Below are 72,089 nucleotides of genomic sequence, written 5' to 3' on the forward strand. Positions count from 1 at the left end.
ATATATATATATATACAGTGTTTAGAGATTTGATTGTTAATTGGGTTGGTTTTGAATAATTTTTGTTGATGAAAATTTGATTGATTGAAATTGAGATTGAAATTGCAGTGTGAGCATGAGACAATTGGATGTGAGGAATGTGAAAAAATATATTTTGAATAGATTGAGATTGATCTGTTTGAGTTTGATTTAAACATATTAAAAAAAAATATGAAAATGAAGATTTGGGGAGAGATCTATTGTATGATTCTAAATTATGATGCTGAGTGATTTGAACAGATAGATTCACACAATAGAATTCAAAAAATTGCACATATATAGAATTCAACATATAGAAATTTTACACAAATAGAATTTCAACAGATAAGAAAAAAATTAAACAAATAGAGGAAAAAAATTTGAACAAATGGTCAAAAAATTTAAACAGATAGATATAAATTTGAACAAATAGTCAATGAAAAGTCGGCCAATAAATTAAAGAGTAAAATTAGAAATAAAATATCTTTCAAAATAAACAAAATGACTTTTTCCTATATTATTTCATAAAAATAAATTTCTCACCAATAAAAAATATTTAGTAAATCTAACACCTTATATCCCTCTTCAAGTTAAACTTTGTAACAATTATTTCTTTTTAAAATTATCTTAACATATACCTTAAAATACACATTAATAGCATCTAGCATTACTTAGATCACAAATGCTATAAAGCTAGATCAAAAGTGGGAAATCCATAAAGAAAAGTCAAACCTAAATATTCCCTAGGGTTTGTCCTTGTAACCAAGCAGACATGAAGCTCATCGAGCACCCAAATTATTATCTACTGATTAAAAAGAACACATATCATCTCCCAAAATATAGAATAGTAAAAAGTTATCAACTTCACACCTTACAACCAAACAAACATCAAAGACTCATTTGATTCCCACATCAACAACGAAACTTCAAAATAAAAATTCCCACAAAGTGACCTAACTTTGCATTTTCTCTTTCACACACCCTTTTTAACACTAAACTCTTTTTTCTAATCCCAATCACCGTACAACCCCATCCCATGGTGTTATATAATTGCAACTTCCACCCTCCTTTGAGGTACGTGTATATCACGCGCCAATTGTAGTTAGCTAAAACTACCTATCACACTCTTTTGCTACTCAATTTTTCCTTAGCCAGCATGCTTGGTTATTATTTTTTAAAAATACTTTCTAAAAAATTTTATTTTTTTATTTTTTGTGTTTTTTTGTTGTTATTGAATTTTTTTAATATTTTGAATAATTTTTTTAATTTTTAGACATACCTAACAGAAATATACCTAAAAAGTAAAAAAAAATTTGAAAAAAAACCTTTCAAAAATTCACTAAATTCCAAAAATACAAAAAAAATACAAGAATTCAGTATATTTTTTATATTTTTATGTATTTATTAATTTTTAAAAATATTTTTTCACAATTTTTTTACTTTTTAGACACATCTAAGTAAGGTGCATCTAAAAAAGTAAAAAAATATTTAAAATTTCAAAAATATTCACTAAAAACAAAAAAAAACACGAAAATAAAAAAACTCAATTTTCAAAAAACTTAATTTAAAAAACTCAAACCGAACACACTGATTCGCCATGTTTACTTGCCAGATTAAGTTGGATCAAATTACGAATAGGGCTTGGTTTTTTTCAGGTCATCATCTCAATTTAAGAGGGTGTTTGGGTTTAGGAGATTTATTTTGAGATCAATTTTAACGATTCAAACCGTTTATTTTTTAGAATTCATTGTAAAATATACATGCAAAAAATCAAAATAAATGAATGTCAGTAATTATATATTTGAATCATATTTGTTTTTAAAAAATAAATGACAAATATAATTTCAAAAATAACTATCATTTTTTTATAATACAAATTTGATTTAAATATATAGCCACCAATGTCCAAGCATCTTAATTTTTTGCATGAATAGTCTACTCAATGAGTCTTAAAAAATAAACGATTTAGATCATCCAAATTGGTCCTGAGAGGGTAATTTGTGTAGCCAAATTGGGCCGAGCTAGGTTGGAGTGGCGGTCAAAGATGTTTAAAGGACCTAGCTACGAGACCGAGCTACAAGACCTAGCTACGGGACCAAGTTATTGGACCTAGCTACAGGACCTAGCTACAAGACTGAGCTACAAGACCTAGCTACGGGACCAAGTTATTGGACCTAATTACCTGGCCTAGCTATGAGAACTAGCCATGGGACCTAGCTACGGGACTTAGCTACTTCCTAGTGGCGGTCAACACTATGGCCGAGCTACCAAGCAAGGTAGTCAAACGGAGAGAAGAGCCGAAGTAACTTGGTTGACCGCAATGTTAGCCGAGATAAAGATATCAGCCGAGGTAAAGGTGTCAGTCGCGGTAAAAAGAGCTTAGCAAGTGGATCGCAAGTGTTAGCTCAGTCCAAGTGTAATGACGGTCACCACGATCGTAGCGCCATAGTTAGCTTGGTCATAGTATTTGGAGCCAAGGTATGATGGCTTCTCATGGTGGACCTCGCTTTGGTTAGTGCGGTCTTAACGCGCCGTAGTTAGTTCGGTCCAAGTATGAAAAGGGATTGGCAAGTGTTACCACGGTCCAAGTGTAATTAAAGTCACCAGACAGAGTAAAGGTAGTTATCTCGGTCATGGTATTCAGAACCAAGGTATTTGGGCTTCTTGCAGTGGACCTAGCTATCGTTAGCTTGGTCGGGGGTTTACTACGGTTAGCACGGTAGTAAGCAAACACCACAGTTGGAGTATGTCAAACCGAGGTACATGCAGTGAAAGGAAGGACCGAGCTAGCTGGAGCTCAGTCTAGTCTGCGGCTTTAGCATGGTCATGTTAGCTCGGTCGTATTGGAATCCGACCATGGTAAAACCATCTCACTTGGTTTAAGCAGTGAGGGGGGTGTTGAAGGATAAGCATTATCTTTCAGGAATGTGATTCCTAGGAGGACTCTACATGGAGAAGTAAGAGTCCTACTAAGATTGTGCCATGCAGAACCTATAAAAGCTCACACCATCACCTATGGAGAGGTAACACAGCTTTGATTCTCGAATACACAGGGCTTTTGTCTATTTGTCTATTTCGCTAACTTAGGCATCGGAGAGGTATCCGGCACACACCCACGGGCTAGCTCACGTTTGTGTTTTCAGGGAGTAAAGCGACGACGATGGAGCGCAGACTTGATCAACAGGATTATACGAGAAGGTTTATTTCTTTCCCGTACAATTGGCGCCGTCTATGGGAACATCAGACTAGAACAAAACCTCTTGATCAAGTTTTCCTTGCTAGTAAGAATCAATGGCGCACAACGAAGATTTGCCATAGTCCGCCATCAACGGACAAACTCCAGAAAGGGATGGGAGGCGTGAAGGTTTGCCTCCTATCTCTCCCGTGGCGGATTTGGAGCCCCAACGACAGAACCCTAGGAGGGATACTAGGAGGAGGTGGAATAATAGCCCCCGTCGCTCTCACTCACAATGTCCTGACAGACAAAGGCGAAGGATTGATCCTCAAGTTCTGGAGGACCGCGTGAAGGAGCAGGACGAATTGATACGACGGATGGCGGCAGACATGGAGTTTATGAAACACCAGATCAAAGGAAAAAGGGGTGGCGACAGGAGAGGGGCGCAAAAGCAAAACGCCTCATCGCCACTCAGAAGATCGTGGTAGGCATACCACACCATCATGAGCAGAGAGTAGAAGCCTCAGAACAGGCGATACTCAATCCAGAACCTCTAGGACTCGTTGCTCCAGGTCTGAGAGAACGAGATCTGAGAGGTCTTGCACTGAGGGAAGCACCTATCGGCCCTCACGCACGCACCAGACATCATCCAGGCAGACGGAGTTGCCTAGATCATCCGACTTACGAACCGTGCTAGAAAAAAGGGCACGATGGAAGGAGGACACTAGGGCGCACGACCCTCGCAGAGTTTCTGCCCTTCAGCGGTTGGCTCCTCGGACGCATGGAAGCGTCGAGGTTGGAATGCCAATACCGCGCCCTACTTACGAACCAACAGACAAAGCATTAGCGAGGCTGCAGACCTCGCCGTTCGTTCAGGCAATTGAGAACGCGCCCCTACCTATAAAAGTATAAGCATTATCTTTCAGGAATGTGATTCCTAGGAGGACTCTACATGGAGAAGTAAGAGTCCTACTAAGATTGTGCCATGCAGAACCTATAAAAGCTCACACCATCACCTATGGAGAGGTAACACAGCTTTGATTCTCGAATACACAGGGCTTTTGTCTATTTGTCTATTTCGCTAACTTAGGCATCGGAGAGGTATCCGGCACACACCCACGGGCTAGCTCACGTTTGTGTTTTCAGGGAGTAAAGCGACGACGATGGAGCGCAGACTTGATCAACAGGATTATACGAGAAGGTTTATTTCTTTCCCGTACAATTGGCGCCGTCTATGGGAACATCAGACTAGAACAAAACCTCTTGATCAAGTTTTCCTTGCTAGTAAGAATCAATGGCGCACAACGAAGATTTGCCATAGTCCGCCATCAACGGACAAACTCCAGAAAGGGATGGGAGGCGTGAAGGTTTGCCTCCTATCTCTCCCGTGGCGGATTTGGAGCCCCAACGACAGAACCCTAGGAGGGATACTAGGAGGAGGTGGAATAATAGCCCCCGTCGCTCTCACTCACAATGTCCTGACAGACAAAGGCGAAGGATTGATCCTCAAGTTCTGGAGGACCGCGTGAAGAAGCAGGACGAATTGATACGACGGATGGCGGCAGACATGGAGTTTATGAAACACCAGATCAAAGGAAAAAGGGGTGGCGACAGGAGAGGGGCGCAAAAGCAAAACGCCTCATCGCCACTCAGAAGATCGTGGTAGGCATACCACACCATCATGAGCAGAGAGTAGAAGCCTCAGAACAGGCGATACTCAATCCAGAACCTCTAGGACTCGTTGCTCCAGGTCTGAGAGAACGAGATCTGAGAGGTCTTGCACTGAGGGAAGCACCTATCGGCCCTCACGCACGCACCAGACATCATCCAGGCAGACGGAGTTGCCTAGATCATCCGACTTACGAACCGTGCTAGAAAAAAGGGCACGATGGAAGGAGGACACTAGGGCGCACGACCCTCGCAGAGTTTCTGCCCTTCAGCGGTTGGCTCCTCGGACGCATGGAAGCGTCGAGGTTGGAATGCCAATACCGCGCCCTACTTACGAACCAACAGACAAAGCATTAGCGAGGCTGCAGACCTCGCCGTTCGTTCAGGCAATTGAGAACGCGCCCCTACCTTCAGGCTTCCTCCAGCCCAAATTCACCACGTACGAGGGGAAGACAGACCCCTACATGCACCTAAGCCACTTCCGCCAAGTTATGGCGATATATCGGCAAAACGAGACTTTGATGTGCATCCTCTTCCCATCCAGCCTTGGCGACCTAGGCTTGACTTGGTTCGAAAAGTTTCCAGAAGGCAGCATAGCCTCCTGGGCGCAATTGGCGGAGGTGTTCGTAACAAGGTTCAGAACGAACACCAAAACCCCGGTGGAGATCGATCAGCTACTCTCCATCAACATAGGCGACAAGGAGATGTTAAGATCCTACAATAGCCGTTACTGGGAGACCTTCAACCAGATTGGGGATTGCCCCATCAATCTCGCCATCGCATAATACAAAAGAGGTCTTCCAGTCGGAAACAAGTTGAGGGACTCAATCACCATGACGCCACCCCATACGATGGAAGCCTTGATAGAGAGAGTACACCAACATATTCGCGTGGAGGAAGATGGAAACCGCGCTAAAGCAAAATCTGGCACAACCGCAATACCAGATAAAAAGACTACGGCAAAAGTCAACGCGGTAGAACGTCCAAGTAGAAACGGGCAAGGCAGGCGGGACAACGGAGAGGACCAAGGCAAATGGAGGTTGAGAGTCCGCACTGCCATCACCACGGTGTTCAAAAAACCGATCTATTGGATTCTCAGCGAGATTCGCAATGAACCTTTCGTCCGATGGCCTGCTAAACTAAGAGAAGTGCAAAGAGACTATAACGAGAGGTCGTGGTGCACCTTCCATGATGAAAAGGGGCACCACACTGAAAATTACACACCATTAAGGCAGCATTTCGAGGAGTTAGTGGCAGCTGGGCACCTGGACCAATACATAGAAGGAGGGACACAGCCAGCCCCCCAGAACCACAGCAACCCAAATGGGATGCCGGTCGACGCTCGACCTCAAGGCGTAATAAACGTAATACATGGAGTATTCAAACCTGAGCGAGTATGTGAGCTCAGGGAGATGATCAAAAAGGCTGAGCACTTAAGGGAGGTACTAAGTGCACAACTTACCATCAAAAAGGGGAGAACAGAACCCACAAATGTCATATCTTTTTCGGGCAAAGACTTAGCAAGGATAAACTGCCCTTACAATGATGCACTGGTCGTCACTCTACGCGTCAAGAATTTCGACATCAAACGGATTTTGATCGACCAAGGAAGCTCATGTGAGATAATGTATTACGAAACCTTCAAACAATTGAAACTGGAGGACAAACACTTGGCACCTGCAACATCTTCCCTGATCGGATTCAACTCAATGCCAGAGTGGCCAGTGGGCAAGATAATCCTCCCAATCAAGGCAGGAACTATGACAAAATAAGTGAAATTCTGGGTATTGAAAGTCCCTTCCTCTTACAACATAATATTGGGAAGGACATGGTTGCACGCCATGCGATCGGTAGCTTCAACCTACCATCAAGTATTGCGGTTCCCCAACGAAGCCGGGGTAATTGAAGAGGTCTTTGGAGACCAAATTATGTCCAAACAATGCTTCGTCACGGCAAATGGCAGCCGCGCTGCCAAAGGATATGTACAGCTGGTGGAAGAACTCGAGAGCAAGGAGCTGTTCACAGATGTTGGCAAGGCAGCTGAATAAAAGGCAATTTAAGATTGGAGATTGGGTGCTGCGCAAAGTAATGGGAAACACTTTGGCACCCAGAGATGGCAAGACGAGGGCCCAAATGGGAAGGACCATACGAAGTGGTTGATTAGCAGAAAAAAGGGCATACCACTTGAAAGATGAAGCTAGCAAGGTTATCCCCAGGCCGTGGAACACTGCCAATCTCAAGTTATTTTATTTTTAGTTTTCCTATAGAGTACTTGTAATTTTTCTTTTCCTCAATAAAACAAGTAGTTTTCTTTTCAGCATAGATTGTTTTCTTTTGTAAAAGTTATTTTAGTGAGCTAGGGGCATTAAAAGCAGCGTTGGTTGGAAAAACCAACACTTAGCTCTCCTAAGCCGAGATAAAGATATCTAGGCTGCAGGAAGTTGGCAGGTTTGACCAACAAGTCTCTGCCCGACTTAGGGGGCAACCAAGAAGTTTGGCAGGAATAACCAAACGCTTAGCTCTATGTTGGCCGGAATAACCAACATTTAGCTCTCCTAACCCGAGATAAAGATATCTAGGCTGCAGGAAGTTGGCAGGTTTGACCAACAAGTCTTTGCCCGACTTGGGGGGCAATCAACAAGTTTGGCAGGAATAACCAAACACTTAGCTCTATATTGGCCGGAATAACCAACATTTAGCTCTCCTAAGCCAAGATAAGGATCTAGGCTGAAGAGGTTGGCTGGAAAAACTAACTTTTAGTCTGCTTCAGCCGAGATAAGGATCTAGGCTGAAGAGTGGTTAGCTAGAATAACCAACTTTTGGTACTCTTCAGCCGAGATAAGGATATAGGCTAATGAGTGATTGGTAGGGATAAGTAGATTGCAAGGTTGAGATCGAGATTGGTATCTCGAAAAGAAATTGTTATACTTCATACAAGTTATAGTTGAATAATGGATGCAGGTATAAACCGAACAGAAAGATGAGAAAATTGAAGATTTCATTCCAAACTGAAGATTTCATTCCAAAAGTGCATTACAAAAGGAGGGGCCATAGCCCGGTTACAAAAGCTTCCAAAGTTAGCATCCAAAGAAAAGAAAGTACATGGTCATGCAAAGAGGTCATCTAAATCGGCGTCCAATTCAACCCTGGCTTCACCTAAAGGTAACTCGGTTATGGCAAGCACACTTTGGTTAAGCTCGGTCGAAGGCACCGCATCAGACACAACAAGCAAAGGTGGGATGGAGACCACTGGAGTTGGAGAGATGGACTGGCAACCAAGCTGGGCGTTGTTATCAGGCTCTTGGGATGCATCATCTTCCTTCTCAGCTTGAAGGAATTTTTGCTGAATGACATTTGCATAATCCACCATGGAGCTCGGTATAAAATATAGAGGAGGGTTTAGGAAGACCTCGGTCTCTTGGCTATGACCGAGTTGCGCCACAGCTGCTTTCCACCCACACTTGAAGAAGAGGTCTTTGGCAGCCTCACATTGCAAGATATAGTATCACGGTTGAGCGTGCAAAGGTGTGCCTGGCCAACCTAGTCAGTCTGCAAAGTGAAAAGGAAAAATATTAAGCACGAATTGTTGGACCGTGCTAAAAGAAACAAAGGCGAAATAAATGGAGTCCTCGCTCGGCTAAGTGGAATGAGGGATTCGTAGCCCGGTTGATGCTTATGGTGCGACATTCTTAGTTCGGTTTTGACTAAGTTAGGGAGTTGGTTTCGCCCCAAGTTATTGCTCGGTTGAAGGGCAGAAGTTTTTAGCTCGGCTATTAACAGGTAATCCCAAATCATGCTACGCAGATAGAATTAAGGGGCAATTGAGAGGGTAATTTGTGTAGCCAAATTGGGCCTAGCTAGGTTGGAGTGGCGGTCAAAGATGTTTATAGGACCTAGCTACGAGACCGAGCTACAAGACCTAGCTACGGGACCAAGTTATTGGACCGAGCTACAGGACCTAGCTACAAGACTGAGCTACAAGACCTAGCTACGGGACCAAGTTATTGGACCTAACTACCTGGCCTAGCTATGAGAACTAGCCACGGGACCTAGCTACGGGACTTAACTACTTCCTAGTGGCAGTCAACACTATGGCCGAGCTACCAAGCAAGGTAATCAAACGGAGAGAAGAGCCGAAGTAACTTGGTTGACCGCAATGTTAGCCAAGATAAAGATATCAGCCGAGGTAAAGGTGTCAGCCGAGGTAAAGGTGTCAGCTGCGGTAAAAAGAGCTTAGCAAGTGGATCGCAAGTGTTAGCTCGGTCCAAGTGTAATGACGGTCACCGTGGTCGTAGCGCCATAGTTAGCTTGGTCGTAGTATTTGGAGCCAAGGTATGATGGCTTCTCATGGTGGACCTCGCTTTGGTTAGTGCGGTCTTAACGCGCCATAGTTAGTTCGGTCCAAGTATGAAAAGGGATTGGCAAGTGTTACCACGGTCCAAGTGTGATTAAAGTCACCAGAAAGAGTAAAGGTAGTTATCTCGGTCATGGTATTCAGAACCAAGGTATTTGGGCTCCTTGCGGTGGACCTAGCTATCGTTAGCTTGGTCGGGGGTTTACTACGGTTAGCACGGTAGTAAGTAAACACCACAGTTGGAGTATGTCAAACCAAGGTACACGCAGTGAAAGGAAGAACCGAGCTAGCTGGAGCTCGGTCTAGTCTGCGGCTTTAGCATGGTCATGTTAGCTCGGTCGTATTGGAATCCGACCATGGTAAAACCATCTCACTTGGTTTAAGCAGTGAGGGGGGTGTTGAAGGATAAGCATTATCTTTCAGGAATGTGATTCCTAGGAGGACTTTACACGGAGGAGTAAGAGTCCTACTAAGATTATGTCACGCAGAACCTATAAAAGCTCACAACATCACCTATGGAGAGGTAACACAGCTTTGATTCTCGAATACACAGGGCTTTTGTCTATTTGTCTATTTCGCTGACTTAGGCATCAGAGAGGTATCTGGCATACACCCGTCGGCTAGCTCACGTTTGTGTTTTCAAGGAGTAAAGCGACGATGTACGAAGGAGCGCAGACTTGATCAACAGGATTATACGAGAAGGTTTATTTCTTTCCTGTACAGGTCCCAAAATAGGCCTACCAAATCCAAATGTTTTCTCAAGTTAAAATTGTCAACATGAGAGAAGCCGAACCCTTATGAATATATTGATGAAATTATTAATTTGGTGATATTAGAAAGAAGGAAAAAGTTTATAATACATATCCCAAAAAAAAAACCGTATCATATGTCCAGTTATAACTTGTTTATAATTTATTATGGTGTTGGTTATGATTTAATTATGATCTATTGTAATTGTTATTTTGATTATAATCGAAGAGGTCTTTGATTATGCTTTAAGTAATATTTGGTTATGATTCATTGTGGTGTTAGCTATGACCTATTGTGATAATTATTTGAGCATTGTTATTCATACCCCAAAATTAGACCGACTTTCTAGATTCAGTGATGTGTCAAGAAAATGATTAGCTGATAATTAAATATTCTCTAATTATCAACCAATTATCATCTTCATACATCACTGGGTTTAAAAAGTGAGTCTAAAAAATAGACTTGTATATCATTTTTCTTATGGTTTTATTATTTGAGCATTACTATTCATCTTCAAAAATTAGACCCACTTTCTAGATTTAGTGATGTGTCAGGAAGATAAATTATCAACCAATTATCATCTTGACACATCACTGGGTTTAGAAAGTGGGTCTAAAAAATAGACTATTTCCTTATTATTTTGGTTATGACTGACGAAGTATTAGTTATGACTCTAGTTGTGTTTGGTTATTAGGTTTGTTTTAGTTATGCTATAAAATAATTTAGGGTAAATTATAACTTAACCCCCTGTGGTTTACCCAAAAAACACGGAGCCCCTCTATAGTTTCATTTGTAACACTTAAACCCCCTATACTTCATACCAAAGTGCAATTTTGGACGAACGCAACAGAAATTGTAAAAAGTCTAAATTACCCTTATTTATTTCTCTAATTTTCTTCTTTATGCCATTATAAATCACCAGTCAACAAATTGAATCTATCATTGATAAGTTAACATGTAGACACTTGAGGAGAATGATAAATGGTGAACCCAAGCTTTGACTTCTTTATATCTCTATATATATATATATATATATATATATTTTTTTTTTATATCTTCTCTCTCATCGTGACCACCATCATCACCACCATTGCCCAGCTCCGTCAAAACCAAGAACCATCTTTTACAAAATGCTATAGATGAAGCAACATAAGAGAGTAGATGATGAAAAAGAAAGAAATAGATTTTGAGATGTTTCTTTGAAATGTGTGACGTTAGTTTTCGGACAACTTTCGGCATGCCAAAACCACCCATTTCAGGAAGAAGTGAGAAAATGAGGTAGCGTAGGATGAAGTATAAAGCAAGGTGAGGAGATTGGTGAAAGAACGAGATAAAATCGTTAAGAATCGCGAAAGTTATGGAGTCCGAAAGATGGGCCGAAGAAATGTCAGAAACAGGAAAAAAAAGTGGGTTTGGTTAGTATGAATCCCATCAATGCTATTTCAAAAATCTAAATGTTTACACATATTAATTATTTGATTTCATGGGTTGGATTTGTTACTAATTTGAATTATAAGAAGAAAAGTGGGTTTGAATAATTTTTAGTGAGAGAAGTTGTGGTGGTGATTTTGAGTGGTGGTTTTGCATGGAATAAGAAGTTGGTTGTGGATAATTTTTAGAGAGAGAAGTTGCGGTGGTGATTTTGAGTGATGGTTTTGCATGGAATAAGAAGTTGGTTGTGGTTTTGCATGAAATATGATGGTGGTGATGTTGGTTGGTTGTGATTTTGCATGAAAGGTGATGGTGGTGAGATGAAAGGGGAAATAAGAGGTGATAGTGGTGAAGGTGATGGTGTTGTATATTTATATAATGAGAGAGAGAGAACTTGAGGTAAATGAAACAAACAAAAGGATATTAATGCTTTAGGTAAATGAAACCCATGCTCAAACCAATGCTCAAAGGATGTTAATGCTTGAGGTAAATGAAACCCATGCTCAAACGCTGAATTTCGTTTGGGGATAGAGATGTTAATGTTTCGCTAAGAATGTAATCCATGCTCTATTGCACTACACCATTTTGTGTATATATATGGCAATAAGGGTGTTTTGGTCATTTGCTATATGTTTTTGGGAGGGAAAAATTGTTCCACTCACCATTTATGGTCGTGCAGTACACGTTCTGTTTAAATAAACAGTTCTGTCGAAAATTGCACTTTGGTATGAAGTATAGGGGGTTTAAGTGTTACAAATGAAATTATAGGAGGGCTCCGTGTATTTTTGGCAAACCACAGGGGGTTAAATTATAATTTACCCAATAATTTAATTATGACATTTGTAGTATTAACACCACAAATTGTCATATATAACTTGCATATAATACATACCCAAAAAGATGTATATGTTATAGAACAATCTAAAAAGGAGATATAAGATAAATTGTATTTATTTTTGTACTAGCCTTATTTGTCATAATTTAAAAAAGTCAAAAAGTCAAAAGTCACTATCTTATTTAAATCACATTATCTTATTTAAGTCACATCACCTCTCTACCACATCACTTCAAACCCAACCCATACCCAATCCATATTTCATAAAAAGTCAAAAAGTACATTTATTTATATCACCCCAAATCACCCCTAATTAATTGAGATCAAATCTATAAAATTACATTAAAAAAGCCTAATTATATATATATATATATACACATATATACTAGCAATTAACACACATGATATATAATTAAAATAATATATATATATTTTTTATATATTGCATAGGGCTTTGATAGAGCCCCCCTCCAATCATCACCCCCACCCACCCTACACACACGTGGCGGGTGGTGATTGGAGAAGAAGGAAAAGAAAAATAAATAAATAAATCTGACCAATTAGAGAGAGAGGGGGGGGTCAAAGAGGTAGGGGGAAAATGGGGTCCGGATCTTTTTCCATATTTGTATCACCGGACGAGTTTTTTACCAAACTTACGGACTTTCGAAACAAATTTTCAAAAATCAAACAATTTTCATGATAATATTTACCAAATCCACGTTCTTTTTTGAAGTCGTATTTTTGTCTCCCTAATTTAGGCAAAAATCATGTAATAAACACACGATTTCAAACGAAAATACTGTAATTTAAAATTGTGCAATGGATACACGATTTCGTAAAAGTCAGATGCTTAACTCATGATTTCGTGGAAGTCTAGTGTTGAATACATGATTTTGAATTTGAAATACGAGATTCTTACTCACCGTGGTGACCAGTAGGGATGGCCATTTTAGTCTGATTTTTGGGGTTCGTTCATATTTGCCTGAATGAGGTGGATTTTATTCAATCTGACACTTATGCGGAGCGGGGATGGATTATATTTTGGTCATCCGCAACGGAAGTGGGTGGGGGTGGGGGTGGGGACGGGGACGGGTGTCGCCTCTCCAAATCCAAACTTGACTCGATATAATTAATAATATATATAAACAAATAAAATATATGTTGTGGGGACATAATTTTTGAATGACAACACGTGCCGAGGTGCCACCAAAGTGCCAACTGAGGTGCCACATGTCCTGGTCATGACACCAAGATGATCTCAGCTAGGCCGAGGTTATCTTCAAAGAAACTGGAATCCGAGATAAGCGGATAAAGGACAAGAGTCCTAGAATGAGAGAAAACTTCAGTTTGGGTAAAGATAAGACTCTTAGAGAGTTTATCCTAATCCTACTGGGAGTCCAAGATTAGCAGTAATCCTAAGTCCATTAGAGCTAGGCTTTTATTGGGACTAGGATTGTGTTGGCTATAAAAGAGAGGCACCCTCATGGGTCTAAGGTATGTCTTTTATGCTCTATCCAGTGAGTTAAGCACTATTGGTTATCTTTGAGAGATATTTTACTGACTTGATCGTCGGAGTGCCCCCGGGTGGACGAGCCACCGCCGGAATCTCTTCTTTCTATTGCAGGTTGTTTAGGCTTAACGTATTCTGCCGGTCTTCTCCAGTTAAGTACTAAGTTGGCAGTGTGGTTGGAAATTGACACACACAATTTGGCGCCATCTGTGGGAAAGAAAGAAGAATAGATGGCCAACGACGGACAGAAAGAGAAGGTTGGGGACGACACTCCTAATAAGAGTGGGAAACCTGTAGACCTTGACGTCGAAGAAGACAACTGCAACGAAGAGACTCGTGATAAGAATCACGGAGAAAAGGACGTCGGCCAGGAGGGCGACGTGCCGAAGAAATCAGACCGGAGCGGGTATTATAACGAGGACGACCTCCAGGTATGGAAAGATAGATGCATGCGGAGGGACGACGAGATGAAGGCCATGGTGAACAAATTGGTGGACCTACAAACAATGGTCAATTTCATGATGCAGAATAGTGTTATGCAGCCACCGTTCCCACTACAAGATACGTCGATTCCAGCGACAAAGGAGGATGCCCGAAAAGATGGGCAGAAAACAGTCCCTACAGTCCCCCAGCATACCAGGACTAAAAACACTATCACCGGCCTTCAAGGGAGGTCGGGCGAGGAGAGTCAAGAAGGGAAGAATCGAGGAGGATGCATCGCACCAAAGAAGCCGACCCCAAAGAACATTAGCATGTTCAAGGGCAGGAGTTGTGCTTCGACGCAACCAATGGAGGGAAGTCCAAAAGGACCCATAATGAAACTGAGAGTAGTGCACCGAAAAGGCTGAAGTCAGGAGATAGCCGAGCTCCTGGATGGACCAAAGAAGATCTGGGGGATCACTTATAGAGGAAGAAACAAGATGCCGAGGTAACCTCTCCGGTCAAGCCGAGAATGCCGTTCTCGGTAGAATTAGACAAATTAGAAGCACAGAAGAGGTTTAGCATGTCAAGATTCCAGATCTACGACGGTAAGTCGGACACCAACCTTCACGTCGGCTTGTACCTGAACTCGATGGCGTTGTACATCGGGAATGAGCCGTTGCTCTGCAAGATGTTCCCCTCATCCTTCGAAGAAATTACATCGGACTGGTTTCACAAGTTGCCGAAAGGAATTGTGAAAACCTGGGAAGGCCTGGCCGAGATGTTTGTGGCCAGGTTCGTGACAAATAAGTTACAGCCATCGAGGGTGGACGCCCTAATGGCCCTGAAGATCAGCGAAGATGAAAGCCTTATGGCCTATACCAAAAGGTATTATGAGGTATTCAATCGAATACCAGGATGCAACCAAGAGGTGGCGGGCGTGTCGTTTAAAAACGGCTTGAAGGATGACTGCCTGCTTCGAAAATCACTGGCAAAGACATTGCCGAAAAGCATGGAGGAGTTGATGGCCAGGATAGAAAAGTATGCCAGAGCCGAGGAAGACACGCAGGGGACAAAGGCATCCAAACAAGAGAAGAGAAATGGTTCGCCAAAGCGAAGCCGAGACAACACTGGATACGAGAAGACAAGAACTTAGCCCAAGTGAGCAGATCCCAGATTCCAGATCCTAGAAGACAAGATCTCGGCCTAGATGATTAAGTCCGAGAAGAGAAGAGCTTGGCCTAAATTAAAGAATTTTTATATAAGGTCCACAAAGGAGTATGTGGAAGCCATGCAGAGGGCAGATCCCTTGCCCATAGAGCAATATCGTAGGGATTCTTTTGGCCTTACATGCAAAAGGAAGCTGAAGCCTATGGAATAAAGCATGAAAAAGCTTTGAAATCCACATGCAACGTGCGACAGAACAACAATTCGGCTGGGGGCATACCAGCAACAACTTGCTAGGGCTTACAACAAGAAGGTCAGCCCAAGAGAGTTCAAAGTTAGGGACCTCAGCTTAAGAAAGGTTGCCGGCAATGGGGCATAACGGCTGAAGTGCTAATTTGATTTTTGAAATCTGTGTGATAGGACCAACCAGCCTTATGACAATGTTTCTGATTGAAATATGACGAATAATTTAGACTTATTATATGGCAGAGTAGAAACTTTACTTGCATATAAAAAAGTTAAACTAAGTTAGGTTAACCTGGACTTGTCATATCGGCAAAATCAGACACAGATTGGAGCTAAGTGCCTTAGTAAAGAGACCAAGGTTAATAACCTCGGCCAGCCTTTGTTTGAATCTTACATCGGCGACGAGGTCAAAGCCACGTGTCTAATGAGAACCCTAGTGGAACTTAAGTTCACATTAGGGGGCAAAGGGCTGAAGAATGATGCTTGGGAGTTGGAATTCACAAGCTAAGATTGGTTTAGACACTTGTTGAAATTGAAATTTACAAGTTGAAGTTAAACCGAGGACGTGTTTAACACTTGTTGAAATTGAAGTTAAACCGAGGTCCTGTTTAACACTTGTTGAAATTGAAATTTACAAGTTGAAGTTAAACCGAGGACGTGTTTAACACTTGTTGAAATTGAAATTTACAAGTTGAAGTTAAACCGATGAGGTGTTTAACACTTGTTGAAATTGAAATTTACAAGTTGAAGTTAAACCGATGAAGTGTTTAACACTTGTTGAAATTGAAATTTACAAGTTCAAGTTAAACCGAGGTCGTGTTTAACACTTGTTGAAATTGAAATTTACAAGTTGAAGTTAAACCGAGGTCGTGTTTAACACTTGTTGAAATTGAAATTTACAAGTTGAAGCTAAATCGATGAGGTGTTTAACACTTGTTGAAATTTAAGTTTACAAGTTGAAGTTAAACCGAGGTCACGTTTAATGCTTGTTGAAATTTAAGTTTACAAGTTGAAGTTAACTGAGGTTATGATAAAAGAAGATTGGTTTGAACACTTGTTCAAATTTTGAGAAAACTTTACAAGCTAAGCCAAGATTATGTTGAAAGAAATATCTACACACTTGCCGAGATTACCATGTTGCCGAGACTTGGAAGAAATTTGAAAATAGAAGTCTTGCTAAGAGTGAAGTATCGAGTTGTAAATAACACTTGTGAAAATATTGTAAAAAATATTTTCAAGTGTTAAGCCGAGGCTGAGATAAACCAATTAGTGGGTACAACCGAGGTATTACACCCCGAGGAGATTGCACAGTTAAGGTGTATTTTGAAGACATGCAAATTATTTTAAGTATAGAATCATACAAGAATAAAAAGAAGACACATACAACTACGTTGAAATAAGAAATTAAAGAATGTATTTAGAAAAGAAAAGAAAGCACTTCGGCCTAACATTGAAGAATGATTGTTTAGATTACAAAAAGGCCGGTGTCAGACGGTGGTAGTAAGCAAAGAAGTGCAACGAAAGCCTCACCGGATGGAGAGAGTGAAACTGGTTGCAGAAAGCTTCACAAAAGCAGCAATAGAGGATTTGAGAGAGAAAGTTTGAACAAGAACGAAGATGCAGAAGTTAAAAGACGGAGAGAGAGTTGATTTTGATCAAAAGCATAAAATGGCGGCAAAATGGAAATTATGGTGCCTTGGACGACGTGCTTGTCAGACGGTGCACGCAAAAGTGATGCGCCTTGGTGGAGCGTATCAGGTACGGTCCAGTAGGGGAAAGACGCGTGGTAAAAACGATTGAAATACTGTGTGTGCCAGCTCATACACGTGCTAGAACTCTTGGAGTTCTTGATTCAAATGAAGCAAATACCTCGGCTAGGAGGACGGTATCGGCTGAGAAACTTGAACGAACTTGGTCATTGGTTCTAACGCATTGATGAAAGTAAACTATTGGTCTTGGTCATATTGAGCCGACGAGTTCTGACTTCGGTAATAGATGATGAAGCGAGCTTAGCCGACGTGCTAAATAAAAGAAATGATATAGGTTCCATCACCTCAGAATGCCGAGGTAATAGAACCTAGGGGACAGTTGTGGGGACATAATTTTTGAATGACAACACATGGCCGAGGTGTCACCGAAGTGCCAGCCGAGGTGCCATGTGTCCTGGTCATGACACCAAGATGATCTCGGCTAGGCCGAGGTTATCTGCAGAGAAACCGAAATCCGGGATAAGCGGATAAGGGACAAGAGTCCTAGAATGAGAGAAGACTTCAGTTTGGGTAAAGATAAGACTCTTAGAGAGTTTATCCTAATCCTACTGGGAGTCCAAGATTAGCAGTAATCCTAACTCCATTAGAGTTAGGCTTCTATTGGGACTAGGATTGTGTTGGCTATAAAAGAGAGGCACCCTCATGGGTCTAAAGTATGTCTTTTATGTTCTGTCTAGTGAGTTAAGCACTATTGGTTATTTTTGAGAGATATTTTACTGACTTGATCGTCAGAGTGCCTCCGGGTGGACGAGCCACCGCCGGAATCTCTTCTTTCTGTTGCAGGTTGTTTAGGCTTAACGTATTCTGCCGGTGTTCTCCAGTTGAGTACTAAGTTGGCAGTGTGGTCAGAAATTGACACGCATATATGTATATACATATATATTATAATTAGATATAATAAAGAAATACTAAAAGTTTGTGGTTCTATTTAAATATAAATAAATAATAATACTAAAAGTCTTATTGTTTATATATATGAAAACAAGACAAATTATTTTGTCGGTTAAGGATTTAAATGGCTCTCAATTTTTTTGACTATTTGAAAATCTGGTCAGATATCCGCGGATATCGGGTATCTGCGAGATCGGAGATAGGATTGAAAAATTTCACTCGTAACAAAGACGAGACCGGAGTGGGGCAAGAGTGGGGTTTGAAAGCAAGGGCGAAGGCGGGAGATGACAAACTCGCTCTCGTAACCATCCCTAGTGACCAAGTTTCATTATTGGCAATGAATAAAAAATTAATTAAATGATGTGAATTCAATTCACATTAAATACTAAAAATTATAATTTTCTCAAATTTTGTTAATTACCCATTACATGTCACGTGAAGTTTGATAAATATAATTTTTTTTTATTTAATAAAATTAGTTTGATAAGTCCTTGCATAACCAGACAAAATAAGATAATTTAATCAATAAGATAAAATATCACATTCAAATCATAATCATTTTAGCCATTACATCCAAATAAAAAAAAAGCCAATTTTTTTTTTTTCTAAACAAAACTAATTTAGCCATGTTAAATTAGCCAAAAAATCAAAAATTAAGTTAAATTAGTTCTTAAACGAAAGTAAAAAAATATACAACAACAAAATATCACCGGACTATTATATAGTTTATAATTTTTTGGTTTAACTGTCACCAACCCTAAGGAAGAACAAGTCGCTTTTCTTTTTTTTCATTTTTTAATAAACAAATAGACAAAAATAAAATAAAAAACATAAAGAACATTGTTCGGTTCAGACACAATTGTCAGGTTGTTTTGCATTGATGAGGATGAGGTCAAAAAAAAGTCTTTAATGTAATAGATATAGGATTCAATTATGGGGAAATCAAAAACAAAAATGATATACAAGTCCCATTTTTCAATTGAAAATTAGTGAAATCTTCAAGTCAAGCCTACCACGGGTGCATAAACGTCGAAGAATCATGGATACGAAGACGTTGGAGAAGGGAGACAAGCTCTAGCGCTGACGGGCCAAACTTCAACACCGGCAAAGCTTTCCCAACGCCAGAGATGGCAACGCAAAGCAACAGTAAGAGAACAATTACGCCATGAGGAGTGACATGCCGATGGATTGTCTAAAATAGAAGACAATCGGAGGGGGTATGGGGTGTAATGTGTATATATGTTTGCAAGTTTAATTCAAAATAGAGAAGAGGAAAAAGACAAGGGCATAAAGGTCAATTTACATAATTTGTTAACAAAAGTTAGTTGTGTTTTGGTTCATAAATCACAAGTAGATTATGTGATTATTTCCAAACGTCAAAGGAATAAACTGCACCCAACCCAAATCATGGAAGGAAAGTCAAGTTTGACCTATTATCTAATTAGGAAATTTTTTAGATAAGATTGATCCATATATGCATTTCATCTAATTTTAGAGAAATTTGACATATCGGAGGGGGTGTGGGGCGTAAGGGTGACTGGGATGCAATGTGTATATATATTTGCAAGTTCAATTCAAAATCGAGAAAAGGAAAAAGACAAGGGCATAAAGGCCAATTTACATAATATTTTAACAGAAGTTAGTGTGTGTTTTAGTTCAGAAACCACAGGTAGATTATGTGGTTATTTCCAAACGTCAAGGGGATAAATTGCACTCGACCAAAATCATAGGGAGTAAAGTCAAGTTTGACCTATTATCTAATTAGGAAATTTTTGAGATAAGATTAGGGTTAGGCATAGGGTTATCCGAACCTCATAACTAGCCCAACCCAAACCGATCTGCATACAAATAGGCAGCTTCACAGACACAATGCGGGTGGATGCGGTTTGGAATATGACATTATTGCGGGTTGTGAGTTTAACCCGTACCTACAAGAATCCGCCCGCATTTAGATTTATTATGATTATTATTATTTTTTTTATTTTTTTTTTAAACCTGGACCATTGATTTCATTCATTCTATCCTAGATATTTTTTGATTTTAAATGATTTTACTTTAATTGTATTGTTGGGTAGTGAATAATTTTGATGATTCAATTTTGAATTTTGAAAGATGTGATTGTGTTAGTTTATAATTTTATTTAAAAGTTTAAGATTTTGAATGATTAGCTTGTGTTAAGAATTGATTTTGTTGTGTTTTTAATTTTATAAGTTTTAATTCACTAATTATTAATGTTGAGCGTTTCAAAAAATGGTGGGGAAAATAGCCCAAAATAAATATTTACAAAATGGGGTAAAAACAAAAAAAATCCAAAAATAATTTTTTAAAGAAAAAAATCCAATCCGCAAACTGTCCGCAACCACCCGCACATCTGCAAATTCTATCCGCATAAACCGCAACCCGCATTGTGGGCGGTTGCGGGTTCAATTTTTTTCAAACCGCACATATACAAGCGGGTCTAAATCACAAATCGAACCGCGAGCACCCCTAAATAAGATCGATCCATATATGCCTTTCATCTAATTTTAGAGAAATTTTACATGACATTTTGATCATAGAATTTGGTGAGGCTTGTGTGAATGATTAAACTTAAAAATAAGGTCAATCTCATTATAGTTTGTTTGTTTATATTATAATTATGTACCTGACATTTCAATATTTTTCTTTCACTATTTTTTAAAAAGTAAAAAAAATAATAAGGGTTAATTACAACAACAAAATAAATAAATAAATAAATAAATAAAGTTTCACTTGTTTTTCATTTTAAATCTCAGTATTTTAATTTTGACAAATTAATTCCTAGAGTTTTATCCGTATTTCAGTGTGCCATTTCTATCTATTTTCGTTTGCGTAAGGTAATGGAGAACGAAATAATGCGGTTTAAAATGAAAAATGCGTGAAACCTCAAGATTATTTTTTATTTTATTTTTTTGTAATTAACCTTTTTTAGTTTTTAGTGATTTTAATTTTTTTTAAATGATTAATTAGAAGAAAAAAAAAACTAAAGGTTTCATGTATTTTTCCCTTTAAATCTCAATAATTCATTCTCTGTTACGTTATGCAAACGGAGATAGACGGAGGTGACATATTGAAATATGGATGAAACTCTAAGATTTAATTTATTAAAATTTAAAATGAAAAATACATGGAATCTTGATTATTATTATTATGTATAATTAATCCAAATAATAATAATAAAAATAGACGAGTCAACTTTCATAAAAGAAAAGAAAGAAAGAGAGACTTGACAAAAAGATGCGGAGCCATATAAGGTCAAGTAGAGGTGTAAATCTGGCCCGGTCCGGCCCATGTCGGGCCTTGTAAGCTCCCGCCAAAATTTGGACCGGGTCGGACCGAGCCAGGCCACGGGCCAAAAAATAAAGCCCAGGCCCAAGCCCAAGCCTAAGCCTAGGGATATTCGGGCCTCGGGTGGGCTAGTGGACTTGGGCCTGGCCTCGGGCTTGGGCGGGTTTGACCATTTTTTTTGTTTTTTTAAATTTTTTCTACCAAAATTTTATTATTTTCTATTAAAAAATACACTGGGCCACCAGCGAGCCAGGCCCTAAGTGGGCCTTAAGCGGGCGATGGGCTGGGCCACGAGCCAAGCCAAGCAAGCCGGGTGGGGCTTCAAAACGATAGCCTAGGCCCTGGCCCAAGAACTCGGGCTAGGCTCAGGCCTGGGTCCAAGCGGGCCTAAACAGGTCGGGCCCATTCCGGGCCGCAGACCATTTTTACACTCCTAAGGTTAGGATACAAAGAGAGGGGGAGGATAGCTGAATTTTAATTTTACTTATACTCTTATAGACTACATTAAATTATTTTTTTAAGACCAACTCCAATTTTTTACCCAAATTTTCATTTAATTTGTTTTTAAATTTGAGTATAAATTTTGATTTGATATAAATTATTTCAATTATTTTATCAAAATGTTTAAAAAAATTTCTTTTTTATTTCAAATTTTCCCTTTCATCAAATTTAATGAAAAAGAAAAATCATTTCCAATGCTTTATCATTTTAAATTTTCATCAAATTCAAATTTGATAAAAGATTTAAAGAGTTCTCAATTTGATAGGGAAAAAAAAAGTCTTCATTGATTTCATGAACATTTGATCAAATAAAAAAAATGAAGGATTTGAGATGAGTTTGGCTTCTCTCAAGTTGTCATCTCAACTTGAGAGAGCGCTTGGGTTTAATAAATCCATTTTGGAATTAATTCCGTTGATTCGAACTGTTCACTTTTTAAAACTCATTGAGTAGAATATTCATATAAAAAAATTAAGATAATTGGACACTGGTAGTTATATATTTAAATCATATTTGTTTTTTAAAAAAATGGACGAGAGATATAATTTCAAAAATAATCATCTATTTTTTCTAATATAAATTTGATTCAAATATATAGCTATTGATGTCCAATCATTTTAATTTTTCGCATGAATATTATACTCAACGAGTACTAAAATGTAAACGATTCAAATTATTGAAACCAAACCTATAATAGGCTCCATAGATCCCTCAAGAGCACGGTTGATATGGTGAAATGGGCTGGAATGGAATGACCATTCTATCTTTGCATTCCTTTTCTCTTGTTTGGTATGTATTATTTAAGTGTGAATAGTTATTCCATTGGAATGGCTATTCCAACAAAATGTGGGAATGCTTATTCCTTTCTCCAACCTAAGGAATGACCATTCTATTCCATCATGGAATTACTATAAAATTTTATTATTATTTTTTTTGTTGGCATTTAAAAAAAAATATATTATATAACTATTACCACCATTCCGTTTTCCTACCACTCTATCGCCACCACCACCACCACTACCACCGCTATCACGATCGCCGCCACAACCACCACACCACCATACTATCGATGTCGCCACTACTACCACCACCACTACCGTTGGCCACCACAACCACCACTTCCACCGCAACCAGAACAACACCTTACCACCACCACTAAGGCCACAATAATTTATTATCGTCATTCTACTATCGTTGTTATCACCACCACTAATGTCGCCACAACCACTACCACTACCACTACTATGACTTTCACCATCACTTTTACAACTATTAATATTGTTATGATCTATATAAATTTTTAATTTATTTGTTACTAGCTTGTTAAAAATATAAAGAGAATAATAAAAATTTATTTCATTCAATGAGTTTAATAGGTACAACCAAATATGAGAATGAGAATTATCATCTTATTCCTATGTCATTCCATGTTGGCAACCAAACAATGGAATGATAATTGACATTCCATTCCATTCAACCTTATATTCTATTCTTACTCTCATTCCATTCCTATTTCATTTCATTCCATCGTACCAAACACGATCCAAGTTTTCTCATATTGAGATTCCAATATGAGATAAGCCCAACCCAACACATAACACATATTTTAACATTTTTAGTATAAGACATCTTTACACATTAAATTAACAAATTTTAACACACAACGTTAATTTTTGTGTTTATTTTATTTTTATTATTATTTTTCGGATGTCATATCACACACTAACACATCAATATTAACATTTGAAAATTTACATTTAAGCTTATTGTAAGAAGTGCTAAATAAGTTGATTTTTTTACTTATTACAAAAAGAAATGTAAACAATAAAACAGTAATGTGATCCTAATAAGTTAAAAAGTTAATAAGTGTTATTTTGAGAAGAAGGGAAAAAAAAAACTAATTTAATGATTTATTTAGGTCACATTACCTCTCTATTTTATTTTTATTTATTTTTTTGTACATTTTTTCAAAAAAAAAAAACAATAAGTTAACTTTTTTTTCTTATTTCCCAAAACAAACCTAAGGCCCCGTTTGTTTCCAGAGGTAGAATGGAGGGGATTGATAGTAAAGAGATTAATAGTAAGGGGATTGATAATGAGAGAATTAAGTAAAATTGTGTTTGTTTTGATGATAGTTGATAGTGTGGGAATTATTAAATTATTTCTATATAAAATAATAAAACAAATAAAAACCATGATTTTTACTTAACAAAAAAATACAATTTATTAAATAATATTATTTCAAAATGTACTGCCCAATATGTAAGACCATCTCCAATAGTGAATCAAATTGATCACTAGATTTGAATTTGGTGAAAAAAGACACCTTTTTGATCTCCAACAGTTTCATCAAAGTGATATCAAATTGAGAACAAGCCAAAACTTTCACCAAAATGAGGAGTTGGATCAGATTTCGCCAAAATACTATGTGTTTACGTTGGAAGTAGGTCCATAGGACAACCGACAGGAAGTCCGGTCGGTAGTCCTACCGGTCGTCCGGTTTACTTAAAAAATGCACAGCTGCTTTTGTTTTTAGTTGGCCTGCAAACTACTTAATTAGCATGGTGAATCATCTGTACTATAACTGTTGGAACAATCTTCTGTGTAAAATAAATAACTTGAAACAAATCAAACAAAAATAAATAAATTACTCCCAGAATTTATTACCGATACAACTTTTAGATCAAGTTGAGTATGTGACACTCTGTCCTTAAGACAAATTCACCCCGCTTCGGTGCTTACGGATATATGGTGTCTATCTCCTAGGATACAATGATCTTTACACAGACTGTAGTAGCACTTTAAACAATCTGTACGGCGAACTAAAACCTGTGTTCTATACTCTCTGAATTTTTTCTTAAAAAAAACTAGTATGTAGAACAATGCAAAGAGAGCACAAAAGAAAGCAAGAAAAGGATTTTTCCCAAATGTGAAAGTTGCTGGAAAAGTCCTCTATTTATAGGCAAAATGGTAACCAACAGATCTGTCTGAACAGATGCAGTTTTGAACTGAACAGGTATGACATTTGAATGAACAAATACAGTTCAAATTTGAACAGATCTGCAGTAGTTTGAATCTGTATAACTGCTGGCAGTTTCTGGCAGTTTTAAACCTTTTAAAAGACAATTTATTTGTTGGGAATTTGGAACTGGAAAAGACAATTATGAACATAAAATTTGAATTCAAATTTGGTACAAATTTTGAATTAATTTCCGGTAATAATTTTTTGAAGAAATTCAAATAAATTTTATCCAAAAAACTAATATTAGAACCGACCCACAACCCACACCCGCATCCGGCCGGGCCGATCGGACGGATAGCGGCAGCGGCGCGCGTGTGTGGTGGTTTGAGCCAAGGTTCACTTTGTCCATAACTCCTCCCTTCTACAAACTTGGGGTGCCCTTTGGGGCCCAACCCAAGTGTTGCCACCTAGAACTTATATACAGACATAAGTTCTCTTAAGTTTCCAATGTGGGACAAGGCTTATAAGGAAACCCACATTTTTTTCTTTAATTGTCCATTCCACGAACCCGAAAAAAATGTCAACTTTTCATTCACTCATAAATAGTTTTGACGAACCGTCTTCACCATGTGACTTGGCATGTGGCAAAGAACACGTCATCTCTTCGGATCCATCCCAAAAGATGTGTGGGTCTCATCTAAATTTGGGCTCAAAGTTAGCCTAAAATAAGCCTATAAATCCATATTTTTCCAACAATCCCCCACATTAATGGAATTTGACGGATAGAAAATGCAAAACATTATCTAATTATAGAGAGTACATAAATTGGGAATATTCTGCAAAGCATAGGTAACTTTTGCTTTTGAATCTTCCCTTGTGAGACACTATTGGATTTACTAGCTAACCAATGAACATGATGTCTTGAACTGTTCAGTCATTTGTGTAAACCAAGACAATGGAACTCACACAATATATTACCAAACACAGTTTAGTTCTCACTATTGTGTTCGTTTTGGCCCTGAACAACCTGGTATTTCATGAGTGCTCTAGAGAATTTTAGCCCTTCACAAATCTCATAGAACCAGCCTAATTCACACTCATATAGGTGATTCGTATGAAGAGTATCTTGCCATATTCCACTAGGTATTCCTAGATATAAGAATCATTAAAAGTATTACTTAACTTAAAACGCTGCAGACATCACTATTTCATCATAAAAATGGGTAGGGGTCTGACTTCCCAATAATCCTTCTGAGTCATACACAACTCGGTTGTCTCTTTGAACCTAGATCTTAGGATCTCCAGTCAACTAGGTTGGATTTTCGTTGTGGTAACTCTTATTTAATAGGCTTAAGTCCTATTCCCCTCGATGATTTTTCAACTAGCTCTCTTGCTAACCCTTTGGTTAGTAGATCCGCTATGTTACTTCACATATTCAATGGAAATAATTACATTAGAGAGTAATTGTCTCACGATGTTATGTCGACGACGAATGTATCGTGACTTACTGTTATACATATGACTCTGTGCTCTACTAATTGCTGATTGACTATCACAATGTGTGCATATAGCAGGCACCGGTTTTGGCCACATTAGAATATCTTCAAGAAAGTGGTAAAGTTATTCTGCCTCTTCTCCAGCTTTATCTAAAGCTATGAATTCTGATTCCATAGCAGACCTAGCAATACAAGTTTGTTTGGAAGATTTCCAAGATACAGCCGCACTACCAAGAGTAAAGACATACCTATTGGTGAATTTTGAGTCTCTAGTATCCGATATCCAGTTTGCATCATAGTATCCTTCAAGTACTATTGGATATCTAATATAATTCAGCCCAATGTTACGAGTAAATCTGAGATATCTTAGAACCCTTATTATTGCTTTCTAGTGTTCTACTTCTGGGTTACTCTTATATCTACTTAATTTACTTACTATATAAGTTATATCCGGGCGAGTGCAATTCATCAAGTACATTAAGCTTCCAATAATTTGGGCTTACTCTAATTGAGAAATACTTTCCTGAACATTCTTAAAAAGAAACAAATTAACATCCACAGGTATTCTAACAAGATGACCATCTTTGTTAAATTTGTCAAGTATTTTCTCAATGTAATGAGATTGTGACAAAGCATAACCTTCTGATGTTTTGATAATTTTCATACCAAGTATTACATCAGCAATTCCCATGTCTTTCATGTCAAAATGTTTATTCAACATTTTCTTGATAGTTTTACTCATGTCATTATTACTACCTATGATGAGTATATCATCTACATAAAGACATACTATAACATAACCGTTGTTTGTGTTTTTAATATAAACACATTTGTCACATTCATTAATTTTGAATCCATTTGACATCATTGCCTTATCAAATTTCTCATGCCATTGCTTTGTCGCTTATTTTAAACCATATAATGACTTAACCAATTTACACACTTTCTTTTCTTTTCGTGGAACAGAAAATCCTTCTAGTTGTTCTTGTAAATTTCTTCATCTAACTCATCATTTAAGAAATCGGTTTTCACATCCATTTGATGAATTTCTAGATTGTACAAAGATACAATGGCAATTAGCATTCTAATGGATGTTATTCTAGTAACTGGTGAGTATGTGTCAAAGTAGACAAGACTTTCTTTTTGTCTAAAACCTTTGACCATAAATCTTGCATTGTATTTGTCAATTGATCCACCCGCTTTCATTTTTTTTCTTTAAAATCCAATTGTACCCAAGAGGTTTACAACCTGGTAGAAAATCCACCAATTCCCAAGTGTGATTTTGCAGGATGGATTCAACTTCACTGTTTACAGCTTCTTTCGAGCTTCAGGGCTGGACATAGCTTCTTTGAAGCTCATTTTCTAATAAAAAAGTTAGAAAATCTGGACCAAAAGGCTTTGAGGTTCTAGCACATTTACTATGCCTAGGTTCATCTTCTTCATTTTGATCTATCTCTTGCTCTTGTTCTTGATCTTGTTCTTGATCATAACTAGTAATAGCATCAAAAGATCTTTTGTTAGTACTAGTCTCTCGTCCAGTTTTATTTGGAAACACATGTTCAAAGAAAGACACATTCCAAGATTCAATAACAGTATTTACATGCATTTCGGAATGTTCTAATTTATGAATTAAAAACTGATATGCACTACTATTATTGGCATAACCAATGAAAATGCAATCAATTGTTTTAGGACTTATCTTAGTCTTTTTAGGACTAGAAATAGCCACTTTAGCCAAACACCCCTACACTTTTAAGTATTTGTAGGATGATACTCTCCGATGCTACATTTCATTAGATGTTTGATTCACTTTCTTTCGGGATGCTTTATTTAAAATATAATTAACAGAAAGTATTGTTTTCTCCCACAAGTTCTGAGGTAATCCAGAACTTATTAATATGACATTCATCATTTTTTTTAAAGTCCTATTTTTCCTTTCAGTAATTCCATTTTGCTGAGGTGAGTAAGGAGCAGTGGTTTGATGAATTATTCCATATTTTTTACAAAATTCACCAAAAGGTGATTCATATTCACCACCTAGGTTCCTCTTCTTCACAGATGTAACATTTTTCATTAAATTTGTACTTCTTATTTTCCACTCTTTTAGAGCCTTGTGCAGAACTTTCTCCAGAAACTTTCGTTTCTTTGCTTTTGAAGCATGTTCTACCACATTTGCCTTAGACTCCACGGGATGTTTACCAGCCCACTTCTTAAAATTGCAGTTGTCCTCCTTAATCCTCAAACGCACAATCAATTCCTCCAGAGTCATTTCTTTACACTTGTGTTTGAGGTAGTTCTTGAATTCCTTCCAGCCTTGTGGTAAGTTTTCAATTAAGGCAACAACTTCGAAGGATTCACTAAGAGACATGCCTTCTGCATGAATGTCATAAAGACTGAGTTGGAGATCTTGAACTTGGCTGATCATAGTCTTTGAATTAACCATCACAAAATCCAGGAATTTGCCAACCACAAATTTCTTTGAGCCAGCATATTCTGTTTTGTACTTTTTCTCTAGATAATCCCAAAGTTCCTTTGCCGTTTTGATAGGACTGTAAACGTTGTATAATGTGTTGTCAAGTCCGTTCAATATGTAATTCTGGCAAAGGAAATTAGCATGTTTTCAGGCATCGACCGCAGCAACCACTTGCCGGTCGATTTTATCCTCTTTCAGAGTAGGAGCATCCTCACGGAGGAAACGCGCCAAGTTGAGGGTAGTAAGATAGAACAGCATTTTCTGTTGCCATCTTTTAAAATCACTTCCTGAGAACTTCTCTACCTTCTCATTGTGATTGACTGGCACAGTCGCAACAGGAGGAGGGATTGAAGCAATTGCAACCACCATACTAGTACTTGTTTGAGCATTTAGTAACCACGAATTCTAAATTATAAAACAAAATTATAATTAGAATTTTATACTATACAGAAAATTTAAACCAAAATCACATAATTAAATTCTGTAAAAAATAAAAGAAACAAGAATTGTAATTTTTATTTCTAATTAATTTGAAAATAAAATAAAATTTTATTAAACAAATTAATTCCACACAAAAAATTAAATTTCTATAGCACTTCAAAAATTAAAGTACTGAAATAGAATTTTAATTAATGAAAACTCAGAAATTATTTCTGAAAATGAAAATTAATTTCTGACCAACTTCACAAATAAATATTTTGAATTGTTAATGATTACTAGTATGTTACTACTAGTTGTCAAAGAAAATAAACAGTATATTACTACTATTTGTTTTTCTAACCAGAATATTACTTTGTAAAACCATAGAAAATAATTTCTGTAAGAAGAAGAAAGAGAAAAAGAAATAAATGAAAAATTTTATATAAACAGAATAATTCGAATCTATCTTAAGATTGTTGGAATAATTTTCTGTGTAAAATAAATAACTTGAAACAAATCAAACAAAAATAAATATATTATTTACAGAATTTATTACCAATACAACTTTTAGATCAAGTCAATTGTGTGACACTCTGTCTTTAAAACAAATTTGCCCCGTTCCGGTGCTTACGGATAAATGGTGTCTATCTCCCAGGATACAATGATATTTACACAGATTGTAGTAGACTCCAAACAATCTGTACAGAGAATTAGAACTTGTGTTCTATACTCTTTGAATTTTTTCTAAACAAAACTAGTATGTAAAACAATGCAAAGAAAGCACAAAGGAAAGCAATAAAAGGATTTTTCCCGAATATGAAAGCTGTTGGAAAAGTCCTCTATTTATAGGCAAAATAGTGACCAACAAATCTGTCTGAACAGATGCAGTTTTGAACCGAACAGATATGACATTTGAATGAATAGATACAGTTCAAATTTGAACAGATCTGTAGCAGTTTGAATCAGTATAACTGCTGGTAGTTTCTGGAAGTTTTAAACCTATTAAAAGACAGTTTATCTATTAGGAATTTCGGACTAGAAGATGTACAATCATGGACAGAAAATTTGAATTCAAATTTGGTGCAAATTTTGAATTAATTTCCCGTAAGAATTTTTTGAAAAAATTGAAATAAATTTTGTCCAAAAAATTAATATTAGAACCGACCCGAACCAAAACCCGCGCCTGCGCCCAGCCGATCGGCTGGACAGCGGCACGCGCACGCGTGTGTAGTGGTTTGAGCCAAGGTTCACTTTGTCCATAACTCATCCCGTCTACAAACTTGGGGTGCTCCTTGGGACCCAACCCAAGTGTTGCCACCTAGAACTTATATACACACATAAGTTCTCTTAAGTTTCCAATGTGGGACAAGCCTTACAAGGAAACCTACATTTTATTATTTAATTGTTCATTCTACGAACCCAAAAACGGCGTCAACTTCTTATTCACTCATAAATGGTTTTGACGAACCATCTTCACCGTGTGACTTGCCATGTAGCAAGAAATATGTCACCTCTTTGGACCCACCCCAAAAGACATGTGGGCCCCATTCAAATTTGGGCTCAAAGTTAGTCCAAAATAAATCTATAAAACCATATTTTCCCAACAATAACTAATACTATAACCACATTGTAAGTTATTCAATGTTCTTCTGCTAAGATTTTCATAATAAAGTTGACATTATATAATTGAGCTGCTCTCTGTCTATCTTAGTTTCTGCTATAACCTGTAAGTTCTCTTCAACACTTCATACAAATAATTTACAGAAAAAATGTTTTCCCAAGTTATTATGCAAAACAAACACCACGGAAATAAGAAAAATATTTTTTGAAAAAATATGTTACAACAAAACAAATGTACCTTAAATTCTTGAATGCACCATCAGTACCAGAGCAATTGTAAGTATTGTTTTTGACAAAATTAAGAATATATATATATATATATATATATATATTGTGTTGTATTTTTCTCTAGATATTAGTTGAATCACCCAATTCTATTGAATCTATATTGGGATAGAGATGGAGATGTGGGAGAAGCTTCATCTTTGTGTGCCATGTATATATATATAGATCGGATCCAACACCAGAGAGACTTGTTGGGAAAAACTACTCACATTACATAATTTCACATTGCATATCGCAAAATTATGAGATGAACAAAACAAACCTTCAATCCCAGGAAAAATAACATGCTGAATAAAATACAGATAAAATATAAAATGGTTAAAGGAAGCAAACCGAAACCTGTGTGATACCACAGTCTCCTTAAAATAGATTCGCCGCCTCACCATTGGGTGCTGGAGGTACGCCGGCGTCTATTTCCCAGGATACGACGGTTTTTACAAGCTACAACAGAAGCACCTTCTGATTAGGAATGGCAATGGGGCGGGGCGGGGCTGGGGATCACCCTCCCCGTCCCCGATCCCCGATGGTGGAAACTCCCCCCGTCCCCGGTCCCGACCCCGACGGGGAGCTCATCACTGCCCCCGCCCCCGCCCCTTAACGGGGATCGGGTTTCCCCGACCCCGAAAAGTCCCCGACCAAAAGAGAAGAAAAAAAATAAATAAATAAAAAAAAAATTAGTTCCATGATTTCTTCAAACTACAACAACAACAACAACAACAACAACAACAATTCAGATCTAACAGATCTGTTGTTCATCACCATTAACAATCTGATGAGCTCAAAAAAAAAAAAAAAAAAAAAGATCTAACACATATATATATATATTTTCAGATCAGATCAGATCATATATATTGTTTATCACCAGATCAGATCACACACACACACACACACACACACACACACACACACACACAGATCTAACACACACACACAGAGATCTAATCTAACACTGATCACCGTGGTGGGAGGAGGGAGAAGACGTCGGAGATGGGAGGAGGAAGAAGGCGTCGGAGATGGGAGGAGGAGATCGCCGTGATAGGAGGAGCCGCCGCCGCCACTGCCGACGCCATGACCGTGAGTGAGTGGCACCTGATGGGAGGAGTCGTGATGGGAGATAGAAGGAGGAGATCGCCGTGATGGGAGGAGCCGTGATAGGAGGAGGAGATCGCCATGACCGTGAGTGAATAGCACCTGCAGAAAGAGAGAGAAAGGAGAGATTGTCTCTCAGAGACAGTTTGTGTGCGTGTGTGTGTGAGGAGTGTGTTTACCAAGCCCTAACATATACACATATATTATATATATAGACGGGGGTAACTTAGTAATTTTCTGTCGGGGAACCGGGGCGAGGATCGGGGCCGGGGTCGGGCCGGGTCCGGGACTGAAATATGCATTCCCGTCCCCGGCCCGAATGTCATCGGGGATTAAAATTTTAATACCATCCCCGGCCCGTCGGGGGTATTTTTCGGGGAATAACCATTCAATTCGTGGTCGGGGGATCGGGTCCCCGTCGGGCCGGGTTCCAATTGCCATCTCTACTTCTGATTAGCTTAGCGAACGGACAACGGCAGCACTCTCTCTCAGGAAGAAAATTATAGGAGAAGTAGACTGACAGTGTATGGATGTCAAGGAAAAATTCTATATCTCTTTTCAAGGAATAAGGCCTCCTTTTATACACCATGGGGGAGAGGGGAGGAGCCTCTAGCCATCAAGGCTGGCAACTAATGCTAGCAAAACTGCCCAATCAATTTTGTAAAACTGATAAGCCTTAAATGTATGAGTTATATACACATTTATGAGGCAATTTCTTATTCAACCATTTTTCTCCAACAAGACTGATACATAGAAAAGAGGAGAGAGAGAAAGAGAGAGAGAGAGAGATTGTAAGAAAAAAGAAAATGATTGAACTAGTTGGGTTTTTCATGGTTTAAGAACTTGGTTTTGGTTGAGCAAACATATAGATTAAACTTAGAAAATTCATTTTCACTTTTTAGTCGACCGACCGATCGTCCACTTAGATTTGATGAAAGTTATAGTGTACCGTTGGAGCCACTCATATCAGATTGAGGAAATCGTCTTTTTTTTTTTTTTTTTTACTCAGATTTAATAAAAAAAATATTGAATCGTTGGAGATGCTCTAAAAAAACAAAATTGCACTTGGCTGGTTGACCGGCCAGATGTCTGTCCAAACGACCGATAACACACCTAAGCAAAATTGACTATTTTTTAATATAATCTCCTCGTCTAGACTTGTAATCTGCTCACTGAAGGCCTTTCATAGTTCTAAGAAACTACGAATCTGGACATTCATAAACAAAAGGATGTTTTTTTAAAAAAATAGTTAAAATTTGACTTTTTAATTTTAATTTTATTTTTTAAAATAAAAAAAATAATTTAAAAATAAAAAAAAAAGTGACTTTTGCCTCACTTTTTAAAATAAGCTAAAATAAACCTAATATTAATCACTGTATATCCCGTACGGACTGCTATAGTAGCCAACAAACGGGTCCTAAATTCGTTTACAAGTCACGTCCGAAGAGAGGCCTATGATTTGCTAATTATAATTAAATGACGTGAGAAAGTGTTGAGCACGCGCTCCAAAGAGAAGACGGAAAGTTTATGTATGATAGGTTAGTGGATTAGATAAGTGTGCAAAATATAAATGAGACACTCACTCTCAAGTATACAAAAGAATAAAAATGACCCCCAAATCCCGGAAAATTGAACCCCCCAAATACATTGATCTGGTTTGGTTTGTTTTTTTTGGAAAAAAAAAAAAATTCTACATTTTATTTAGTTTAGTTATTTTGAAAAAAAAATTCAAAATTATTTTATCTTACTTATATATTAATCAATTATTTTTTTTCTCTCCTCTCTCTTTCTCAATTATTTTTTCTTACACATATTTATGTAATTATAATAAAATATCAAATCATGTCAAATTCTCATACTTCAAACTATTTCTAAAATATATAACAAAATAAATTAAAATAATTTCTAAACTTCTTCTTTCAAATATTTTTTAAAAAATTTATCACTCAAAACCGAACCAAAAACAACCATTCAAATCACAAGAAAAGCATCAGCAACAGTAACCTTAATAAAAGCTGAAACACCACAAACAAAACAAAAGATCCACCTCGAACACCCCTCCTCCTCCTCCTCCACCACCATCACCACCATTCTCCTCCTCCTCCCCCCTCTGTCTCTCTCTCCTCCTTCAAATCAATCTTTCTTCACAAAGAGAGAGAGAGAGAGAGAGAGAGAGTGAGTGAGACCCAGAAGCCCACCTCAACAATTCCAACCTTGAATCTCCCTCTTCCTCCCAACCCATCTTGTTCCTTCTTGTTTCTTGGTTTTTGTTTCTTTTTATCAGTTACAAACCACACAAATCCACCCACCAAACCCACAACTCAAAAAGAAAATCTTGAATTGGGGTTTTGATTTAGAGTGGTGTGGGAAAAAAAAAATGAGGGAAGATGATTCAACTTGGTTCTCAAAGTGGGAAGAGGAACTCCCATCCCCTGAAGAGCTCATGCCCTTGTCCCAAACCCTAATTACCCATGATCTAGCAGTTGCTTTCGACATCCGAAACCCCAATAGCCCACAACAACCACCACCACCACCTCTTCTTCCACTTCAAACCCCTTCATCTCAACCCAACTCAGCGGAATTCGATTCCGCCGAGTTAGGTGGAGGAGGCGGGGCGACTGGAGACGAGCCCGCTCGCACTCTCAAGCGTCCCCGCCTCGTGTGGACGCCGCAGCTTCACAAGAGGTTTGTGGACGCTGTGGCCCACTTGGGGATCAAGAACGCCGTCCCCAAGACCATAATGCAGCTCATGAGTGTTGACGGGCTGACCCGAGAAAACGTTGCTAGTCATCTCCAGAAGTATCGCCTCTATTTGAAGCGTATGCAGGGACTTTCCTCCGGCGGCGGAGGCGCCGGCGGAGGGTTGACTGGCGGTGGCGATCCCGCCACTGATCATTTGTTCGCGAGCTCGCCCGTGCCGGCGCATTTTTTGCACCCTGGTCGGGCGAATTCGGATAATTTCTTGCCGTTTGTGCCGGTGGCGGCGCTGCAGCAGCACCATCACCAGATGGCGGCTGCGGCGGCTGGACATCAGCAGTTGCAGACGCAGTATAGGCAAATTGGGCATTTTGGGTCGCAGCCAAATGGGCAATTCGAGCATCCATTTCTGAGTAGACAGTCACAGACTGTTCATCATCGAATTGGGGCACCAGTGAACAATCCTGTTGTGCCTTCTTCGTATGTGGAGGATATGGAATCGGCAACCGCGGCCAATGGGAGGAAAGTGCTCACTCTGTTTCCAACTGGGGATGATTGAATTTGGGTAATTGTTGCTTTTTTCACTTCAACTAGTGACTTTCTCTTATCAATTTGGATCATGGGTCACTTGGAGTTACTTCTTAGAGTTTGGCATTAGAGTTTTGTTCTTCTTCTTCTTGTGGTGGTTCTAGCTGTCGTTAGCTGTGTTAATGGTAGTAATTGGCATTGGGTTTTTGTGCAATTTGCAAATGAATTAGATGCAGCAATTCCATTGCCAAGTTGGTTAATTTTGTCGTAACTAGTATTGAGTTGGTAGGAGAGGCAATTCCTGTGTCCTTTCGGTTCCTCGGATTACTGCTTTTGGATGTTGTAATTAAGTTATGGGTAGCAGTCTATTCTTCCCCTTATCAACTTCTGGTGATTGATCGTGAAATTTTACTCTGAGCTGCAAATAACAGTGTGAGCTCATTGATGGTTGCAGTCATGGTGGTGTCTTGCATTCGAGTGTTCTTTGTTGGGCAGGGTTGTTATTGTTGGTGGCTCAAGCAAGGTTTACATCTTGAGCTTTCAGGAAGGAGTGAATAATGCTGGCGAGCACTATATATATTCTCTAGAGATCTAAGAATGGTATGTGCATCTGCGCATAAGAATTGAAATTGGGTTTCTCAGCAATTTCCAGTAATCTCATGTGTAGGAATCTAGTTCGTCGTTTCTTAGTGTCATGCAGAGGTGATTCCTGTTGGCTCTTGTAAATTGTGTGATTTCAAAGAGGATTTATAAACCCTGATATTTGAGGAATTAAGGGGAAAAAAAAAATTAGAATGTGATGTATTAGAATCTTAATTTTACTTTAATGATCCATGAACATTGATGAATGGTATCTGCGTTTCCTGAGTTTGTTTGGGTTTTTGATACTCATTTCTGTAGCTCGTCAAAAAGTATCTTTTCATTCCTAATTTCTTTTTTTGCTGTGGTACAGATTTATATCTTTCTTAAAGCAATGGAAATTCTTCACTATCAGTGAATGCAACTGCTTTTAAACTAAGATCTTCACTTTTTTCTCACTCAATTCAAATTATTACCTTCTTTTTTTTGGCTAATAAAGCTAGAAACTTTTGAAAATAAGAGACAGAACAAAGAGTGCTGACTTGAATGAACTATTAAAATTGTGTGTTAGCCCTCCAATTAAGCTAATACTTGACAGACCCTTTTGAATGGATTAGAGCTGGTTAATTAGAAGCTCGCTATAATACGTAATTCTTCACACACCACTGAGTTTCTTTTCGAATTGCAAGGCAAGGATCGAGGCATTAAGGGCCGTGGACTTGTCATCCCCCCTTTCCTCAAACCTTTCGACTTGCACCAAACTGGTGTTAGAGCATTAGGGTTTGAGTGATATTTCAAGTTTCGTATAAATTTGAAGTCATTTTCAAGCTTTTTTGTTTTTTTTATTGTTTTCACATGATGTTCCATCCACCGTGATCCTTTTTTCTTGATACAATGTTTTGAGTGTGTTCCGGTTAGTGTTTGAAAACTCAGGATCTTGTTGATTTCATCCAGGATTGTGGAAAAAACTGAGTTTGAAACGTTGTTAATTTCATTAATGATAAACCAATTCAACATCGTTTGGTCTAGGCTGCATTATGGTTGAGCAGAGTGCACAGTAATGGTTTGAGCTTTGACCTACCTCGCTTGCTTGCTCTTTAAATATAAACTATCTCTTGGATTCCTACTTTATTCGATCTTAGTGTGAAGTCTGAGAAAGAATCTGAGTTCCCACATCAAAGTTAGCCTGTTTAGAATATAATGAAATGATTGATTACTATGTCATAACGCTACATTAAATAGGATAACTCATTGTTTGAGTTGTCATTTTCTTCTAATATGTTATGTAGACTCTCTCTTAACATTTTTCACTTCCTTTGGAAATACATAGAGCATAATTTTTATTTTGTGTGAAATTTTTTAAATGTGCTGTTTGACAAGCAGAGGAAAGAAGTGAAAACTTTAAAATATTACAAAAAGGTGCAATCTAATATTATAATATTACTCACAGGCTGACAAAGCTGTTTCTTCTAGGTAAAACCTTCATATCCATCCTTGCTTCTTCAATATGCCCATTCTAGGCTTGAAGAAGATGCTATTGCACATGCATGCCACTGCTTGTGGGGCAATTATTCGCTGCCCCTGGAACATTGACGTGGCATTGTCACAAAACAATCCTAACCGTTCATTTGTGTAGGATTGTTTTGTAACAATGCCACAAGGGGCATGGAATAATTTTTTCCATTGGTTGGTTTATTGGCATTTTCATATTTAGTAGCATTGATGTGTGTGTTAAACATGTCAGGTTCATGATGGCCCCTCCTATGGATTACTAGTTTAATTATGCATAACCATAAAAATATGGTTTGTAATAATAAATTAATTTATTATTATTATTTTAATAATTAGCTTACATTTCCTACCTACCATGTTTAGGCCTAAACCTAATACCTAGGGTGAAGCAAGATTCCCCAAGCACAATAATGTTTTATTATTGGAAACAATTTTTTTAGACAGCAACAATGTTTTTTTTTTTTTTTTTTTTAAATCATATATATCATAGTTGTCTCTGTTTATTTTGGAAAAAAATATTTTTAAAAAATATTTTAAAATATTTTATGTCAAAATAAACTGATTGTAAGTTAGAAATTTATGATCGCCATTAAGCAATTCTAAAAATATTTTAAAATATTTTATGTCAAAATAAACTGATTGTAAGTTAGAAATTTATGATCGTCATTGAGCAATTCTTTCATGAGACGAGAGTAACATCTTTTTGTTCTATTTGTGGATGAAGCTAGGGTTTAACTGCCTGCAAACTTTTATATTAGCAATTTATTGCCCTAATTGAAGTGATTTATCTATCATTTCACAACAATTGAGTTAGGTCAATTAGTTGAAATTTTTATACCCAAAGATTTAATTAGCTTTATTCAAAAAAGTTAAGCTATTTAAAAGATAATAAGCTTTTTATTGAATTTATTTAAGATATTTTTATCCCATAATTGTAAATATAAGTAATACCTACCATTAACACAAAAAGGTCTTGTTAATAAATACCGTAGAGGGCACAAGAAAAAAAGAAAATTAATGTAGAACCAAATATACTTTTCATTAATTTTATAACACTTTTTACTCATTTTAAAATGCTTTTTAACTTTTTCACTATTTTCAAATTATATTTTACATTAATTTCAACATTAAACAATGCATAAGGGATACTTTTTAACATGTACCATATAACATTAATAAAGACAAAGATTATAAGTAGTACTATTCAACTACATTTGGGCGTACGTTAAACATGAGTATTATTATACTTTGGGAGGTTCACATTATTGGTAGATTATATATATATATATGAATCTATGATTATAAAACTAGTTGTGCCAGTGAGGCATGCTTTCTAATTAATTTTCTAATCATCCAAACAGATCGGATCTGTAACCAATAATTTATTTGTCTCCTAACCCTATCACATTCCCAACCTCTTATTTTAAACATTTTTATTTTTATTTTTTTAAATTTTGAAACTGTGATAGTAGCAAGGATGATTGGTCTATTTATGTTGTGTTTGGTTGGGGGGATTTGGAGAGGGATTTGGAAAGGGAAATGAAAAAGGTAGGTGAAATATGAATAAATCATGCCTATATTTCACATAGTTTCACACGCCTTTTCCCTTTCCCTTTCCAAATCCCTCCCCAAATCCCCCAACCAAACACACCATTAGACTACCACTTGCTACAGAAAATCCAGTCACAATGCTTTTCATTCATTGTTTGACAGTTCATAATCCAACCAAACTATCAATTTTTAACTTATTCCATCACCATCCATATCCATTGCATCTCCATTTTATTATTATTAACTAACAAACAATCCTTAACACACACATAAGCACTACCTAAATACTCACTTCTTTTCTTAAAAAAAAAAAAAAGTTTAATATTATATAAAAATGAAGTCCTCTCCTCCATCATCCATATATATGGCTTGCTGGCTTACTACATAATTTATGATAATTCACATACATACATATATATATGTATATATATGGAAAAATCTTATAGTGGATAACATCCAGCTGGGTGTGATGTTTTCCAAGCCATTATCGACCGTTTTTTTATATGCATTTCATATTTAATTTTATATCTAAAAGCCCATCCATCATGTGCTTTTGATTTCCTTAATACTAATAAAATGAACATAACATTAGACCAAATGCCAATGTAAATGTGTCCCCTCTCCCCAAAGGAACCCCCTCAAAAAAAACCATTTAGTAATGGAGAAATTTAGAATGTGCATAATTTAAAATGGTGTATCCTTTAAAATGATACACATCGTAAAAAAATTATAATTTTTTATGATGAATATTATAATTGTTTGTGATGTGTTATGAAATTTTATAATAAAGTTATGAATAGCGAATTTATGATGTTCATCCTAAAGTTAGTAATGATAATATTATGACACTTTGGGATTTTGTTTTAAGTATTAAAAAAAAAAAAAGGTAAGACTTTTGTAGTGAAATAGTTATGACATTTTGTATTTAAGTTATAAAATTGTGAAAAAGTTATGAAAAACACACTATATGCACTTTTTTGAGGATGTACATTATAACATTTCCCTTTAATAATTAGCATTATCATAAAATTTACAAAAATAATAATAAATAAATAAAAAGTTATTGTTTGGTACTATTTTTGTTTTATGTTTCTGTTTATAAAATAAAATAAAATTTTGAACGAAAACAGGTTTCTGAAAAATTATTATAATTTTCAAAATTTTGAGGGAACAAAATAAAAAATAAAAAATAAATAAAAAACAGAAGAAAAAATTACAAGAAAAATATATGAGTTCAGTTTTTTCAGAAACAAGTATTTATTCTTGTCCAATCACCTCCTCCACTATTGTCATCCCCATGGACAAAGCACCCAACATAATTGCTTACTTTTATCAACATTAACCACACCATTTGTGTTTGCATTACTACTTTTGTGAAAATGTTTTGTTTCCTTAATTTTTGAAAATTTTGTACTAAATAAATAATTAAATATCTCACATGATTATAAAATTCATAAAAAATGAACCCCACATTTATGTAAAAAACTTAATCATTTATTTTTTAAAAAATTTAAAACCTATAACATTTTCTTTTATTTTTTGGTCAAGTTTGTTTGTTTAATAAAAAGACAAAGTTGGTTAATCAAAACAAAGATGTTAGTTCTAAAGCTGTTTTCAGTTTTTAAGTTTTTTATTTTTTCATATTTTAGCCAAATTATTTTATTTTTTAGATGCACATCATCCAGATATGCCTACAAAGAAAAACGACAAAAACAAACGTTTTTGATTTATTTGCTTTAGCGGATTTTTTTTTTAACATTTCTTCACAAATATTTTTTTTTTTTTTAAAAAAAAGAGTAAAATATGAAGGGGAAAAATCACTAGACAAAAAATAAAAAGCTCAAAAACGGTTTTAGTGTTATAAACCAAGCAATGAGTTTGGTCCATTTACATCCGAACTTCACAATACAATGCGCGCCAACATATGTGTCAAAAAAATAAAAATAATAAAATAATAATAATAATTAAATTAAATTAAATGAAAAAAAAAAGAAAAAGAAGAAAGAAGAAAGCAGAGTCTCAATGAACTCAATATGACTGAACTGTATGTATATGATAGCAAGCAAACATAAATTCAAAAATATAATAAAAGAAAGTCAACTAGTATTATCCTTCACTCCCTAATAGAAAAGAAAATCACAGACAATAATTTGGAACAGCAAAATTTTAAGAGTTCTTGAACAGAAAAGGGCATGCTGATAAGGTTCCAAGAATATAAGAGAGTCCAAGACCAAGGGGGCTATTATGGATACAATAGTAGGTAACCCTTTTCAGCTATGGAGAAAGTAATGGCTAGCCTGTATTCAATTCTGTGTTATACAGAGATTTCCCATCTAAATTGTCAATCAATGGTTTTGCAAGTAATCAAAACTCAGGCTGCTGACAGTAGTAAGGGGCCTGCATGACATTCAAATTAATTGGAATTCATTAGATTTAGATACAGAAGTTGCACGAGGAAACAATAGACGAGGAATGTTTAAAGTCGTTCAACTTGAACAGGTAGAATAGAATTTAACTTCCATATATAAGATATGAAATTACTGATATACCTTTGAACAAAGCAGTCGAAGATTAAAATGGAATTATATCATTCTAAAGTACAAAATTGAGTATATCTATTAACAACATAACCTGACATCACAATATTAGACTGTTTTCTAAACCAACTACCCAAATTTCCAAGATGTGCTCCTGTCAAAAACCTGAGTTTAAGATAGAAACAAAATGTACAAATACTCAAGTCAAAGTACCAATCACAATCTCAAATCTCATAGAAAGGGAATAAAAATAGGAATTATGCAACAGATTACAACGTACATTCTTTAGGGTTCGTTTGAGATGTGAATTGGCTTTTTGGCTATTTTAGACTTTTAGCCTCATTTAGGATGAATTTTTTTGACTTTTGTGAGAAAAAAAATTAAATGATTATGGTTTGGATGTGACATTTTGTCTTATTGACTTTTTAGCTTATTTTGTCATTTTGTAGCTATTTTAGTCAAAGATTGGGATGCCAAACGAAAGCTTAGAGCAATTAATCGGGTGACAAGGGGGCACATGAATCAACTCTCTCAACATAGTATTAATAGAACTAAATGGGAATTTCATTAGAAAAATAGGACATATTTGATATTTCCCCAAAATAAAAATGCCAACTATGAGTTCCCATGTGTCCATGCCATCTCCAGAACAACACTACCAGAGGTAGAGAGATGAAAATGTCACTAGAACAGTATCAAACACTTAACTACATCGGCAACTCTTCTTCACTGATAGTAAAAGATGCATCAGCTCAAGTCATATGGAGAGAGATGGAAACCCCTTCTCTCTGCTTAATTCCATTTAATTAAAATTATATTCAAGCACATCTTTAAATGATAATTACATTATACATTGCAACATTATTTAAACTAAAATGCATTCAGATGTGCAGGCTGTACCCCGTTACCTATACCAAGCTAGAAATATTTTGTGCTGTCCCCATACCCTAATACTTTGGGATTCTGGGAGGTCTGACATCTACACAGGTATCCACACCCAACACGTGGGTAGAGTCCATCTAACATTTGTTCTACGTGCCACAAGATGTCAACTCTGACGGAAGCGCACTTCTAAAAAAGTGATTTTGTTAAACCCCCAAATATGGATACATGATCAAGCACTCAACATGCATAATATATTTACTCCACAATAGGGTTTTTGACTAATTGACAACTGCCTCATTGGCAGTTCTTAGTCAATCACGTCACTATATTGCACTAATTTGGACTGCTTCCCAGAGGGACTCAACAGTCACATATACAAAGTGGAAATTCTGATTTGATGAGGAATTGAAACAATTGCAGAAGTTGGCACATTAAGCTGGTCTCTCCAGATGTTTCAATAACTATTAAGTCCTATTCTGGAAAAACTGACATCTACTCTTCAGCTAGCAGTAATCTAAAGAGAAGTATGATTGTACAATTGATGTTAGAATGCTATAACTATAATTTAACCACTCTATTTCTGAAAATAATAGCAATAATCTACTTCATAAATTAGGAGAAGAAAGAATGTGCAATAAACTAGGAGTCTACGAACTTCAGCTTACCTGAAAAACAGCATGTCTAAATTGATCGTATGATTGTGCATACATCATGGCAGAAGTAGGCCACTGCATATAGACAGCATCCTGAGATGTCTGATTCAATCCCGTGGCACAGAAAGGGTTCCCGATGGGGGTCCTGTAACTAAGGGAAGCTTGGGTTCTCGGCATCTGACCCAACTGAGGAAGAACGTTATCATACTGCACAAATGGAGGTTGAATCTTCTGCATATTGAATGGTGCCAAGCTAAAGGTTTGATTAGTTGGAATATTCTTAGCAAACCTGCATCAGTTAAACAACTAATTAGCCTAGGTTATTGAAGGGTACACTTTTCATGATACAATGGCATCCACAATGAGGAATTCAGACTATGGGTGGCAATGGACCAGTTCAAGACAAGCCAGATGCCTCAGTAAAATACACGAGCTCATGCTTATCACAGGGGAAAAAAAAAGAAAAAGAGAAGGGGGGGACTTCACTTTATCCCGTGGTTTGGGCCACGTGTGGTTTTACCCCCTAACGTTTGGAAATAACCATATAACCTTCACGTGGTTTGTAGACTGAAGTGCACTGTTAGACCCAATAACAATTTAATAAAAAGACTAAAATATCCCCGTATATAAGTAACTTAATGAGCCTGATTAGTTGGAATATTCTTAGAAAACCTGCATCAATTAAACAACTAATTAGCCTAGGTTATTGAAGGGTACATTTTTCTTGATACAAATTACAATGGCATCCATAATAAGGAATTCAGACTATGGGTGGCAATGGACCAGTTCAAGACAAGCCAGATGCCTCAGTAAAATACATGAGCTCATGCTTATCACAGGAAAAATAAAAAATAAAAAAAAGAAGGGAAAACTCCACTTTATCCCATGATTTGGGTAATGTGCGGCTTACCACCCTAACGTTTGGAAATAACTAGATAACCCCCATGTGATTTGTGGACTGAGGTGCACCGTTAGGTCTGTTAATGATTTAATAAAAAGACTAAAATGCCCCCATATATAAATAACTTAAGTGTGTGAACTACGGACATTTTTGTCATTTGTTTAGAAGACAAAGTACACTTTAACCCCCTATGCTTTATTCCGTGTGCAATTTACCCCTTGAAATTTGAAAATAAGCATATAACCCTCTTATGTTTGCCATGTGTTTCACACTTGCTAGTAAGTTAGATGGAATGTTTAACGGTACCCTTCAGTCCATAAATCATGTAGGGGTTGTGCGGTAATTTACAAACATTAGGGGGGTTAAACCCCACATGGCCCAAACCACAAGAAATAAAGTGAAGTTTGCCCAAAAAACAAATGAACACATGAACTCAATCCTTAAACAACAGGTTCATATGTGAATTGTGAAGCTCAAATCCTAACCTGACCTAGCCTAGTTAAAATTTCATCAGCCAAACCCAAAACCCATTATTTCTCAAACTCCAAATTTAAAAAATGGTAACGTAAAAAAGATACATTATTTAGGGTAAATTACACTTTGCCCCCCTTTATGTTTGTTCCTTCAAGTTTATTTTTTCCCACTTTACTTCTAAAGCTAATTTTGTTAAAAATTAGACGAAAAACGACAAATTATCAGTTACATGACATAAAAATATATTCTTATATATGACTCAAACTCATAAACTTAAATTTCAATACTCCATCCGTCCCAAAATATTAATCCCTTATTCTATTTTTCATTGTCCCAAAATATTAGTCCATTTTTAAAAATCAAATACAAAAATAATATAAATTTGAGGTACTTACGTGTAGGTCCTAATAAGTGGACTTATTGTCTAATAGGCCCTATGAGAAAAAATTTTAACAAAAAAATGTCACTAATTGTAACTTTTAGCGACAATTTATAAAAATCATGACCAAAACAAGTCACTAATTGTCAATTTTTAGCGACGTATGTAAAAAATTGTCACAAAAATTTATTTTTAGCAACAATTTTACCAAGACTTATTTTCAATAGGACTTGATGTGAATTAAGTCTAACTATTAGGACCTATTGGTAGTTTACCCTATAAATTTCCTATTTTGCCCTTCTTTTAAATTCATTAACAACATAAAAAGTACAATTATGACATTGATATTCCTCAAAAAATGTACTATTAAAGGATAATTTTGGAAAATCAAATTTTTTGAAGTGCAATAATTGTACTATCAAAAAAAGTTGAATTCCCCAAAAGGGACCATTATTTTGGAACGGAGGGAGTATAATAATATTTTTTTTTTATGCTATATGACAATTATTATGGCATTTTCTGCCTAATTTTGAACAAAAGTTAGCTTTAGGAGTAAAATGGGAAAAACATGAAACATGAAGAGTCAAAGTGGAAAAAAAAAAAAACTTGACGGGCCAAAGTGGGAAAGTGGGCAAATATAAAAGGGGCAAAGTGTAATTTACCCCATTATTTACTTTAATAACCATTCATAGCTTTCAAATTTTATTATAAATCAATGAAAATTATAAATAACATAACTATGAAAAAATAACTTCATGGGTGAAGTTTTAAGTTTTTAACCAATAATTCATAAAGATAGAATACAAAAAGAAACTACAAAATGTATCCAGCCCAACCTAATTAAAAACCTCAACTCCAACCCTTGTATACAGGATATGGGTTAGGCTAGTTTGACTAATTAGGTAAGAAATTGAAACCTCTGTCTATCACGCATTGTCAGACCAAGAAGCCATTAAAATACAAACTACCTCTAACCATGAATCACTTCTTTTTTCCATTCTCTTTTTATAAGTAAATCACATCTTATTTATAAAAGACATGTAAATAAGGATCTCAAGTAGAAATTGATGCCAAACAACCAAATAACTCACCCCGTTCCACTTCAGATAAAGAAATGCATATACCTACCTTTCATAACTCCGATCATAATCTGGGTCAGTACGATCCTTCTCCCTATCTCTGAAAATGGCAATTCGGGAAGTAGTACCACAATCCCTGATGCTCAAGTTTTTCTCTGAATCAATAATGGAATTCTTGCAACCATCATTCTCATCTCCACTGAAACACATATTCTTCCCATTCAATGGAGCCTGAGACATGGAATCTTCTGATTCAAGGCCACTGAAAATCCGAGCTCGTGCCCTGTCATAATCCTCCTTCCTCTCTTCCACAGTCCTCGCAGTATTGCGTTTGATTCCTGTTTCACTGGCTTCATTTGAGGAATTTCTGTTAGGCCTTGGCCTCATGACAATTTTAATCTGCTCATGTTTGTCATTTTCTAACTGCTTAGCAGGAATTTCTGATAAACAGACAGCAGGGTATCTGCTTTCTGCCAATTTTTTAACCACAATTCTAGTACCCAGACCATCTAAGACATTGTCCTGAACCATAGTCTGCAGACAATAGTGTTGAGCAACACGGTGTGCTGCAAGACGAAGGTAGGAAGTGGTAAAATGTTGGAACTCAAACTGCTGCTGATCAGGATTCTGCAGAAACTTCTGTATATCGAGTTCCATCCGCAGAACTAACAAAAACAAACAAAGAGAACATAAATTACTAGAAAATTAGAATATAAAGAACATATTTTTTATATAATCACCACCCTATAATCCAATATTTATCCAGAGTTCCAGACTACCAAAAGCTCTTCCATATTAGACTGCAGGCAGCCATAAAAGCCTGATAATAAGAAAGGAGATTCACATGGTACAAATCCCCAGATGAGATGTCAATATGGTTATGTATAATGAAAAAATGAAACACTTGAATCAGTTCTTTTGAGTAAGTTATAACTAGCATATCACCCGTGCTATGCACGGATTGTGTTTACAATTATCTATTTATGTGAATTGTGATTTTTGAATGTCTTTTTTTTTTCCCTTTTTTATATTATATTAAAGTTTAATATTTTGATAATAATCATATGTGTTAGACTTTTCAAGGAATTAAATGCCTTTTTTTTATTATATTATTTTGATAATAATATGTATTAGACTTTTTAAGAATTTTTTTTTTATGTTTGTTCTTAATGTATTAAAGTATTATTATGAGGGATAATAATTATATGTGTTGAGACTTTTTAAGGAATTCATATGTGTTGAAATTCAAAGAATTTTTTTTTATGCTTGTTCTTAATGCATTAAAGTGTTATTATGAGGGTAAGACTTGGGGGTTGGGAGAAGTTAATGAATGCTAAGGTTTTTTTGTATTTACAATTATCTATATATGTGAATTGTGAATTATGATTTTTAAATTTTTTTTTTAAATGTCTTCTTTTTTACCTTTTTTTAATATTATATTAAAGTTTAATATTTTGATAATAATCATATGTGTTGGACTTTTCAAAGAATTAAATGTCTTTTTTTTATTATTATACTATATTAAAGTTTAATATTTTGATAATAATCATATGTGTTGAACTTTTCAAGAAATTTTTTTTATGCTTGTTCTTAATGCATTAAAGTGTTATTATAAGGGATAATACTTATATGTGTTGGACTTTTCAAAGAATTCATATGTGTTGGATTTCAAAGAATTTTTTTTATGTTTATTCTTAATGCATTAAAGTGTTATTATGAGGATAAGACTTGAGAGTTGGGAGAAATTAATAAATGCTAAGATTTTTTTTTTAAAATACAAAAATCAAGAAATTTAGATTGGGAGATTGGAGCTCCCACAAAACTTGGGGCTAAAAACCCTCTTTTGCTTAATATATAGTATAGATATGTATCATAATAAAAGCAGCACGTATTGCTGATTAAAAAAAAAAAAAAAAAAAACTAAAAGTAGTATGCATAACATTTGAAAGCAAAGTGGAGTTAAATAAACTTCAAGACGATCACAGGATTGTAACTGTGCTCTCACTGAAAAAATGCATCCCAGAAATTAAAAAGACCAACTAGCAAAGTTGATGCTTGTGTCGTCAATGAACACCTATGCTACAAAACAAGTTATATCACCTAAAGTTTTGATACCAAGTACAAACTAGGAAACATGCACATGAGCACAGGACAGATGGCATGACAAACAGAACACCCAAAATATTGAGTCGGTTTCTAGAGAAACCAACAGACCGAACGACCAGAACACATTCTAGTTTTTATGTTCTTTTATTTCCCTTTTTCCTTACTAGTGAAGCAGAACATTGAAGTCAATTTAGAGTCAAATGCGGCCAACAAATTCCATAAAATAAATTTATTTTTTAAAAAAAAGAAAGCAGTTTCAAGAATAATCAGGGCTAACATAATAGAAGCAATAAATGCCAACTAATGCAAGATAAGAATGATGATATAAACCATGGCTTGAATCATCCAGAACAATAATAAATGGAACAATTTGGGACTTCTAAACAAAATAAACTATAATGGATGAGAAATACTTACCCTTTAAGACTAAGAGTTATAAGTCTACAAACTCTTGGATTTTAATGCTGAAACCACTCAAGAAATTATTTGTAACAAGTTAATGGGTACAGTCTTGCCCTTATTTTCTCTTCGATTTTAAAATAAAATAAATGGACTTTCATAAAAAGTTTACATTAAGTTGTCTCATCAGACATGCAAGCCATATCAGAGCAGGAAATGAAAGAGAGATTTCTACCATTCTTACAAGTTTAAATTAATTTAATGAGTAACACTCAATTAAACTAACCCAATCTACTTTCTAACCTCAGTTTCAGACAGCTGAAACACTGGAGATCTTTACATCATGACAAGACTTAAATATATATGTAAACATGAAACTGACTTAAATATATATGTAAACATGAAACTATGTCATAATTTCAGAAACTATGTCATAAAACTGACTTAAACAGCAAAGAGGTCAACTCAATTGTTTCCCGATCATTAAGAATCCTCAAAAAGTTAGAATTCCAAGAGATTGGTGCAACAAGGGAACAAGCCAACAAAGAAATGGAGAGATTATAAGACGAACCACTCTATATAAATGTGGGAAAGCCACATCAAAGGATGTATCACCCACCCAAACATCTTCCCAAAAACAAACATTAACCCTATCACCACCATCAAAGAAAGAAATCTAGACCAACATGAAAGTATCTAGGAGATGGGCTTCCAAGGAGAGCGACTATTACCTCCACTAATCACTTGAGCATTTCTACCATTAACTTCAACCCCGTATTTGCTCTTAATATTGGAATGCCATAACGAATCACTTGTGTTGATTTACCGATATAAAAGGGAATAGCTTTGTGAAATTAAATAATTGTTACACTTGTATTTTAATGGTAATCCTCTGCAACCACTAAACATGGAAGGTGATTGGTGGGGATGAATTAGGAATTTGGTTTGCTAGAGATATTCCTTTCACTTAGTTAATCCATAGAAGGGCACTTATGGCACATTTGATAGTGCAAATTGAATCAATCCACTTTGAATTACCCAAACCAAAAGTCTACAAATTTATGAGTTCAACACAAAATTTGTGCAAGCATTGAACAAAATAGATCTTGAATCTCCCATTAGAAATGAAAAATGGACTAGTGTTGAAAGTGTCTCCATGCATGAGGCTGCCCTCAACTTATTTGGGACAATAAGAATGCGCATGCAAGTTGTTGGGTATTTAACCCATGTTTCAGGCAGTAAGCCCTTATTTTATTACTCATCCACCTTTTTTTTTTGTCGCTGTGGAAGAGAAACTTAATATTCCACTATATCAAATAAAGGATTACATACCCTCTTTTATAGATGATAACACTCATCTAATTTATAGGAATATTTACAACTTACCTAGAATAGAATCAAACCTATCTAAAACAGAAAGCAATAAAGCAGGAAACTCCTATCTACAGATTTGGTAACAGACTACCAGAATCCCCCAAAATCGTGGGACCAAATCATGATCTATTAGCTGTAGATTTCCTCAATCTTAGCCACTAACAATGCTAATAGATCATTAAACTAATTAAATCTTCCAATAATTCTACACTTCCCCTCAAGTTGGGTGGTAAATATTCGTTAACCCCAGCTTGGAACTCAGATCATCAAATGTCTTTCTCGGTAGGGCCTTGGTAAGAATGTCAGCTGTTTGAAGACATGTGGGCGTGTACAGCATCTTGATTGTCCCTTCTTCTATCTTCTCCTTTATGAAATATCGATCAATCTCCACGTGTTTTGTTCTATCATGATGTACTGGGTTCTTGGCAATGCTGATTGCTGACTGATTATCACATAACATTTTCGTAGTTTCTTCATCTGAAATTTTTAATTCCTTTAGCAACCTTCGTAACCATATTCCCTCACAAATGCCATGTGCCATTATCCTGAATTCAGCTTCTGCACTGCTCCTTGACACCATCGATTGCTTCTTACTTCGCCATGTAACAAGATTACCCCACACATATGTGCAGTACCCTAAAGTAGATCTTCAGTCTTGTACTAATCCTGCCCAATCTACATCACTGAATACTTCAATATCTCTTCTTTGATTCTTCTCAAAAAATAATCCTTTACCTGGTGTTAGTTTCAGGTATCTTAGGATTCTATACACTGCCTCCATGTGTTCTTCATTTGGATTATTCATGAATTGACTTACCATGCTAACAGAAAAACCGATATCTGGTCGGGTGTGAGACAGGTATATAAGTTTACCAACTAGTCTTTGATATCTGCCTTTATCCACTGGTGCACAATTTTCCTTAGTTCCTAGTTTGGTTGTTGAATCCATAGGAGTATCTACCGGCTTACATCCGAGCATTCCAATCTCTTTTAAGAGATCCAGGACATATTTTCTTTGGGAGACATAGATTTCCTTTCTTGACCTTGCGATTTCCATGCCTAGGAAGTATTTGAGATTCCTAAGGTCCTTGATTTCAAATTCTGTAGCTAGAAGACTTTTGATAGTGCAAATTTCCTCCTCATAATCTCCTATTAGAATTATGTCATCTACGTATACAATCAGGACAACAAGTTTTCCTGCAGAAGAGTGTTTGACAAATAGAGTATGATCCGTCTGACATTGAGAATAGCCATGCCTCTTAACTACCTTTGTGAATCTCTCAAACCAAGCTCTTGGAGATTGCTTGAGCCCATATAAAGATCTTCTAAGTTTACAAATTTTGTTGCGTGTAGCTTGTGTTTCAAATCTTGGAGGAATTTCCATGTAAACTTCTTCAGCTAGGTTTCCATTTAGGAAGGCATTCTTGACGTCTAGTTGATGAAGAGGCTAATCAAGATTTGCAGCCAAAGATAGTAGAACCCGAACTGTGTTTAACTTGGCTACAGGGGCAAATGTCTCCTCATAGTCGATTCCATAAGATTGCGTGAATCCCTTTGTAACCAACTGTGCCTTGAATCGATTAATACTCCCATCTTCATTATATTTGACTGTGAATATCCATTTGCAGCCTACTGGACGTTTTCCAGTTGGTAATTATGAGATTTCCCAGGTTCCATTCTTTTCAAGTGCTTGTATTTCTTCATACAAGGCTGATTTCCACTCAGGTGAGCCGAGGGCTTATTATATGTTATTGGAGACCTAGATGTTGTCGAGGTTGGCAACAAATGATTTGAACTTCAGTGACAGTCCTTCATACGACACAAATGTGTATATAGGGTGTTTTGTGCATGATCGTACACCTTTTCTCATAGCAATAGGAATATCACTATCATCATTAGTTAACTCACTATGTGAAGTCTCGGGATTAGAGTTACTTGATGGATCTTCACTTGATCTAGGACTTGGATCAGATTCTTCTGCTTGCTCAAGAGATGCTTGTTGCTCCATCTCCTTTTGGTTCCTTCTCTTCCGTGAGTAGGTAATCAACTCATCATTCTTTGTTGATTAAATAGTGTCCAAATTTTGAGGTGGATTAGTAGGAACGGGTAGATTATTGGTTTGATCTTGAGAAGGAGATTCTAGGAAGAGATGTTGCAGAGGAATGGATTCAGGATTCAGGATTCAGTGATGGGCGAAATTAGTCAGAATTAGGAGAAAGGTGAGATGATTCTTCAATATCCCAAAGCTGGTATTCCTGGGTAAAATTAGACTCCCCCTGAATATCAGATTTGGGATAATAAGGCTGGTGCTCAAAAAAGGTGACATCCATGGAGTGATAGTACTGTCTAGTGACCGGTGAGCAGCACTTATATCCCTTTTGAGTTGGAGAGTACCCAAGAAAAATACACTTAAAGGCTCTAGGATCAAGTTTATCCCTGTGTTGTTGATGGACATGAACAAAAGTTGAGCACCCGAAAACTTTGAAGGGTATAGTGGAGATGAGACGAGTATTGGGAAAGGACTAAAGTAGGATTTGACAGGGTGTTTGGAAGTTAAGAATCTGAGATGACATCCTGTTTATGAGATATGCCGCAGTGTGGATGGCTTCACCCCAAAAAATTTTGGTACATGGGTAGAGAACATAAGAAAGCATGCAACATCTAGAAGATGCCTGTTTTTTTCTTTCAGCAATTCCATTTTGCTGAGAAGTGTTCACACAGGAACTTTGTTGAACTATACCATGACTCAAGAGATAATCATTAAGGATGGATTTGAAATATTCTTTGGCATTGTCAGTTTTTAGAATCTGGATTTTTGCTTGGAATTGTGTTTGGATCATGGTGTTGAAGTTTTTGAAAATCTGACCTGCCTCTGATTTTTCTTTCATGAGGAAGACCAGCTAGAACCAGCTAGACCCATGTAAGTCTAGTGTGATCATCAATAAAGGAAATAAACCAGCTAGAACCAGTAACATTCTTGATTCTAGATGGACCCCATACATCACTGTGAATCATTGAAAAGGGTTAGGATGCTTTGTAGGATTGATTGGGATAATAGTTACGAACATGTTTAGAAAATTGACAAATCTCACATTGAAACTCATTTGGAATTTTATTATGGAATAATGAAGGAAACAACTGCTCAAGATACAAGAAATTTAGATGACCTAACCGATAGTGCCACAACATAATTGCACTATTATTATTAGAACAACTAACAGAAAAAGAACTAGGACTACTGGACACTGAACAATCGGATTGGTGAGTTGCTCCTTGAGGAGGATCATTAACCTCGAGAAGATAGAGCCCCGAACACATCTTAGCACTGCCAATCATCTTCCCTAAGTCCAAGACCTGAAATTCACACAGATTTGAGCCAAAGTTAGTAACACAATTGAGATCCCGAGTGAGTTTACTAATGGACAGTACATTGCAATTTAAATTTGGCACAAGAAGAACTGAGTCAAGTGTAATGTTTTCTGAAACTCTAACAGAACCTGTTCCAGCCACCTTTGAGAGTGAACCATCGGCTATCCTGACAGTTAAATTTTTATAACATGGACTATAAGTAGAAACAAGCTTCTCATCTCCAGTCATATGATCTGATGCTCCTGAGTCTATAATCCATGGACTTAGCTTCCCCTTTTTAACATTGAGAGCGCTTAAGAAATTAAATTTGTGTGCCAAGGAACCGGTACCAACCACAGTGGGGGCGGGGGCAGGGGCAGGGGCAGGGGCAGGCAATGATTGACTGAACAGTTTTTGTAATACTTCTAGTTATTCCTTGCTGAATGGAGTGGATTCAATTGATGGTTTTTCATCCACCGAGACGAGATTGCCCCGTCCTTCTTTGTCATTGGCAAACCAGGAAGGCTTCCAATCTGTAGGTTTGCCATGGATTTTCCAGCAGGTGTCCTAGGTGTGCCAGGATGTCGGCAATGATCACACCATGGCCGTCCTTTCTTTGGTCTGTTGTCATTGTTATTGTATGGATTTCCTCTAACCGCAAGGGCTGAGCTCTCAAGATTTGTCACAGATTCTTGAGAGCCTATCATGATCTTCTTTCGACTTTCCTCTCTACGAACTTCTAAAAACGCTTCCCGAATATTCAGCAGTGGTTTGGATTCTAAGATTGTCCCTCGTACTTCATCGAGATTCTTATTTAATCCAATCAGAAATTTGTATATTCTTTTCCGTTCAATAATCTGTCTATATACCTGATTCCATCGTCAGGACAGCTCCAATTGTGCTCCTTGAACAAGTCCAACTGTTGCCAGTAGCGATTGAGTGTGTTGAAGTACTGAGTCACCGTTAAATCTCCTTGGCAGAAGTCATGGAGAACACTTTCCACCTCGAACAATTCAAATGTATTCTCATTGTTAGAATACGTTTCCTTGGCAACTTCCCAAATCTCCTTCGTCGTTCCGTAGAGAAGAAAATTTTCTCCAATGTCATTTGTCATGGAATTAATGAGCCATGACATGACCATGCTATTTTCAGAATTCCAGATTGTGAACTTCTCATCATTCTTGTTTGGTTTGGCAGCAACCCCGTTGAGATAATCATCTTTTCCCTTTCCGCATATGAACATCATTATGGAATGGGACCATTGGAGATAGTTGTTCCCCATTCAGTTTGTGTCCTGTAATGGGCATGAGGTTACTATCTGCACTACCGTTGCCGGAAGCCATGGCTTCTTGATTGGAGGTGATTTGGAAAACGGAAGCAGTCGAGTCATTTCTCCCGTATTGGGTCATATGAGGGAATTAGGGTTCAGAGAATGCTCTGATACCATGTCGCTGTAGAACAGAAACTTAATATTCCACTATATCAAATAAAGGATTACATTCCCCCTTTTATAGACGATAATACTTATTTAATTTATAGGGATATTTACAACTTACCTAGAATAGAATCAAACCTATCTAAAACACAAAGCAATAAAACTGGAAGCTCCTATCTATAGATTTGGTAACAGACTACCAGAATCCCCTAAAATCGTGGGACCAAATAATGATCTATTAGGTGTAGATTTCCTCAATCTTAGCCACTAACAATGTTGACAGATCATCAAACTAATTAAATCTTCCAATAATTCTACATTTTTTTTATTAATTTTTTGTGTGTTTTCTGTTGTTCAAGCTTTAAAATAGTATAACTATAGTTGTCGAGTCGAGATACATATCATGTCTTGTTTTTTTATTTTTCTAAATCGCATATCATATTGTGTTGTGTTGTGTATCATAGGAATTTTTTAACATCTACGAAAATAGGTAGAAAAATAAATATAGTTACATACAAAAATAATTAAATTATATATTGCGAGAGAAAAACACTTTTTTTTGGGGTGAGCAGTAAAACACTAAACAATGTAAAATCCTTAAAATAGCAAAAGTAAGTTTCCTTGAATTAAAAATATGCACGCTCACGCATCAATACTTTATGCATTTAAATGCAAAGCGTAGTTAAAATATCTATAACAAAAGATATAGCATTTTAGTACATTATTATATTCTCAAGTCAAATTTACCTTCTAAATTTTTCTCATTATTAGTAATAACTAATTATGTACTATGTTTTCATATTGTCTTCACTTCCCATGCAATATACAATGTGTGATAGATGATGCAATACATACAATGCATAAATACTTAAATTTCTTTAGCAATTTTGAAAAAAGTAAAAGAATTTATTTTATGAAAATATTCTTTAAAAAATTTAGTAATTTATTAAAATATAATGTTTTTGAGATGAGAAGGTGATGAAGATTATGGAAAGAAGAAAAAGAGCAAATCTAGAATTTCACATGAAGCACATTTAGGACATCTAGAATTGAAGATTTGGAATAATTTTGAGTCTTTATATCATTATAGTAGGTTTTAGTAGTTAAGGGTATAATGATATTTCAAAAATTGTTGGACAAGGGTTGTAAGGGTCACCTATAGATTTTGTTTTGGATCAAATTATTAAATAGGTCATTATATATGTGTTTTATTATGTCTAGAATAATTTTAGTGATCAAAAAAGGAGAGTTTCCTATTATCATTAAACTGGAATTGAAAGTCATATAGTTGGTCTAGAATATTAGTAGTTTCTAAATTTGAGTAATACTAATCTTTATAGAAATAGAAAAGTCTTTAGCCTATATATATATATATATAATCTCAATGATTCAATAGAATAATTGATGTTATGAGAATTTGAGATTGTCTTTGTGTGTGATTGGCCTATCCCTTGCGAGGGTGAAGCATCCCTTCTCTCTCTTCTTATTCTACTTTTACTTCTACTTCTTTCCAGCAAAGTACCCAACAGCGCCTAAACAATTGTGTTTTTATTCCCAAAATCATACCCGTTTACAAATTCTTAAACTTCTATATTTTTAATACTTTTTGTAGCCACAAAATCCCACCAAATCCAGCCCTATAAACCTGTTCTTGTTTCTGCCAGTTCATTTATCTGGGCTCAATACTTGTAGGAAAGTAATCCCTACTCATCATATATCAAAATGGTACTTTGCTTTTATTTTTGTCCAACTTTTTGACAAATATCTACTTGAATAGTATTAAGTATTTTGTGCTATTGATGTGATATATGAATACTTAATTACATGGTGTGATACATACGATACATGAATATTTAAATTTCAATACATTATTATATTCTCAAATCAAATCTACCCTCTAAATTTTTCTCATTATTAGTAATTATTTCATATCATGTATTGAATCATAAGATACTTATCGTGAATCATAAAATACTAACAACACTAGTCTAAACCCATTACCCCAATGATCAATCTGGGAGATAAAGTGATGTCATGCAGGCTCACCACTTCAAATTCCTTTGTCCGAATGGGAGTTGACATGATAGCGACAAGGCATGCCATGTGGCAATGGACATATGGACACAACAACACTTGGCCATCGAATTAGAGATTTGAAAAAGTACCAAAAGCTTCAAAAGAGTATCAAAGTCCCTAAACCTCAATTCCCACGTAAAAGAATCTCAAATTCTCTCTGCATGTATGCACCCATTTGCAATATTTTTTTTCTTTTATAAGTATCCATTTGTAGTGAAGTGTGTTCCTCTATTTAAGCATACATGCATATTTATAGAGGATGTGTGTTCCACATGTACACTAGAAGGGTGGCATGAGAACTCGACAACTTACCATCGTGCCATTATCCATCTTTTTTATTTATGGAGGATTCTTTTTCAAGTTATCATCCACTCATGTATTGCTACTCTCTATTTAATTGTCCTCTCTGTAAATGTCTCCCTTTCTTCCATTGTTTATGCCTGCCCAGCTTTCTCATCTCCACTCACACCGATATATATTTGTATAGACATCTGAAATAAATGACAATTTCCATTTCCTTATCCTTAAACAAAAAAAGAATATGACAATGATGTCATCACTTAACAATCACATACTATTTTCACCTGACTTACATTTCACTAAACCACCCAAAACCCAGCACTAATTCAATAATTTGAGTGTCTCTTCCTTACATGTTATGAACCCCAGATCTAGTATTAGTCAAAGTAAACAATTTATCATAACCAGACATAACAAAGCTTAAACATGAAACAACAATTATCACTACAAATCCCTCCAGATCTGAGCTAGATAAATTGAACCCTAATCCCATCTTCATCAAAACCCTAACCCCAATTCAGTCCAATCCATATGCCCACAAAATATACTATACAAAAGAAGGAATTTCAATTAAACTAAACCGGATGAGCGAAAAATGAGAGAAATTCAAAACATAAAAACCAAAAAACTAACAGATAATATCAAAATTGAGAGCAAATACGAAACGTAAACAAAGAGGGAACTGACTGGTGAGACGATGACGAGTGTTTTGGAGAGCCTCAACCAAGAAGGGATCGACCAAAGACGCGTCCTTGTGAGCGACGACCACGCCATCATTGGAGGTGGTGGTGGTTGGTGGAGTTGAATCCATGGCTACCACTCTTTCTATATTTATCTATATCTATGTATATATATGTAAGTGTAAGTATCTTCTTCTCTCTACTCCCAGAGGGGAAGGTTTAAGAAGAAGAAACTTTTGCCTCTCTAGGCATTAAAAATTGGGATACTTCCCCTCCCAAACCAGAGAGAGAGAAGAAAGAGAAGGACAATGAACAGGGAACTTTGGAGATTTATAGTAGTGTCCTTTCCATTCAATGGAGAAGATAAGTATCACTTTGCTTGTATCCTATTTTTTAAAATCAGTTTTTAAAAAAATTTATATTTTTTTTTAATGTTTTTTTTATGTTTACTGAATTTTTTAAATATTTTATTTAATTTTTTTATTTTTTAGACACACTTAACATAAATACATTTAAAAAGTAAAAAAATTATAAATTTTTTTTTTTAAAAATTTATTAAATATCAAAAATGCAAAAAAAATATAAGAATTTAGTACATTTTTTATATTTTTATATATTTCTTAATTTTTTAAAATATTTTTTCACAATTTTTTACTTTTTAGACATATCTAAGTAAAGTGTATCTAAAAAAAAATGTTTAAAATTTTAAAAATATTCACTAAAAATAAAAAAAAATATGAAAATCAAAAAATTCAATTTTTAAAAAATTTAATTCAGAAAACTCAAATCAAACATAATGTATATATATATTTTTTTTTGCAAGGTTTCACCATCACCCATTGATTAGTCAAAAACATTATCATATTCTATTTGGTTTACTGTTAGAATGAGATGGAATAATCGTTTCTTTAATTTTCAATTTCTCGGTGGAATCAATCTTCCCATAAAAGAGTGAGTGATAATTTTATTTATAATAATTTTTTTATTTTTTTTATTTTTAATCAACCAAACATAAAGGTTTGTTTGTCAGGTGAGTTGGGACTAATGTAGGTCTTGTTTGTCAATTTTTAGTTTTAATTAAAAAGTTAAAGTGTCATTATTATTACATTATTTTTTTATTTTTTTACATATTTTTTTATGAAAAGTTAAAATGTTACTAAAATTGTTTAATAAGACAAATAAATTAAAAAATCAATAAGATAAAATGTCACATCTAAATTATAATAATTTCATTTATTTCTTTAAAAAAAATCAAAAATTCTTTCCAAATAAAAATTTTTTAGTCAGGTTAAAATAACCAAAAAATTAGGTTAAAAAAATTCTTCTTAAACAAAAATAAAAATAAATTTTTGATAGTATGATAATTTTACTCAGTTTAATTCCAGTCAGCCAAATATTACCTAAAAGAATGAGTAGATTAAGGCCTCATTTGGGAACAGACTAATTTAGTAATTTTTTGGCTATTTGGTTAAAATATGAACTAAAAAAAACTAGTATGTTTGGGATGACTTTTTGATTTTTTACGAAAAGATGTACAAAAAGTAGAGAGAAAAGAGAATTTTTAACTTTTGGGTATGAGTTGTTGGCTTTTTGATTTTTTTAGTGATTTTTTTACTTTTTGACTAAAAAAGTCACTTGTCAAACGAAGCCTAAGAGAATGGAGCATTCCCACTTCAATCATTAAAAAATTAAAAATAAAATAAAAATTCACACTTTGATCATAAATTGTTTGTTATTTTTCACTTAAATCCCAATTTTAGAATTTAATTTTTGTCTCTAAATTCATATTCAATCTATTCTCAAATCATTTTTACTCCAAAACTCCTCCTTAAAGGCCACTTAATTTCATAAAATAATTTTAAATCAAAAGAAAAAGACGAATTACAATAGGTATGTCAATGGTGAAACAAAGGGGGGCTATTATAGGGTGGGCATTCGTAAAGCCAAATCGAGTTTAATTCGGCCAGAACTATATAATAAGGTGTTTGTGTCTATCAAAGTCCTGCCTGGCCCAGCCCTAACATCGGACTTCTAAATTTGTCCAAGCTCAACTCAAAAAATAATTATAAATTCCAAACTCACCAATCGAGTTATATGTTAATTTTTTTTAAAAAAATATTTCATAATTAAATTCAATCACACATTGTATTTATTAAATAAATATATTGACATTATTATAAATTAAAAGATTTTGTATATAAATTGAAAGATTTTTTAAATAAATTTAATAACACATCACCATAAATGTGAATTTTAATAAAATCGACAAAGATAAAGTCTAAATTTCAATAAAGAATATATATTTTAATATAATTAATTAATTTAATTAGCAGGCTGGGTTGAAAATATAAATTCCCAACTCAGTCCATTAATATATTGGGCTGAAAATGTTAGTCCAGTCCGACCTTATGGACTAAAATAACCTTCCCAAACTCTAAAAAATAGGACTGCGCTGGGCAGGCCAATGAGCCGATGCCTACCCCTATAGGCTACTAGTAGAGGGAATGAAATGAAAGTTTCGTAAGGGAAATGGGGCTAAGTTGTAAAAGATGAACTGTGGTAACCTATAGTATAAGGAAGGAATACGGTTGGGTCACCGAGGGTGATAGGTGACAATGGTTTGCGGTGAAAGGAATGAGATAGAACGAAAAGGAAATAGGTCACGAGTGGTGGCGATAGCCTATAGTAAGGTGTAGAGAGAAGAGAAGTTGGATGGCTGTATTTTGTAGTAGATGGCATAAGCGGGAGAGAGAAGTAGAAAGGAAAAAAAAAAAAAAAGTAAGTCGTGATAGTTGATAGGTAGCAAAGGTATATTGTAGAAGTTTATGGTAGAAGGTAGAGTTTTGAGAGAGATTTTTTTTGTGAGTAGGAAAAAATGGAAGTGGTGGGTAGAAGAAAAAAGTGATCGATTGTAGAAATGGAGTAGGAAGATGTATAGAGGAGAGCAAAGAAATGAAGAGTGAATGGAGGTTCAAATATTGTGAAATCACATTTTAGTGGTGATGTGGTTGGTTGTAATTAGGAGATAACTTTTTTTTATATATTTTATTTTATGAGTTAGACAACTTTTTTTTTTTTTTGGCACAAGCATGAAAGTGTGACTTTTATTTTTTATTTTTTTAATATTAAAGTAGAAAAAGATCCGTATTTTAGATGTTAATGTATAATTTACTCTATTTTCGTGGATTGTCTTTATTAGGTAGGGGTTGGGTTTGTGTCAACCACCATCACGTTCCATTTTTAATCATAAAGATATCAGAAAAAAAGTAATATTACGGGCACTAAACTCACAAGAAAAATATTAAGAAAATTAATGTATGGTAAAAGTTGAATAACATCTACACATTGGCCCTGTTTGGTAGAACTGTGGGAAAGTGCTTATAGCTTATGCCTAAACAGCTTATAGCTTATAACTTTCAGCTTAAGTTGATTTCCAGCTTATTCTTAAAGCATCTCCTGCCCCACTTTAAGAATAAGCTGTTTTCTGACTTCCACAAAGCTAAAAGCTATAAGCTATAAGCTAAACCAAACACATCAAAATAGCTTAAATTAAGCTGAAAGCTGAAATAAGCTGAAATTAAGCTGTACCAAACAGGGCCATTATTTTTTGGGTTATATTTTTGTATATGAATTATGTGCACATATAAGTTTAAAAAAAATTGAGACTCTTAAAATGTTTTCTCTAATTTTATTCACAATGAAATGACAGGTCATATATTAATTTTTTATTTGTTACAAACTTAATCATATAAAATCCAATTCCATTGACATGTCATTGTAAGTGAATTTAGAGATTTAAATTATGAGTCTCTTACCTTTCTTGAGGCATAATAACAGTTGAAATTTAGACTAAAGTGACAAGAATCTTGTGAAAATAAATTTTTAAAAGGACCCCAAAAAAAATCATACGCACCTTATATCTTCATGTCCATCCTGTCATATTTTCTATAGTGAGACCGTCCTACTAAAAATCAGACTGATATCAATACAATATCATACATTCTTTAAGTCTTAACCCATTTTATTAATCAATTAATGGCTCACACTCACAATTATTTGTAATTGTTGTGTATTAAATCAAGGAATATGGTTTAAAAATATTATAAAAGTTACTGTTAACATAATAATGTTAAAATAATTATATATTTTTAAAAAAAATACATTGACTACGGTTGTTCAACAATTTGGGGGTTGGGATTGCCTTTAAAATATGTGAGTCTCATGTGTAAGATTTTGTCCTGAATTGGATATCCCACATGTTTATCCTAACCCCTAATATTATTATTCTCTCCTTCATATTATTTTTATTCTTCTCATTCAAGAATAATTCCATGGTACCCAAAAAATGTGGAGCCCGTGCTATTGCTAATCCCCTTATAATTCTAGCCCATCCTGCAAAACAAACATGGTCATTTTGTTTGAGGCAAATATACGCGTCTTTCCTAAGTAGATAAAATATAGTTAATTTCATAAGTTTAGATTTATTACACCGTCTTTCCTTATTTTTTTGTAGTCACAAAACATTTAGTCTCTTGTGGTTAGCATATCCTTGGTAAACAATATAACTCTTTATGATTGAAATGTCCAAAATTTACCCCATTATTCCTTATTGGAAGTAATTAGACAAAATTTTAAACTAATATTTCACCTAAACAAAATTAATCAACCAAATCCCTTTCCCCACACATGCTTTTTAATATGATCCTCCACTCCAACGAGAGTTGGGGCCACGGAAAAGGAATGACGGTATCGGGAGAGGACAGGTGAGGTAGGAATATGAGGGATGTAAGAGTATCTTCATTAAAATAGTCAAATTTTTAATTAAATTAAAGTTTTTTTTTTCTATTTTAGTTAACCATCTTTTTAAATATATTCTCCAACAAACTCTGTATTTTTTATTTTATTTGTTGAGCCATCTTTCCCTAACTACATGTAACTAGTGGTTTAATATTCATCTAAAGTAGCTAGCCAAGAATTGAGTTTGGTGGAATGTGTTTATATGATTTTGTGCTATAAAATAGCCAAGAGAAGGCTCTAATGAGTTTGATAATGAGAGCATCTCCAATAAATTCTTTAAATGAGACATATTAACTAGTATAGCTAATATTATCATAATTTAATCACTTTAACAAGCTAGCTATTACAATAACTATTTTAACAAAATTATTCAAGGCTAGCTACGTTTGAAGAGTTTTGAGAGGCTCGTTAAACAATTTATGTGCATAGATAGGTAAAATAAAGAGTAACGTTGAAGTACATAGATAAAAAATGAATTAGGCAAAATAAAATATTACCTTTTTTACATTTTAGCTACTAAAAAATGAAGAATATGTGGGATTTCAATAGAAATCTAAATCTCAAGATCTCAAGTCAAATCAATAGAAGAAAATAATAACAGTTGTGTACCTGACACCATTGATGAAGGTAATCTAAGCAATAGACTTTTCGTTGGTTTGTCTTCCGCTCTAGAACCCTACTCTTGTTTCTTTCGCATAGCGATGGGAAAATATGAGATGGAGGCTAGGGTTGGAGTGGGGACTTTTGTTGGAATAATCTTCTGTGTAAATAAAATAAACTGAAAATAATTCAAACAAAATAAAATAAACTTACAGAAATTATTTTGTTGAACCGAATCAATAATTAAAGACCAAGTCGAGTGTGTGACACTCTATTCTTAAGACAGATTCACCCCGCTACGGTACTTACGGTTGAGTGGCGTCTATCTCCCAGGATACAATGATCTTCACAAACTTGTAGTAGCACTCCACACAAATTTGTACGGAGAACTAAAACTTTGTGTTCATATGCTCTCTTTATTTTAATTCTAAAACTAGAATGTAGAGAAATGCAAACAAAAATAGTTTGGACAGCAAATAGAAAGTTGGAGACTGAATTTTTTGGATCCCAACACTGCTGGAATGAATTGTATTTATAGGCAAACAAAATGATCCGAACAGGTACAAAACATGTAATGAACAGGTGTAGTATGGACTGAACAGGTGCACTACTAATTCAAACATTTGATTTGACCGTTTCAACTTGGAACATATTTTCCAAATTAATTGAAAATAGTACCGTTGGAGCCGTTGGTGGAATAGTCAAACCTGATGGAACTTAATTTATTTAAACTATTGAAATATATATATATATATATATATATTAAACTATTTGAATATATATATATATATATAATTATTTGAATAGTTTAATCATTTTTAGGAAACCACTTAAGGAAACCAAAAAATAAATTTAGAATTAAATTAAATTCCTTCAATAATTTTTATTGAAAAAATTCAAATGAATTTTATCTAAAAAATTAATGTTAGAAAACGATGTCAACTTCCCATTCACTCATAAATGGTTTTGACGTTCCGTCTTCACCGTGTGACTTGTCACGCAGCAAGGAACACTTCACCTCTTCGGACCCGCTCCAAAATACGTTCGAGGCCCACTCAATTTTGGGCTAAAAAATATGCCTATATTAAACCATTTTTTCCAACAACTTTAACCACATATTTATAAAACTTCAATTTCATATTAGCCCATCATAAATAAATGGAATTACAAGTGGGCTTAAACTGGCCTCTACAAATATGGTTTAGTCTATACTCTTTTAGTGCACATAGCATGATAAAAAATATGTGCTATTAGAGATGTGTACATGACCCAGTCATGTTTTTGTATGAATCATAATTTAATGGGCCTAACCGACAATACTCATACTTCATTGAACAATATACAATGTATAATTATTTGATCTATAAAGGCCTATCTACAAAAAATTCCTTGCAATCTCCCACTTGGGCCACATAAGTCAACTTGATATTAAACATTGTTAACTTTATGAGCTCAATATGAGATAGATGCTAGGGTTGGAGTGGGGACTTTAACCACACATTTATAAAACCTCAATTCCATATTAGCCCATCATAAATAAATGGAATTACTAGTGGGTCTAAACTGATCTCTACACATATGGTTTAGCCCATACTCCCTTAGTGCACATAGCATGATAAAAAATATGTGCTATTAGAGATATGTCCATGACTTAGTCATGTTTTAGTATGGATCATAATTTAATGGGCCTAACCACCCACTCATACTTCATTTAACAATATACAATGTCTAATTATTTGATCCATAAAGGCCCATCTATAGAAAATTCCTTGCAATCTCCCAATTGGGCCACATAGGTCAACTTGATATTAAACATTGTTAACTTTAGGAGTTCAATATGAGATGGAGGCTAGGGTTGGAGTAGGGACTTTAACCACATATTTATAAAATCTCAATTCCATATTAGCCCATCATAAATAAACGGAATTACAAGTGAGCCTAAATTGGTCTCTACACATATGGTTTAGCCCATACTCCCTTAGTGCACATAGCATGATAAAAAATATATACTATTAGAGATGTGTACATGACCCAATCGTGTTTTTGTATGGATCAAAATTTAATGGGGCTAATCGACACTACTCATACTTCATTTAACAATATACAATGTATAATTATTTGATCGATAAAGGCCAATCTACAGAAAATTCCTTGCAATCTTCCACTTGGGCCACATAGGTCAACTTAATATTAAACATTGTTAACTTTATGAGCTCAAACTTTTACAGTTAAAATTTATGAGTGTCATCTCTGAAACAATCTAATCCACTAAAAAATATCAATATAGGATTATAGCGGCCTTTGTCACATTTATCACGGCAAGACCCATCCATGGTCACAAATACCAATGCTATTAGTGGCATAGATCAAGTATGGATGTGTAGCATGAAAATTTCATGTAAAATGATCCTTTATTATGTCTATTTTCAATTGGTCCAACTTTATAACTCAAAAAGTTCCTATATTATTTTTTTTCAACTTTTATGTTTAACCACAATGGAAAAAACACATCTTTATTTTAGAATCATCCAAAAATTAAAAGTGATCACTACAAGTGTCAATTAACTAAAAAAAGAGTAATATAGACTCACTAATAAAACACATCACTAGAACTAACCACTTCCATATAAGCTACATGTATCTTTGAATGATTTATGTAGTAAGCTCTTAGTAGGCGGATCCACAATCATGAAGCCTATCCTAATATACTCAATATTGCACATGATGATTCCAAATTATTTTCTTTACAACAAGAAATTTTATGTCAATATGTTTTAATTTTTGACAAACTCTTGTCATTTTTAGAATAAAGTTCAGTGACTTTATTATCACAATAAATCTTTAACAACTTTTCAATGTAGTTTAAAACTTGAAGTCTTGAAGTGTACAAATATCTGCCAAGTATTTCAACTGATAAAGCATAAGGGATGTCCTCCATTTATTTCTCCTTTATATTGTTATTTGGGCATTAAAGCAAATTCAATTTATCACCTAGTGTACACAATTTTGCATATCAAGTCTACTGAGCACCCTTTCGACATATGCCTTATGTGATAAGCCAATTATACCACGTGATCTACCACAATGAATCTAAATGCCTATCACAAAAGATGCGTCACCAAGATCTTTTATCTCAAAATTCTTTAATAGAAATCTCTTAATGTCATGCAATAGACTTATGTCACTACTAGCTGGTAAGATGTCATCAATATATAGCACTAGAAAGTAAATTTACTTCCACAAATCTTATGATAAGACACATTGATCCACAGTGTTTCCTTAAATTCCAAAGAGGCAATCACTTGGGAAAACTTAAGATACCATTAACTAGATGTTTGCTTTAAGCCATAGATGAATTTATTTAGTTTGCAAACCAAATGTTTTGATCCCTTAGTCTCAAAACCTTACGATTGCACCATTATGGTTTCTTCAACATTGTCGTTAAGAAATATAGTCTTTACATCCATTTGGTGAAACTCTAGATCATAATGAGCCACACGTGCCACAATAATCCTAAACGAGTCTTTCAATGAAACCATAGAGAAAGTCTCTTTATAAGCAATGACTTCCTTTTAAGTGAACCTTTATTGACAAGACGTATTTTATATCTTTCGACACTGCCTATAGAGTCCCATTTGGTCTTAAAGTGTAACGCCTTGAATTAATTAACATTTGATAATCCCAAATTAGCTCATTAATACAATCCACTATTCAATTAGTTACCTACTTCACATGTGAACAAGATATCTAATTTCTATCGTCCATTTAATCATCAAGTCACCAAATTTGTATTTGTGATATACTTAAGAGATTTATAAAATATGCCACAAGTGATTATACATTCACTACTTTCTAGAATCAAAATCTATAGCATGTAAAGACAATAGTTAAGTAATGTAAACCCAAAATAATGTCTCACAACTATAAGTTCCAAGGCTTAAACCTAGTTGCAAATAAATGGTTATCTCAACCCATAGACATTAGCCTTGGCTTGATAACAAACACAATTAAATGAGCCTTGTGCTCCAAAAATCTTCTTTGTCCTTACTTCGACGAGATCACAACATCATTTCCTATAACGGTTCTACTAGGGTGAGCATAAAGCCTAATACAAAAATCTTAACAAAGTATATATATTTTATACAATCTCCTGAGATGGATGCATATATCATGCCATGCCAAAAATGTAAGTTTTTCTTATTTGAAAATCTCATGCAAGATGCTTGTTCGAAAGCATAATCAATCCAATGATTTCAATATATCACTAAAGGAGTAGTAAATACAACTCAGGTAATCTCTAAGCTGATGTATGCAAGTGGGCATATCCAACACTACCAAAGCCTTCTTTACCGGCTCATAATTGGAAGGCTTATTACCTTCTCCACACGTGTTTTTGGTCTTTTACCATGGACCTCAAGCCAACTTAATTTATAACCAACCTATTCGGACTTACCAAATTTATATACCCCAAAGCAATTTAAAATAACATTTCCTTTTCAAAACATAATTCCAACAATGATAATTTGAAAGTACGCAATATGAGATGAAATGACAATGCAATTTGTCAATACATTATTCATTTTCTACGATTCTAAAATTTTTCCAATTTCAACCACACAATTCTCGATTGTGATACAACAAAACATTTCTAACCCACATATATACACACACAATATATATGTTCCAAGAATTAACAACTATTCATCATTTTCATTCTCTCAACACTAGCATATCAACATGCTATGCTCATCAATTTCTCAACAACAAGCTTCCATTTCATAGATATTCAATAATAATAATGGACATGCCAATTTCTTTATCATTTCATGACAATGAATCTCTACACTTCATGATTTTACATTATCTTAACTTTTTCCTAATTTTCCAAAAAAAAAAAAAAACTAAGATTTTCACAAATGCTAGGATTCCCATTTTTGAAAAGATTTTTACACAAATAGAAATTCCAACTATTACATAACTCTTACTCTTCATCAATACAACATTTTCCTCAACTTTCTCAGGTCTAAGGGTTTTTCCAAAAGGTGGGTTTCTCATTATTTTGAAAGAATTTTCTTCCAAAACATTCTCATAGTTCATCAATTGAAAGACTTGGAGAAAATTTGAGAAAAACCCTCTTTGAATCATGTAAAAACTTCACAAATCAAACCCCAACTCGAATACACAAGAACATCATCAAAACAACCATATATTTGCTAAAATATATAGAACTTAAAGAATATCCCTACATCAAGCCCAAGAAGAGAGAAAAGTGAAAAGTCCTAAAAATCGATGGCACCGGAATACAATCTCCACCACACAAAACGAAGCACTCGACATGTTCTCTAAAAATGCTTCAAGAACACCTATCTAAATCTTGATAGTTTTTGAGAAATCTTAGAGAGAAATTGGAAGTGATTGGGTTTTGTATAGAGGGATGAGAGAAAAGATTAGTATAGAGAGAGAAAGTATAGCGATTCTGATTTAGACCCTACCTGTTGATATTCTAGATCCAAGTTTTTTGTCTTATATAGTTGTTCATTTCTTATTCTCCTTATTCCTCATTGAGTTTGGTTATTGGAGTGTCTTGGTTGTGTTTAGAAGAGGTTGGGAGTTAGTTTTTCAAAATAGTTCCTGTCTAGATTTTGATTTTTTTGCTCGAGCGACACTTCTTGCTCTTAAGCGGTCTTTGAGAACTCTCAGTACTTTTGCAGGTCTGCAGAAATATTGGGAGTTGGCATTCTTCGCTCGAGTGGTACTTCTTGCACTTGAGCGGTATTTCTTGAGCTCGAGCAATGGTCTTCTGTCTGTAAAACTTCTGAGAGTTTGTATTTTTTGCTTGAGTGGTAAACTTCTTCGCTCGAGCGGTTTCACTTATTGTGTCTGGTTGCTCGAGTAACACTTCATGTGCTCGAGTGGTTTGCGCGTATATTAGTCCGTAAAGTCACCTTTTTGGTTCACTTTTTCATATCTTTCTCTCTTTTTCTCTCTCTCTCTCTCTAAATATTCTAAAAAACTTAAGTTGAGACCCTCTCTCTCTAAAACTCACATTCTCTCTACAAATACACCTAGATCCATTGATTTCTTCATCCGTGTCCCTTTGACAAAAAGGTAGAACACTCTGAAAGCTTTTTTTTTATTAGAGCAAAGTTAGGTTTCGGCGTTGTTGAAGTTTCTCCATTCATTCTCTTGTCTTCTAAGCTTAACGTAGAGATTCTCTGTACTTTCTTAGGATTTTTGACTTAGTTATGTGTTATTTTCTAAAACAATATTGTGATTTGAGAATTTTGGACAAATCTAGGGTTTTGGGTTAAAAATCAAAAGAGGGGTTTTTCAAATGGATTGTTGGAAAAGATTAAGGAAATTTATTTATTATTAAGTTATGATGAAATGATAGATCTTTATTTTTGAAATTGATTTATATAGGAAAGGGGATTTTGCCCTAAGAATATCAAATGTTGATTTTGTAATGATAAATGAAATTGATGTTGGAAGTGTGGAATTGGATTGATGTTGATGGGAACGGCGGAGTTGGATATATATTATCACTCTTATCTTGAGATTTTCGGAAAGTTTACCTTTATGAAAATTATTTATCTGTTTAGAAATATCTATTTTGGGATATCGGTGGATGAGAGTTATGATTGTTGTAGAAATTGCATGAGAACTAGGAGAATTGAAATTATTTTCTCATTCATTTGCATTGGGCATTGTTGCATATTAACACATTGAAACTGTTTACTATTTTGAGAAAAAGAGGTGAATACTTAGTGAATTTGGGTAGGAAGTGTGGTTACGATGTTAAGTTGGCATGTATGTCCTTGGTGAAAGACCAAAAACCCACGCGGATAGGTGTCGAGCCTTCCAGTTAATACCGATAAAAATGACAAATTGATAGTACTTGTATAGTCTATTTGCAGACACGTACCTAGAGATTCATAGAGTTGTATTCACAGTCCTATTTTCTATTATAAAGGAAATGATTTCTTGAATTATGATATAAACTTGGCATTGCATGGTTTTGAAAGGAGATATAAAAAAATTTCGATACGAGCATTGCATATGCATTCACCTTATGATTTTGTTAAGATTCATAAACTGTGTTATAGTATCTCTACTAGGTTTTGGAACATCCTATGTGAAAAAACATTTTCAGATGGGGATGATATGCCTCCACCAAGGCAATAGCTGGGGAAGACTTGGAGTAAGAGGTTCATTTTGTTTACTTGTTGTAATTATTTGGTACAAGCTTAGGGCTTTATTTGTATTGAGTTTAAAACTCACTTTTGTTGTAATCAAGCATCGTCTTGAAAAATTATAGCTATTAGGGCGTTATCTTATTTGTTATGTTCAACATATTCTTGTATTAGGTAACATATGTCATAGGTTCAGGATTAGATTTGTGAATGTATATCTGCATATGTTACTCTTTTTGTACAAGTAATTGGAAGTAATGGAGGATAACTATTTTATCATGTGTCATTATTTAATTTACATGATGTATGGTTTATTGTCATTTATTTCTGGGCGTTACAGAAAAAAATGAAAAAGTGATGAGAAAGGAATGCGGAAATTAGATTTTATAAAAAGTGGTTTAAAATTCGAAGCTGAATCAGACATTTCTATATGTGTGGCCAAGGGTCGGCACGTGCTTTTATTTCATAATGCAAATCTCAAAACTTGCCCCCTTTACGCATGTGCGGCACCCTATCCACATGTGCGGTTTTGTTTTCTAGAGTGATCCTAAGCTTGCCTAGGTGTGTTTCCCATCCCGTTCCATCTCTATTCTCAAAACAAGAAAATTAAATCCCGAAAATAGTTTTGGATGACCACACAAGAAAGTTACAAAGTGTAGCGGACTCACACGGTCAATGGGGCCTCAGATTGAAATCTAAATTCTAGAACAAGAAATTAAACAAGAAAAGAAGGGAAGTAAAACAGGTTATACTGTGGACATCACAACCTCCCCACCTTAGGAAATTTCGTCCCTAAAATTAAATTACACCTCTCACCGACCACCCAAGAAAACGACAACAATCGCACAATATAAAGAAACTCCAAACAACGATGACAATGTCAAAAACAAATCAATATACAACAACAATAACTCAATTATAGCACGAAGATCACAACATTGACAATATTCCACCACAATCCTCATGATTTCTATAGGGCTATAGCCACAATATCAACAACAACTGACATGATTATCACCAGCATGAAGTTAAATAACAGTCATGATAATCCAACAACAATTTTCATGCTCAAAAGCGAAAATAATTATAGTGGCAAGTAGTTAGCAATTACAAGTGCTCAATCCTCAAAATGACATTAGAAGCTACTACAATCTCAAACAAACTAAGCGTTCTCAACAAATTTGAATACTTGGAGCAGATTTCCATCTCTCGTTCCCAAGCCATTTTCTCAACCCCGTGGTGTCTCCATAACACCTTTACTAAGGATATGGTCCTACCTCTCAACACGTGTTCTCGGGCATCTAGAATTTGAACCGGTCTCTCCTCATATAAGGTGTCCTCACCTACCTCTAAGTCAGCCCAATCAAGAACATATGAAAGGTCAGGATTGCATTTGTGAAGCACGTCAGACATAGAGACTAACACCCCACTGACTAATTGAAAACGTTCTCTATCCAACACAAATTTCAAAGAACACTTCTCCCTTAACGTAAGGAACTTCGCATAATTAACAAGAAACAACAACCAACAACCAATACCATCATGACACTCCCACGAAAAAAGTTAAGGCAACAAGGAGACATAAGAAATAAAATAACTCTGAATAGTTTTGCAACCGCTACT

At 35.4% G+C, this 72,089-nt stretch overlaps 2 protein-coding genes across 3 annotated transcripts; one reads left to right on the top strand and one right to left on the bottom strand.

Annotated features, from left to right (window-relative positions):
- The first annotated feature begins 34,303 nt into the window (after positions 1 to 34,303).
- On the top strand, positions 34,304 to 36,456 carry LOC114282116 (transcription factor MYBC1). Its single transcript, XM_028224769.2, has one exon. The coding sequence runs from the start codon at positions 34,761 to 34,763 to the stop codon at positions 35,637 to 35,639; it is 879 nt and encodes a 292-aa protein (XP_028080570.2). The 5' UTR covers positions 34,304 to 34,760; the 3' UTR covers positions 35,640 to 36,456.
- Positions 36,457 to 41,273: 4,817 nt separating this feature from the next.
- On the bottom strand, positions 41,274 to 58,264 carry LOC145804515 (uncharacterized). Of its 2 annotated transcripts, none has more exons than XM_082898681.1 (4): positions 57,884 to 58,264; positions 46,208 to 46,823; positions 43,338 to 43,614; positions 41,274 to 41,647 (listed from the first exon to the last, which is right to left on the bottom strand). In XM_082898681.1, exons 1-4 carry the CDS (start codon positions 58,005 to 58,007, stop codon positions 41,615 to 41,617), a joined length of 1,050 nt encoding a protein of 349 aa, XP_082754807.1. In that variant the 5' UTR covers positions 58,008 to 58,264; the 3' UTR covers positions 41,274 to 41,614. The 2 variants fall into 2 exon arrangements, with proteins under 2 accessions (XP_082754807.1, XP_082754808.1); XM_082898682.1 differs by having other exon boundaries at positions 57,858 to 58,180.
- Between the last annotated feature and the right edge of the window lie 13,825 nt (positions 58,265 to 72,089).

The sequence above is a fragment of the Camellia sinensis genome, chromosome 12 (genome assembly GCF_055761805.1).
Source record: "Camellia sinensis isolate YWXY chromosome 12, ASM5576180v1, whole genome shotgun sequence".
Lineage (NCBI taxonomy): Eukaryota > Viridiplantae > Streptophyta > Magnoliopsida > Ericales > Theaceae > Camellia > Camellia sinensis.

Excerpts from the sequence above, each read along its gene's own strand:
- LOC145804515 (XM_082898681.1), bottom strand. The coding sequence starts at position 58,007 with ATGGATTCAACTCCACCAACCACCACCACCTCCAATGATGGCGTGGTC. Across the intron at positions 46,824-57,883 it reads CACTCGTCATCGTCTCACCA|TTCTGCGGATGGAACTCGAT; the intron begins GTCAGTTCCCTC and ends TGTTTTTGTTAG. Across the intron at positions 41,648-43,337 it reads TTAGACATGCTGTTTTTCAG|GCCCCTTACTACTGTCAGCA; the intron begins GTAAGCTGAAGT and ends AATGTCATGCAG.
- LOC114282116 (XM_028224769.2), top strand. The coding sequence starts at position 34,761 with ATGAGGGAAGATGATTCAACTTGGTTCTCAAAGTGGGAAGAGGAACTC.